Below are 72,089 nucleotides of genomic sequence, written 5' to 3' on the forward strand. Positions count from 1 at the left end.
CTACAAGAAACATGGTATAAAGGAGACGGACCCACTGGTTGCCCTCTATGTTACAGATAGCTGGTAGTCCCATCCACCAAACTACCAGGTGAAACAGGGAATGCCTCTCAGGGGGTATGCTAATTCTGTATATAGCTAACCCACTTTATTACATTTGTCCAAGCAGGAACATTTTACAACTGGCTAGAAATGAATAAGGAAATTATCTCAACAGAGAAAAATGTCTTCACGTGTGCTACCTAAATCAAATCATATTCATTTACAAAGCCCTTCTTACATCAGCTGATATCTCAAAGTGCTGCACAGAAACCCAGCCTAAATCCCCAAACAGCAAGCAATGCAGGTGTAGAAACACGGTGGCTAGGAAAAACTCCTTAGAAAGGCCAAAACCTAGGAAGAAACCTGAGAGGAACCAGGCACTGAGGGGTAGCCAGTCCTCTTCTGGCTGTGCCGGGAGGACATTATAACAGAACATGGCCAAGATGTTCAAATGTTCATAAATGACCAGCATGGTCAAATACTAATAATCACAGTAGTTGTCGAGGGTGCAGCAAGTCAGCACCTAGTCAGTAAATGTCAGTTGGCTTTTCATAGCCGGTCATTAAGAGTATCTCTACCGCTCCTGCTGTCTCTAGAGAGTTGAAAACAGCAGGTCTGGGATCCATAGCCACAGGCAGAACAGTTGAAACTGGAGCAGCAGCACGGCCAGGTGGACTGGGGACAGCAACGAGTCATCATGCCAGGTAGTCCTGAGGCATGGTCCTAGGGCTCAGGTCCTCCGAGAGAGAGAAATAAAGAGAGAATTAGAGAGAGCATACTTAATTTCACACAGGACACCAGATAAGACAGGAGAAGTACTCCAGATATAACAGACTCGCCCTAGCCCCTCGACACATAAACTACTGCAGCATAAATACTGGAGGCTGAGACAGGAGGGGTCAGGAGACACTGTGGCCCCATCCGATGATACCCCCAGACAGGAGAAGTACTCCAGATATAACAGACTCGCCCTAGCCCCTCGACACATAAACTACTGCAGCATAAATACTGGAGGCTGAGACAGGAGGGGTCAGGAGACACTGTGGCCCCATCCGATGATACCCCCGGACAGGGCCAAACAGGAAGGATATAACCCCACCCACTTTGCCAAAGCACAGCCCCCACACCACTAGAGGGATATCTTCAACCACCAACTTACCATCCTGAGACAAGTCCGAGTATAGCCCACAAAGATCTCCGCCACGGCACAACCCAAGGGGGAAGATCACGTCAGTGACTCAACCCACTCAAGTGACGCACCCCTTCTAGGGACGGCATGGAAGAGCACCAGTAAGCCAGTGACTCTGCCCCTGTAATAGGGATAAAGGCAAAGAATCCCAGTGGAGAGAGGGGAACCGGCCAGGCAGAGACAGCAAGGGCGGTTTGTTGCTCCAGAGCCGTTGCTCCATATACTGTACCTGTACCTACAGGCGCAGGGACATGTACTAGTCTGTGGCAACCTAAATACCAGAATTGGACAAGAACCTGACACCATCAGCACACAGAGGGACAAACACCTGCCTGCAGGTGATAACATTCCCTCCCCCATATTCCCCCCAAGACAAACTACAACAAAATAACCAACAAAAACAGGTCACAACTCCTGCAGCTCTGTCGGACGCTAGGTATGTACATAGTCAATGGTAGGCTTCGAGGGGACTCCTATGGTAGGTACACCTATAACTCATCTCTTGGCAGTAGTACTGTAGACTACTTTATCACTGACCTCAACCCAGAGTCTCTTGGAGCGTTCACAGTCAGTCGACTGACACCCCTATCAGATCACACCAAAATCATATTCTACTTGAACAGAGCTTTGCTCAATCATGAGCCAGCATGAGCCATCAAAGGAACTGAATAATATTAAGAAATGCTATAGATGGAAGGAAAGTAATGTGGAAATCTACAAAAATATATATTAGGCAACAACAAATGTAATCCCTTCTAGACAATTTCCTGGACAAAATGTTTCACTGTAATAGTGAAGATGTAAACTTGGCAGTAGAAAACCTAAACAGTATATAAAATATTTGTTTTTCATGTAGACAATATAAGAAAGATTAACAACAATGACAAATTGTTTGATGAAGAATGCAAAAACCTAAGAAAGAAATGGAGAAACCTATCCAACCAATAAAATAGAGACCCAGAAAACCAAACGCCTTGACAATGGTGAATCACTAAAACAATACAGAAATACACTACGGAAAAAGAAGGAACAGCACATCAGAAATCAGCTCAATATAATTGAAGAATCCATAGATTCTAACCACTTCTGGGAAAATTGAGTTATTTATCCAAAATGGGGATGAATGGATAAACCACTTCTCTAATCTTTTTGGCTCCATAACAAAGAACAAACAGAAAAATATATACCTGATCAATTACAAATCTTAGAATGAACTATTAAAGACTACCAGGACCCACTGGATTCTCCAATTACATTCAATGAACTTCCGGACAAAATACAAACCCTCCAACCCAAAAAGGCCTGTGGGGTTGATGGCATCCTAAATGAAATGATAAAATATACAGACCACAAATTCCAATTGGCTATACTTAAACTCTTTAACATCATCCTCAACTCTAGCATATTTCCCAATATTTGGAACCAAAGACTGATCACCCCAATCCCTAAAAGTGGAAACAAATTTAACCCCAATATCTACTGTGTGATTTGCGTCAACAGCAACCTTGGGAAAATCCTCTGCTTTGATTTTTACCAAATGACCGTACGGAGGCCATTTATTGACCTTGCACACCCTAATTGGCAAACAAACAGGCCAAAACAAAGGCAAAGTCTTTTCATGGTTTGTTGATTTCCAAAAAGTTTGACACAATTTGGCATGAGGGTCTGCTATATTGATGGAAAGTGGTGTTGGGGAAAAATATACAACATTATAAAATCCATGTTCACAAGCAACAAGTGTGAGGTTAAAATTGGCAAAAAAACACCCACCTTTCTTTCCACAGGGCTGTGGGGTGAGACAGGGACGTAGCTTAAGCCCCATCCTCTTCAACATATATATCAATGAATTGGCGAGGGTACTAGAATGGTCTGCAGCACCCGGCTTCAACCTACTAGAATCTGAAGTCAAACGTCGGTTTGCTGATGATCGTGGATTTCAGGAAACAGCAGAGGGAGCACCCCCCTATCCACATCAACGGGACAGTAGTGGAGAGGGTAGTAAGTTTTAAGTTCCTCAGCGTACACATCACGGACAAACTGAATTGGACCACCCACACAGACAGCGTTGTGAAGAAGGCACAGCAGCGCCTCTTCAACCTCAGGAGTCTGAAGAAATTCGGCTTGTCACCAAAAGCACTCCCAAACTTCTACAGATGCACAATCGATAGCATCCTGTCGGGCTGTATCACCGCATGGTACGGCCCCGTCCCCCCAATCTGCCCTGACCTGAACCTGTATTCATAACGGGTGCTGATCTGGGATCAGGTCCCCCCCCCCGTCCGCCCAATCTGCCCTGACCTGAGCCTGTATTCATAACGGGTGCTGATCTGGGATCAGGTCCCCCCCCCCCCGTCCGCCCAATGCCCTCCAGGACACCTACACCACCCGATGTCACAGGAAGGCCATAAAGATCATCAAGGACAACAACCATCCGAGCCACTACCTGCTCACCCCGTTATCATCCAGAAGGTGAGGTCAGTACAGGTGCATCAAAGCAGGGACCGAGAGACTGAAAAACAGCTTCTATCTCAAGGCCATCAGACAGTTAAACAGCCACCACCAACATTGAGTAGCTGCTGACAACACACAAACTCAACTCCAGCTCACTTTAATAATGGAAATTGATGTAAAAAAATGTATCACTAGCCACTTTAAACAATGCCACTTAATATAATGTTTACATACCCAACATTACTCATCTCATATGTATATTTATATACTGTACTCTATATCATCTACAGCATCTTGCCATCTTTATGTAATACATGTATCACCAGCCACTATAAACTATGCCAGTTTTATGTTTACATACCCTACATTACCCATCTCATATGTATATACTGTACTCGATACCATCTACTGCGTCTTGCATATGCCGTTCTGTACCATCACTCATTCATATATCTTTTTGTACATATTCTTTATCCCTTTACACTTACATTTACATTTACATTTAAGTCATTTAGCAGACGCTCTTATCCAGAGCGACTTACAAATTGGTGAATTCACCTTCTGACATCCAGTGGAACAGCCACTTTACAATAGTGCATCTAAATCATTAAGGGGGGTGGTGAGAAGGATTACTTATCTTATCCTAGGTATTCCTTGAAGAGGTGGGGTTTCAGGTGTCTCCGGAAGGTGGTGATTGACTCCGCTGTCCTGGCGTCGTGAGGGAGTTTGTTCCACCATTGGGGGGCCAGAGCAGCGAACAGTTTTGACTGGGCTGAGCGGGAACTGTACTTCCTCAATGGTAGGGAGGCGAGCAGGCCAGAGGTGGATGAACGCAGTGCCCTTGCTTGGGTGTAGGGCCTGATCAGAGCCTGGAGGTACTGCGGTGCCGTTCCCCTCACAGCTCCGTAGGCAAGCACCATGGTCTTGTAGCGGATGTGAGCTTCAACTGGAAGCCAGTGGAGAGAGCGAAGGAGCGGGGTGACGTGAGAGAACTTGGGAAGGTTGAACACCAGACGGGCTGCGGCGTTCTGGATGAGTTGTAGGGGTTTAATGGCACAGGCAGGGAGCCCAGCCAACAGCGAGTTGCAGTAATCCAGACGGGAGATGACAAGTGCCTGGATTAGGACCTGCGCCGCTTCCTGTGTGAGGCAGGGTCGTACTCTGCGGATGTTGTAGAGCATGAACCTACAGGAACGGGCCACCGCCATGATGTTGGTTGAGAACGACAGGGTGTTGTCCAGGATCACGCCAAGGTTCTTAGCGCTCTGGGAGGAGGACACAATGGAGTTGTCAACCGTGATGGCGAGATCATGGAACGGGCAGTCCTTCCCCGGGAGGAAGAGCAGCTCCGTCTTGCCGAGGTTCAGCTTGAGGTGGTGATCCGTCATCCACACTGATATGTCTGCCAGACATGCAGAGATGCGATTCGCCACCTGGTCATCAGAAGGGGGAAAGGAGAAGATTAATTGTGTGTCGTCTGCATAGCAATGATAGGAGAGACCATGTGAGGTTATGACAGAGCCAAGTGACTTGGTGTATAGCGAGAATAGGAGAGGGCCTAGAACAGAGCCCTGGGGGACACCAGTGGTGAGAGCGCGTGGCGAGGAGACAGATTCTCGCCACGCCACCTGGTAGGAGCGACCTGTCAGGTAGGACGCAATCCAAGCGTGGGCCGCGCCGGAGATGCCCAACTCGGAGAGGGTGGAGAGGAGGATCTGATGGTTCACAGTATCGAAGGCAGCCGATAGGTCTAGAAGGATGAGAGCAGAGGAGAGAGAGTTAGCTTTAGCAGTGCGGAGCGCCTCCGTGATACAGAGAAGAGCAGTCTCAGTTGAATGACTAGTCTTGAAACCTGACTGATTTGGATCAAGAAGGTCATTCTGAGAGAGATAGTGGGAGAGCTGGCCAAGGACGGCACGTTCAAGAGTTTTGGAGAGAAAAGAAAGAAGGGATACTGGTCTGTAGTTGTTGACATCGGAGGGATCGAGTGTAGGTTTTTTCAGAAGGGGTGCAACTCTCGCTCTCTTGAAGACGGAAGGGACGTAGCCAGCGGTCAGGGATGAGTTGATGAGCGAGGTGAGGTAAGGGAGAAGGTCCCCGGAAATGGTCTGGAGAAGAGAGGAGGGGATACGGTCAAGCGGGCAGGTTGTTGGGCGGCCGGCCGTCACAAGAAGCGAGATTTCATCTGGAGAGAGAGGGGAGAAAGAGGTCAGAGCACAGGGTAGGGCAGTGTGAGCAGAACCAGCGGTGTCGTTTGACTTAGCAAACGAGGATCGGATGTCGTCGACCTTCTTTTCAAAATGGTTGACGAAGTCATCTGCAGAGAGGGAGGAGGGGGAAGGGGAGGAGGATTCAGGAGGGAGGAGAAGGTGGCAAAGAGCTTCCTAGGGTTAGAGGCAGATGCTTGGAATTTAGAGTGGTAGAAAGTGGCTTTAGCAGCAGAGACAGAGGAGGAAAATGTAGAGAGGAGGGAGTGAAAGGATGCCAGGTCCGCAGGGAGGCGAGTTTTCCTCCATTTCCGCTCGGCTGCCCGGAGCTCTGTTCTGTGAGCTCGCAATGAGTCATCGAGCCACGGAGCGGGAGGGGAGGACCGAGCCGGCCTGGAGGATAGGGGACATAGAGAGTCAAAGGATGCAGAAAGGGAAGAGAGGAGGGTTGAGGAGGCAGACTCAGGAGAAAGGTTGGAGAAGGTATGAGCAGAGGGAAGAGATGATAGGATGGAAGAGGAGAGAGTAGCGGGGGAGAGAGAGCGAAGGTTGGGACACACTTGTGTGTATAAGGTAGTAGTTGTGGAATTGTTAGGTTAGATTACTCGTTGGTTATTACTGCATTGTCGGAACTAGAAGCACAAGCATTTTGCTACACTCGCATTAACATCTGCTAACCATGTGTGTGACAAATTAAATTTGATTTGATTTGATCTGGTGCTTCTCTCCCCAACCAAGGAGGGCCTACAGCAGCATCTAGACCTTCTGCACAGATTCTGTCTGACCTGGGCCCCGACAGTAAATCCCAGTAAGACAAAATTAATTATGTTCCAAAAAAGGTCTAGTTGCCAGGACCATGAATACGAATTCCATCTAGACACAGTTGCCCAAGAGCACACAAAAAAATATACATATCCCGGCCTAAACATCAGCGCCACAGGTAACTTTCACAAAGCTGTGAACGATCTAAGAGACAAGGCAAGGGCCTTCTACAACATTGAAAGGAACATAAAATTCTGGCAAAATATACTTGAATTAGTTATAGAACACATTGCCCTATATGGTTGTGAGGTCTGGGGTCCACTCCCACACTTAAGGAAAGCTTTGACTATGTACAGACTCAGTGAGCATAGCCTTGCTATTGAGAAAGGCCGCCATAGGCAGACCTGGCTTTCAAGAGAAGACAGGCTATGTTCACACTGCCCACAAAATTAGGTGGAAACTGAGCTGCACTTTCTAACCTCCTGCAAAATGTATGACCATATTAGAGACACATATTTCCCTCAGATTACACAGATCAACAAAGAATTAGAAAAACAAACCCAATTTTGATCAACTCCCATATCTACTGGGTGAAATACCACAGTGTGCTGCCACAGCAGCAATATTTGTGACCTGTTGCACAAGAAAAGGGCAACCAGTGAAGAACAAACACCATTGTAAATACAACCCATATTTATATTTATTTATTTTCCCTTTTGTACTTTAACCATTTGCACATCTTTACAACACTGTATACAGTGCCTTGCGAAAGTATTTGGCCCCCTTGAACTTTGCGACCTTCTGCCACATTTCAGGCTTCAAACATAAAGATATAAAACTGTATTTTTTTGTGAAGAATCAACAACAAGTGGGACACAATCATGAAGTGGAACGACATTTATTGGATATTTCAAACTTTTTTAACAAATCAAAAACTGAAAAATTGGGCGTGCAAAATTATTCAGCCCCCTTAAGTTAATACTTTGTAGCGCCACCTTTTGCTGCGATTACAGCTGTAAGTCGCTTGGGGTATGTCTCTATCAGTTTTACACATCGAGAGACTGAATTTTTTTCCCATTCCTCCTTGCAAAACAGCTCGAGCTCAGTGAGGTTGGATGGAGAGCATTTGTGAACAGCAGTTTTCAGTTCTTTCCACAGATTCTCGATTGGATTCAGGTCTGGACTTTGACTTGGCCATTCTAACACCTGAATATATTTATTTTTGAACCATTCCATTGTAGATTTTGCTTTATGTTTTGGATCATTGTCTTGTTGGAAGAAAAATCTCCGTCCCAGTCTCAGGTCTTTTGCAGACTCCATCAGGTTTTCTTCCAGAATGGTCCTGTATTTGGCTCCATCCATCTTCCCTGTCCCTGCTGAAGAAAAGCAGGCCCAAACCATGATGCTGCCACCACCATGTTTGACAGTGGGTATGGTGTGTTCAGGGTGATGAGCTGTGTTGCTTTTACGCCAAACATAACGTTTTGCATTGTTGCCAAAAAGTTCAATTTTTGGTTTCATCTGACCAGAGCACCTACTTCCACATGTTTGGTGTGTCTCCCAGGTGGCTTGTGGCAAACTTTAAACGACAATTTTTATGGATATCTTTAAGAAATGGCTTTCTTCTTGCCACTCTTCCATAAAGGCCAGATTTGTGCAATATATGACTGATTGTTGTCCTATGGACAGAGTCTCCCACCTCAGCTGTAGATCTCTGCAGTTCATCCAGAGTGATCATGGGCCTCTTGGCTGCATCTCTGATCAGTCTTCTCCTTGTATGAGCTGAAAGTTTAGAGGGACGGCCAGGTCTTGGTAGATTTGCAGTGGTCTGATACTCCTTCCATTTCAATATTATCACTTGCACAGTGCTCCTTGGGATGTTTAAAGCTTGGGAAATCTTTTTGTATCCAAATCCGGCTTTAAACTTCTTCACAACAGTATCTCGGACCTGCCTGGTGTGTTCCTTATTCTTCATGATGCTCTCTGCGCTTTTAACGGACCTCTGAGACTATCACAGTGCAGGTGCATTTATACGGAGACTTGATTACACACAGGTGGATTGTATTTATCATCATTAGTCATTTAGGTCAACATTGGATCATTCAGAGATCCTCACTGAACTTCTGGAGAGAGTTTGCTGCACTGAAAGTAAAGGGGCTGATTAATTTTGCACGCCCAATTTTTCAGTTTTGATTTGTTAAAAAGGTTTGAAATATCCAATAAATGTCGTTCCACTTCATGATTGTGTCCCACTTGTTGTTGATTCTTCACAAAAAAATACAGTTTTATATCTTTATGTTTGAAGACTGAAATGTGGCAAAAGGTCGCAAAGTTCAAGGGGGCCGAATACTTTCGCAAGGCACTGTATATACATAATATGACATTTGAAATGTCTTTATTCTTTACACTCTTCTGTGAGTGTAATGTTTACTGTTCATTTTTATTGTTTATTTCACTTTTGTATATTATCTACTTCACTTGCTTGGGTAATGTTAACATATGTTTCCCATGCCAATGAAGCCCCTTGAATTGAATTGAATTGAGAGCGAGAGAGAGGAAGAGAGAGAGAGAGAGAGAGAGAGAGAGAGAGACCGAGAGAGAGAGACCAAGAGAGAGAATAACTAACAAGTGTGTGTGTGTGAGAGAGAGAAGTACTACCAAGTGTGTGAAAGAGGGAGAAGAACTGCCTAGTGTGTTAGTGAGAGAGAGAGAATAACTACCAAGTGTGTTAGAGAGAGAGAGAGAGAGAGAATAACTACCAAGTGTGTTAGAGAGAGAGAGAGAGAGAGAGAGAGAGAGAGAGAGAGAAAGAGAGAGAGAGAGAGAGAGACCGAGAGACCGAGAGAGAATAACTAACAAGAGTGTGTGTGTGAGAGAGAGAAGTACTACCAAGTGTGTGAAAGAGGGAGAAGGACTGCCTAGTGTGTTAGTGAGAGAGAGAGAGAATAACTACCAAGTGTGTTAGAGAGAGAGAGAGAGAGAGAGAGAGAGAGAATAACTACCAAGTGTGTGTGTGAGAAAGAGAAGTGGGACAAGAAGAGGAGAAAGAGAGGGAGGGTTTGAACCGTTTTTTTAGAAGATCTGTGATCTTCTTGGCAGACCTGAAGGCTAGCTGTGTGAAGGGGGAAGGAGTGCAGGAGAGGAGGGCGGCAGGCTGACCACACTGGTCTACCTCTTCCTGAAAGCAACTCCGCTTAGAGAGACAGGAAGTAGAGACACAGAAAGAGGGGAGGGGGAAAGAAAGAGTCAGAGAGAGAGAGAATACTTATCCTGTCACCAAACTTTTTGAAAACTGCGGGACTAGAGTGTGAAAAATAAAGATAGAGAGGAACACAGTGTGAGATAGAAAAGGGAGATTGAGAACGGATCCAAGGACATGGAGGAGTTCTCAGGCTACCATCATGGATTGTTCCAGTGGAGTTGTGTGTGACTGACAGAGGGGGTTGCTTTGAAGACGGACATTAGGAAAGAGTTTGAGTCCGAACGACAGAATGATGAAAACAGCTGTTCTCTCTCAGGAGACCGCATCTACTGGGTATGAAGAAACAAACTCTGTTCCAAACATAGACATATAATATCTAGAATGGGCTTAGAGCCTCTAACTGTTCCACGCCAGCGGTAGCAGAAAATATTTTTGTATCTCAGATTGTTATGAAAATTCTCACATAGAAACTTAATTGGGAGGAAGGATGTTTTAAATGTTTTTTACATTTGTATCACAAACCATTTTTGAGAAAAATCATTATGAAAGTGGTCATTTTAGGTCCTTTTTAGACAGATCATAGGATCTGACAGTATAATGACTCCAAGATGTTGTCTGTATCATGTACAGTTGACAGATCATAGGGTCTGACAGTATAATGACTCCAAGATGTTGTCTGTATCATGTACAGTTGACAGATCATAGGGTCTGACAGTATAATGACTCCAAGATGTTGTCTGTCATGTACAGTTGACAGATCATAGGGTCTGACAGTATAATGACTCCAAGATGTTGTCTGTGTCATGTACAGTTGACAGATCATAGGGTCTGACAGTATAATGACTCCAAGATGTTGTCTGTATCATGTACAGTTGACAGATCATAGGGTCTGACAGTATAATGACTCCAAGATGTTGTCTGTATCATGTACAGTTGACAGATCATAGGATCTTACAGGAGACATGTGTCTAAAAAGGACCTAAAATGGCCACTTTCATAATGATTTTTCTCAAAAATGGTTTGTGACACAAATATAAAAAGCATGTCCAACATCCTTCCTCCTATATGTGAGAATTTCCAGATCAATCTGAGATACCGAAAATATTTCCTTCTCCCACTGTCATGGAATTGTCCGTTAGTTCTGTGGCTCTAACTCTTTACTAAAAGGTCAGTTGGGTCTGGTATGTAAAAACAAACAAATGGACAGGAGTTTAGTCTGCGTAACTCTGGGCTCAAGGTCTCTACACCGAAGATAAGGCCTTCTACTTCAACAACCTTTTTTGATTATATTCTTTTTTTTTAACAATCCTAACTTTTGCAAGCTTATGCCAAAGATAACTCACCCTTGGCAAGATGTTAGTTCCAAAGCAAACAGTATTAATCTTGCACGAGCCATGGTTTGTGTGAGCCGGAATTGATCACAAGAGCCAATCTTCTGTTTCTGTAGTGAGACGTGAGTCAGCTTGATGTACACTGAGTATACAAACATTAAAAACAGCTGCTTTTTCCATGACATAGACTGACCAGTTGAATCCAGGTGAAAGCTATGATCCCTTATTCATGTCACTTGTTAAATCCACTTCAATCAATGTAGATGCAGGGGAGGAGGAAGGAAAAAAAAATTAAAATCTTGAGACAATTGAGACATGGATTGTGTATGTGTGCCATTCAGAGGATGAATTGGCAAGACAATAAATGTAAGTGCCTTTGAACGGTAGTAGGTGCCAGGCGCACCGGTTTGAGTCAAGAACTTCAACGCTGCTGGGTTTTTTATGCTTGACAGTTTCCTGTGTGTATCAAGAATGGTCCACCACCCAAAGGACATCCTTTGACACAACTGTGGGAAGCTTTGGAGTCAACATAGGACAGTCTCCCTGTGGAAAGCTTTCAACACCTTGTCATTGCCCTAATGAAGGGGGGGATGCAACTCAGTATTAGGAAAGTATTCTTACTGTTTAGTATACTCAGTGTATATGTACACCCCCTGGATGATAATCTATCACAGGGCCTTACACCCAATCTATCTCCCTACTGCTGAGTGCCAAACAGGGATACACCAGGTCCCATTTTTACAGTCTTTGGTATGACTCGGCCGCGGATCCAACTCCCATCCTTCCAAACATCCTTCCATTGACTTGGTCTTCAGAGTAAATAGTATACATTTACCCCCAAGCTATATTGCACAGAAAATGTCAAATTGGGTTGAGATCTCCCCTGCCAGGACTGGGTAGAAATGAAAGCAAGGAGAAAGCAGCTTTTTAGATCAACTGAATCTGCTGAGAATGGGGGAAAATGTTCCAAACTGGAAAGGAATGAGACCGGTATATATGATGGAGGGCCCTGTGTTTTGGGATGTCACATCACATGACCTTGATTTTTACCTTAATTTGAAGCCTTTTCCAGAAATGAGGATGGTGGCGGATCATCTGACATAAAAAGAAAAGGTGACAGTTTGCTGAAAAGGCTTTAAATAGAGGTCCAGGTCTGGTGACAATCCAGGTCAGGTGACATAATTATCCAAAGCACATGGCCCTACATATGAGTCATGGTTTACAAGCTTTTTCATGATCTCTCTCTCTCTCTCTCTCTCTCTCTCTCTCTCTCTCTCTCTCTCTCTCTCTCTCTCTCTCTCTCTCTCTCTCTCTCTCTCTCTCTCTCTCTCTCTCTCTCTCTCTCTCTCTCTCTCTCTCTCTCTCTCTCTCTCTCTCTCTCTCTCTCTCTCTCTCTCTCTCTCTCTCTCTCTCTCTCCAATTCAAGGGCTTTATTGGCATGGGAAACATGTGTTAACATTGTCAAAGCAAGTGAGGCAGATAATATATAGAGTGAAATAAACAATAGAAGTTAACAGTAGACATCACACATACAGAAGTTTCAAAACAATAAAGACATTACAAATGTCATATTATATATATATATAGTGTTTTAACAATGTATAAATGGTAAAGGACACAAGATAAAATAAATAAGCATAGATATGGGTTGTATTTACAATGGTGCGTGTTCTTCACTGGTTGCCCTTTTCTCGTGGCAACAGGTCACAAATCTTGCTGCTGTGATGGCACACTGTGGAATTTCACCCAGTAGATATGGGAGTTTTTCAAAATTGGATTTGTTTTCGAATTCTTTGTGGATCTGTGTAATCTGAGGGAAATATGTCTCTCTAATATGGTCATACATTAGGCAGGAGGTTAGGAAGTGCAGCTCAGTTTCCACCTCATTTTGTGGGCAGTGAGCACATAGCCTGTCTTCTCTTGAGAGCCATGTCTGCCTACGGCGGCCTTTCTCAATAGCAAGGATATGCTCGCTGAGTCTGTACATAGTCAAAGCTTTCCTTAATTTTGGGTCAGTCACAGTGGTCAGGTATTCTGCCGCTGTGTACTCTCTGTGTAGGGCCAAATAGCATTCTAGTTTGCTCTGTTTTTTTGTTAATTCTTTCCAATGTGTCAAGTAATTATCTTTTTGTTTTCTCATGATTTGGTTGGGTCTAATTGTGCTGCTGTCCTGGGACTCTGTAGGGTGTGTTTGTGAACAGAGCCCCAGGACCAGCTTGCTTAGGGGACTCTTCTCCAGGTTCATCTCTCTGTAGGTGATGGCTTTGTTGTGGAAGTTTCGGGAATCGCTTCCTTTTAGGTGGTTATAGAATTTAACAGCTCTTTTCTGGATTTTGATAATCTCGATCTCTCTCTCTCTCTCTCTCTCAGTTCAATTCAATTCAAATTAGCTTTATTGGCATGACGTAACAATGTTAATTTTGCCAAAGGTTACTTTGGATATTTACAAAATTAAAAATAATGAGAATCCAAATTGTAAATGGGACAACAGTAACAATAATAACCATACATTGAACAATAACAATAAGCAAACAGTAGAGTACATGTGCAGGTTGATTGGTTTGTCATACACTGTCCCTCAACTTATGGCAGGCAGCAGTGTAGTGCGCTGCCAACCCACAGCTCTCTGCGTCCTCTCCCAACAGGACGGGCAGCCTACTCTCATCAGAGAGCTCTTTGAAAGGGTTTCACATTTGGGGAAATGACACTCTAATTGTTTTATATTTTTGACATTTTGTCAGGAAATGCAGCTCTATCTCAGGTTCTGCTGTTGTGCAGTGGTTGCACAGCCTTTCCTCTACAGGGAGCCAGGTTCTCCTGTGTCTACCCTTCTCAATGGCAAGGCTGTGCTCACTGAGCATGTACTTTGTCAATGTTTTTCTAAGGTTTTGATCAGTAACCATGGTCAAATAGTTAGCCACGGTGTACTGTCGATTTAGGGCCAGATAGCACTGCATTTTGCTTTGTGCTTGTGCCTGTGTTTTGTTTTGACTGTGTTGTAATTTGGTTTATTCTGATTGATTGGATTTTCTGGTCCTGAGGCTTCAGTGTGTTAGTAGAACAAGTTTGTGAACTCAGCCCCAGGACCAGTCACTGTATTGTAGATGTATTTTAGATGTTTCCAAAACTTAATTCACTGCCTCATTAAGGTGTCCAGTTGAGCTTATTTTTAACCCTAAGTAATTGTAGTGTGTACAGTACTCTATATATTTGTACCAATTGAGAATTTTGGTCTAATTCCCTGAGATTTGGATCTTCTCTGGAAAATCATTATTTTAGTCTTTTTGGGGTTTACTGCCAGGGCCCAGGTCTGGCAGTACTGCTGTAGCAGGTCCAGGCTCTGCTGTAGGCCATGTGCTGTGGGTGACAGCAGGCATAGGTTATCTGCGAAGAGTAGGCATTTAACCTCTGAATTGTGGAGACTAACACCAGGGGCTGATGATTTTTCTAGAATAGTGGCCAATTCGTTAACTTCTTGAAACTCCCCATCCCGGATCCGGGATCGTGACTAAAGCCTCAGGCTCATTAGCATAACGCAACGTTAACGATTTCTGAAAATCGCAAATAAAATTAAAATAATGCGTTTGCTCTCAAGCTTAGCCTTTTCTTAACAACACTGTCATCTCAGATTTTCAAAATATGCTTTTGAACCATAGAAATTGACTAATTTGTGTAAGAGTATGCAAAGCTAGCATAGCATTTTGTGTAGCATGTAGCACGCAACATTTTCACAAAAACCAGATAACCAAATAAATAAAATCATTTACCTTTGAAGAGCTTCTGATGTTTTCAATGAGGAGACTCTCAGTCACATACCAAATGCGCAGTGTTTCCTGAAAGCGTCTGTGTGTAGGAGAAATCGTTCCATTTTCTACATTGCGTCTGGCTACCGAAACGAACCGAAAATGCAGTCACCTACAACGTAAAACTTTTTCCGGATTAACTACATAATATTGACCGAAACATGGCAAACGTTGTTTGGAATCAGTCCTCAAGGTGTTTTTTCACATATCTCTTCATTGACATGCAGTTCGTGGAAGCTTGCTTTACTCTCTGTATCGTATGGAAAAATACTGGCAGGTGACTTTTGCGCACCAATTTCGGCGCAGGACACCGGGCGGACACGTGGTAAATGTGGTCTCTTATGGTCAATCTTCCAATGATCTGCCTACAAATACGTCACAATGCTGCAGACACCTTGGGGAAACGACAGAAAGGGCAGACTTACTCCTCTCGTGTTCACAGCCATATAAGGAGACCATGGAAAACAGAGCCTCAAAAATCCTTGTCATTTCCTGGATGCCATCTCATCTTGGTTTTGCCTGAAGCTCACGTTATAGGGCACGCACAGAGAAGATCTTTGTATTTCTGGACACGTCAGAGTGTTTTCTTTCGAACGGTAGCAATTATATGCATAGTCGAGCATCTTTTTGTGACAAAATATCTTGTTTAAAACGGGAACGTTTTTCATCCAAAAATGAAATAGCGCCCCCATAGATGTAAGAGGTTAATGTAAATATTGAAGAGTGCAGGGCTCAGATTGCAACCCTGGCGAAGGCCCCGCCCCTGGTTAAAGAATTCTGTTATTTTCTTGCCATTTTAATACTGCACGTATTGCCAGTATACATTGATTTAATTATGTCATATGTTTTACCCCCTACTCCACTTTCACTAACTTTGTAGAACAGTCTTGTATGCCAAATAGAATCAAATGCTTTTTGGAAGTGTCACAGTTTTCTCTAGGTGAAAGAGTGTCAGACCAAAATGTGGCGTGGCTATTGCGATCCATGTTTAATGAAACTGAAGAAACACGAATCAATACAAAAAAACAATAAGCGTAACGAAAACCGAAACAGCCTAATACTGGTGCAAACTAACACACGCCGGACAAAATGACAATCACCCACAACCCCCAACACCAAAACAGGCTACCTAAATATGGTTCCCAATCAGAGACAATGACTAACACCTGCCTCTGATTGAGAACCATATCAGGCCAAACACAGAAACAGACAAACTAGACACACAACATAGAATGCCCACTCAGATCACACCCTGACCAAACAAAATAAATAATAAACATACAAAACATACAAAGTAAACTATGGTCAGGGTGTGACAGGAAGTCGATAAAGCAAGCGTATATGTAACGGTTTCGACGAGGAGTATGAAGGATCGGACCAATGTTATTTATTGGAACAGAAACACTAAACAAAATAACAAAGAGAGTGCCATGAAAACGAAACAGTCCTGTAAAGATGCAGCAACAGAAAACAGAAAACAACTACCCACAACCCATAGTAGGAAAACAGGCTGCCTAAGTATGGTTCTCAAACAAATAAACAGCTGTCTCTGATTGGGAACCATACCAGGCCAAACACAGAAATACAAAAACATAGAACAACACATAGAATGCCCACCCCAACTCATGCCCTTACCAAACTAAAATAGAGACATAAAAAAGGAACTAAGGTCAGGACGTGACAGTATATTTTGGTATTATTTTGGTGAACATGTTTATCTATCAGGGTGTGTAGGGTGTAAATACGATCAGTTGTGCGATGTTTTGGTATAAATCCAATTTGGCTTTTACTCAAGACATTGTGCTTATTAAGGAAGTTTAGAACTACATTTATAATACTAGAGAAAACCTTCCCCAGGTTACTGTTCACACAAATGCCTCTGGAATTGTTAGGGTCAAATTTGTCTCCGTTCTTAAATATTGGGGTTATGAGTCCTTGATTCCAGATGTCAGGGAAATAACCTACACTCAGGATCAAATTAAACAGTTTTAATATAGCCAATTGACATTTTGCACTAGTGAGTTTGAGCATCTCATTTAGGATGCCATCAGGTCCACATGCTTTTTAAATTTGAGGGCCTGAAGTTTCTTATAGAGCTCCTGGTCAGTAACTGGGGAGTCCAGTGGATTTTGATAGTCTTTTATAGCTTTTTCTAATCCATTCAACTTCTCATGAATTTGCCGTTGTTCTGCGTTTGTGTCAATTTGAACGGTGTTGTAGAGTGTTTTAAAATGGGTTGTCCATATGTCACCATTTTGTATCGCTAATTCCTCTTGTTTAGATTTTTATTTTATTTTCTCCAATTTTGCCAGAAGTTGTTTGTGTTTATGGACTCCTCAATTATTGTCAGCTGCTTGCTGTTGTACTGGGCCTTTTTTGGTTCTGAGCGTACGTTTATAGAGTTTTAAAGTCTCACAGTAATAAAGGCTTAATTCACCATTATTTGGGTTCTGTGCTTTTGGTTGGATAGTGTTCTATGTTTTTTCCTTATAATTTTTCAATCTGCATCAAACCAGTTGTCATCTGTAACCGTTTTAGTTTAGTTTTTTTAATCAATTTCAATTGTGCTTCTTTTGTCGTTTGCCTGAATATATACAGTGCCTTGCGAAAGTATTCGGCCCCCTTGAACTTTGCGACCTTTTGCCACATTTCAGGCTTCAAACATAAAGATATAAAACTGTATTTTTTTGTGAAGAATCAACAACAAGTGGGACACAATCATGAAGTGGAACGACATTTATTGGATATTTCAAACTTTTTTAACAAATCAAAAACTGAAAAATTGGGAGTGCAAAGTTATTCAGCCCCTTTACTTTCAGTGCAGCAAACTCTCTCCAGAAGTTCAGTGAGGATTTCTGAATGATCCAATGTTGACCTAAATGACTAATGATGATAAATACAATCCACCTGTGTGTAATCAAGTCTCCGTATAAATGCACCTGCACTGTGATAGTCTCAGAGGTCGGCTAAAAGCGCAGAGAGCATCATGAAGAACAAGGAACACACCAGGCAGGTCCGAGATACTGTTGTGAAGAAGTTTAAAGCCAGATTTGGATACAAAAAGATTTCCCAAGCTTTAAACATCCCAAGGAGCACTGTGCAAGCGATAATATTGAAATGGAAGGAGTATCAGACCACTGCAAATCTACCAAGACCTGGCCGTCCCTCTAAACTTTCAGCTCATACAAGGAGAAGACTGATCAGAGATGCAGCCAAGAGGCCCATGATCACTCTGGATGAACTGCAGAGATCTACAGCTGAGGTGGGAGACTCTGTCCATAGGACAACAATCAGTCGTATATTGCACAAATCTGGCCTTTATGGAAGAGTGGCAAGAAGAAAGCCATTTCTTAAAGATATCCATAAAAAGTGTTGTTTAAAGTTTGCCACAAGCCACCTGGGAGACACACCAAACATGTGGAAGAAGGTGCTCTGGTCAGATGAAACCAAAATTGAACTTTTTGGCAACAATGCGAAACGTTATGTTTGGCGTAAAAGCAACACAGCTCATCACCCTGAACACACCATCCCCACTGTCAAACATGGTGGTGGCAGCATCATGGTTTGGGCCTGCTTTTCTTCAGCAGGGACAGGGAAGATGGTTAAAATTGATGGGAAGATGGATGGAGCCAAATACAGGACCATTCTGGAAGAAAACCTGATGGAGTCTGCAAAAGACCTGAGACTGGGACGGCGATTTGTCTTCCAACAAGACAATGATCCAAAACATAAAGCAAACTCTACAATGGAATGGTTCAAAAATAAACATATCCAGGTGTTAGAATGGCCAAGTCAAAGTCCAGACCTGAATCCAATCGAGAATCTGTGGAAAGAACTGAAAACTGCTGTTCACAAATGCTCTCCATCCATCCAACCTCACTGAGCTCGAGCTGTTTGCAAGGAGGAATGGGAAAAAATTTGAGTCTCTCGATGTGCAAAACTGATAGAGACATACCCCAAGCGACTTACAGCTGTAATCGCAGCAAAAGGTGGCGCTACAAAGTATTAACTTAAGGGGGCTGAATAATTTTGCACGCCCAATATTTCAGTTTTTGATTTGTTAAAAAAGTTTGAAATATCCAATAAATGTCATTCCACTTCATGATTGTATCCCACTTGTTGTTGATTGTTCACAAAAAAATACAGTTTTATATCTTGATGTTTGAAGCCTGAAATGTGGCAAAAGGTCGGAAAGTTCAAGGGGGCCGAATACTTTCTCAGGGCACTGTAGTTGATGTTTTTCACTGCTAGATTGATGTCTTCTTCACTGTGAGAGAATGTGGTATCCAGAAAGTTATCTAAGAGTGTCTGGCTATTTTGTTTACAGGTTGCTTTCTGGTATTCTTCTGTGCTGTTTGGGGCCCATCTGTATGAATTTCTGATGTTGTATGGCTTACTGGGCTCTGAATGTGCAGTTGTTTCCATGTCTGTTCTTTTGAGGAACAACGTAATTTGGCTGTGATCAGACAGGGGTATTAGTGGCTTGACAGTGAATGAGCTGAGAGAGAAAGGGTCAATGTCTGTAATCATATAGTCTACTGTACTGTGGCCAAGAGGTGAGCAGTAGGGGAATCTCCCCAAAGAGTCCCCCCGTAACCTACCATTGACGAAGTACAGACCCAGGCTTCTACAGAGCTGCAATAGATCCCTTTTGTTTTTGTTGACGGTGCTGTCACTGTTGTTTCTATGGGGGAGATTAAGACAGTTAGAGACACTATGGCCTGTAATAAAGCTGTCCCCTCGTGTGCTCGTTAGATCAGGTAGTGTTTCTGTGTGCGCATTTGTGTCCCCACAGATGAGCACATTTCCCTGGGCCTGGAAATTGCATGTCTCTTCCTCAAGGGTGGGGAAGATCTCCTCTAAGTAATATGGGGATTCTGAGGGAGGATATATATTGTGCAAAGGAACACATATTTCTCTCTGAGTACAAGTTCCTTTTTCAGTTTTCACCAAATGTGATATTTACCCATTTTTAGGTATCAGTTAGATTTTGTAGTTCGGATGTGTTCCAAATGATCATTCCTCCAGAGTCTCTGCCTCTATTGACAGAGCTGTGTTCTGTGATGGCACAATTACCTCTCTGTAGCCTGTGGGACAGTGAGTGACAACGTCAGCCTTACACCATGTCTCCTGCAGAATGATGACGTCAACATCTTTAAGATTTTTGTTGGACTCCAGTGCTAAACTCTCCAGTCCAAAGGTTGATGAGTTTAGGCCCTGAATGTTCCACATGCTGACTGATAGGTTGATGAGTTTAGGCCCTGAATGTTCCACATGCTGACTGATAGGTTGATGAGTTTAGACCCTGAATGTTCCACATGCTGACTGATAGGTTGATGAGTTTAGGCCCTGAATGTTCCACATGCTAACTGATAGGTTGATGAGTTTAGGCCCTGAATGTTCCACATGCTGACTGATAGGTTGATGAGTTTAGGCTCTGAATGTTCCACATGCTAACTGATAGGTTGATGAGTTTAGGCCCTGAATGTTCCACATGCTAACTGATAGGTTGATGAGTTTAGGCCCTGATTGTTCCACATGCTGACTGATAGGTTGATGAGTTTAGGCCCTGAATGTTCCACATGCTGACTGATAGGTTGATGAGTTTAGGCCCTGAATGTTCCACATGCTGACTGATAGGTTGATGAGTTTAGGCCCTGAATGTTCCACATGCTGACTGATAGGTTGATGAGTTTAGACCCTGAATGTTCCACATGCTGACTGATAGGTTGATGAGTTTAGGCCCTGAATGTTCCACATGCTAACTGATAGTGATTTCATGTTGCAAAAAGAAAGAATAGCAGTCTCTCTCTCTCTCTCTCTCTCTCTCTCTCTCTCTGTCTCTCTCTCTCCATCTCTGTCTCTCTCTCTTTCTCTTCCTCTCTGTCTCTTTCTCTCTCCCTCTGTCTCTCTCGCTCTCTCTCTCTCTCTTTCTCTTCCTCTCTGTCTCTCTATCTCTCTCCCCCTCTGTCTCTCTCTTTCTCTTCCTCTCTCTCTTTCTCTCTCCCTCTCTGGCTCTCTCTCCCTCTTGTCTCGCTCTCTCTTTCTCTATCCCTCTTTCTATCCCTCTCTGTCTCTCTCTCTCTTTCTTTCTCTTCCTCTCTGTCTATCTTTCTCTCTCCCTCTGTCTCTCTCTCTCTCTCTGCCTCTGTCTCTCTCTCTCTCTCTCTCTCTCTCTCTTTCTCTTCCTATCTGTCTCTCTTTCTCTCTCCCTCTGTCTCTGTCTCTCTCTCTCTTTCTCTTCCTCTCTCTCTCTTTCTCTCTCCCTCTCTGTCTCTCTCTCCCTCTTGTCTCGTTCTCTCTTTCTCTATCCCTCTTTCTCTCTCCCTCTGTCTCTCTCTCTCTCCCTCTGTCTCTCTCTCTCTCTTTCTCTTCCTCTCTGTCTCTCTTTCTCTCTCCCTCTGTCTCTGTCTCTCTCTCTCTCTTTCTCTTCCTCTCTCTCTCTCTCCCTCTCTGTCTCTCTCTCCCTCTTGTCTCGCTCTCTTTTTCTCTATCCCTCTTTCTAACTCTCTCTCTCAATTCAATTCAATTCAAATCAAAGGGCTTTATTGACATGGGAAACGTATGTTTACATTGCCAAAGCAAGTTAAATAGATAACAAAACAAAAGTGAAATAAACAATCAAAAATGAACAGTAAAAATAATACTCACAAAGTTCCAAAGGAATAGAGACATTTCAAATGTCATGTTATGGCTCTATGTAATTTGTAAAGACAAAATAAATCAACCTAAATATGTATTTACAATTGTTCCTCAGACATCTTGCTGCTGTGACGTCACACTGTGGTATTTCACCCAGCAGATATGGGAGTTTATCAACATTGGGTTTGTTTTCTAATTCTTTGTGGGTCTCTATAATCTGAGGGAAATATGTGTCTCTAATATGGTCGTACATTTGGCAGAAAGTTAGGAAGTGCAGCTCATTTTGTGTGCAGTGTGCACATAGCTTGTCTTTTCTTGAGAGCCAGGTCTGCCTACGGCAGCCTCTTTCAATAGCAAGGCCATGCTCACTCAATCTGTACATAGACAATGCTTTCCTTAAGCTTGGGTCCGTCACAGTGGTGAGGTATTCTGCCACTGTGTACTCTCTGTTTAGGGTCAAATAGCATGCTAGTTTGCTCAGTTTCTTTGCTGTTATTTCTTTCCAATATGTCAAGTAATTATCTTTTTGTTTTCTCATGATTTGGTTGGGTCTAATTGTGTTGCTGTCCTGGGGCTCTGTGGGGTGTGTTTGTGTTTGTGAACAGAGGCCCAGGACCAGCTTGCTTAGGGGACTCTTCTCCAGGTTCATCTCTCTGTAGGTGACGGCTTTGTTATGGAAGGTTTGGGAATCGTTTCATTTTAGGTGATTGTAGAACTTAACAGCTTTTTTTCTGGATTTCGATCATTAATGGGTATCGGCCTAATTCTGCTCTGCTCTGCATGCATTATTTGGTGTTTTACGTTGTACACCGAGGATATTTTAGCAGAATTCTGCATGCAGAGTCTCAATTTATTGTTTTCCCATTTTGTGAATTGTAGGTTGGCGAGCGAACCCCAGACCTCAGAGCAATGAGTTCTATAAATGATTCAAGTATTTTTAGCCAGATCCTAATTGGTATGTCAAATGTTATGTTCCTTTTGATGGTATAGAAGGTCCTTGCCTTGTCTCTCAGAACATTCACAGCTTCCCGTACCCCTTATACATTCAACCTCTAGCTGCGTACCCCCTCTAGCACCAGAGTCATGCCACTCTCAAATGTTGTTTTTTTGTAAGCCTGCCACACACACACTATACATGACATTTATTAAACATAATAATGAGTGTGAGTTTTTCTCATAACCCGGCTTGTGGGAAGTGACAAAGAGGTCATATAGGACCAGGGCACAAATAATAATATAATAACAATCAATCATTTTGCTCTTTATTTAACCATCTTACATATGAAACCTTATTTGTTCATTAAAGATTGGGAAATACTCACCACAGGTGAATGAGAAGGGTGTTCTTGAAAGGATGCACATAACTCTGCAATGTTGGGTTGTATTGGAGAGAGTCTCAGTCATAAATAATCTTCCACACACAGTCTGTGCCTGTATTTAGTTTTCATGCTAGTGAGGGCCGAGAATCCACTCTCACATAGGTACTTGGTTGCAATGGGCATTAGTGTCTTAACAGCGTGATTTGCCAAGACAGGATACTCAGAGCGCAGCCCAATCCAGAAATCTGGCAGTGGCTTCTGATTAAATACAATTTTTACAGAACCGCTTGATGCAATTTCGATGAGGCTCTCTTGTTCAGATATCGGTAAATGGACTGGAGGCCAGGCATGAAAGGGATAACGAATCCAGTTGTTTGTGTCATCCGTTTCGGGAAAGTACCTGCATAATTGCTCACCCAGCTCACTCAGGTACTTCGCTATATCACATTTGACATTGTCTGTAAGCTTGAGTTCGTTTGCACACAAACAACCATACAATGATGGAAAGACCTGTGTGTTGTCCTTGTTAATGCAGACAGAAAAGAGCTCAAACTTCTTAATCATAGCCTCAATTTTGTCCTGCACATTGAATATAGTTGTGGAGAGTTCCTGTAATCCTCGATTCAGATCATTCAGGCGAGAAAAAACATCACCCAGATAGGCCAGTCGTGTGAGAAACTCGTCATCATGCAAACAGTCAGACAAGGGAAAATTATGGTCAGTAAAGAAAAGTTTTACTTTAAAAACGTGTCAATTCTTTGCCCCTTGAAAAGCAGCGCACTTCTGTATGTTGTAAAAGCATTACATGGTCACTACCCATATCATTGCATAATGCAGAAAATACACAAGTGTTGCTTTAACGAAGTTCATCATTTTCACTGTAGTGTCCAAAACGTCGTTCAAGCTGTCAGGCATTCCCTTGGCAAGTGGTGTCGGTAGCAACTGCTTGCACGCGCGTTACCACTCCACTATGTCTCCCTGTCATGGTTTTTGCGCCATCAGTACAGATACCAACACATCTTGACCAAAGTCCATTTGATGTCACAAAGCTGTCCAGTACTTTAAAAATATCCTCTCATGATGTCCTGATTTCCAGTGGATTGCAGAAGAGGATGTCTTCCTTAATTGACCCCCCCCTAAACGTAACGGACATATACCAGGAGCTGTGCCTGGCCCGCCACGTTGACTCATCCAGCTGTCACACATAGAATTCACTGGCTTGTATGCGAAGCAGTAATTGTTTCAAAGCATCTCCTGCCATGTCACTGATGCGTCATGAAACAGTGTTGTTTGATGAAGGACTTGTCGGGAAAGGTTTTTTGGGCCTTTTCCCCGAGGATTGTTGTTAGTGGAATTCTAAATTCCTCTGTATTGTTTCCCAATCAGAATTAAATACTCTGTCAATGCATTCAAAGGGTTTGTAAGACCCAATATTTTTATAAGAATGGACAGAGCCCCGGTCTTAAAAGTCAGGTAACAGCGTTTAATTCAAGAGAGTACTGGTATATACACATTTTTCCACAGGTGATAAACTGAAAATGACGTCAGCGTTTTCTAAATGTTCTATCTCTTCATGACACCGGTAGAGAGGCCCTATAGTTCTCGAGCCTTCCCTCCTCGCCTGTAGCCAAGGTCAGTCAGTGTAGATGGCATTCTAGACAGTCTAGAGATAGTCCGTCCCTGCCATCTGGAGATAGTTCATCCATTTGTACCAAGGCACTGTTCTAAACTCCTGACTATATTATATACAATTGGGAATGGGAGCAAGAGAGAAAATTCATATATGTACAGTACATAATAGCATTTGGACTAGTCAGTCCTGATTGAAATGTATACATGATTAGTCATCATTGTTAAAAATTCCCTTAACAATTGTCCCAACCATATCCACAGCATCAGGAAGAATGAAGTCCTCCACAATAGTATGGGTCTTGCCTGTCCTAGCCACTCTGTAGCTCACCATGTAAGACGCTTCTAGCCCCTTCTAAATAATGGTATCTGTTGCTTTTATACATGTCTTACTACTCGAAAGTCGTCCTAATTCTCGCTCAAAAACTCCTGTGGCTTATTTTTCAAATTGTCATGTTTATTTTTTAAATGTCTGCGCAAGAGTGAAGGTTTCCTGTGAGAGAGTAACGGTTAATGTGATTGGATGTTCATTATTAATTAATTATTTGACTAGGCTACCTGTATTTGACATTGTGTTGTTATTTCGTTGAACACTAGAAAAAAAACTCACCCAAATGTATAGCCCCGTTGGAAAATATAAATGTACTGTTTGAAAATATTTTCTTTTATTTTTTAAAATGTGAATCACATTTTTATTTGGCGTACCCCTGATGGCATTGTGCGTGCCTCAGTTTGGGAATACCTGCTCCAGGGCAAGGGTGTCTAGGTGGAATTTGTATTTGTGGTCCTGACAGCTGGACCTTTTTTTCTAACAACATTATTTTTGTCTTTCTCTCTCTCTCTCTCTCTCTCTCTCTTTCCTATCTTTCTCTCATATCTCTCGTCTCACTCTATAGGGTGAATGCTGAGCCATGCTCCCCACCTAGACCCCCCCTCACCCCTACCTTATCTTCAGGATCAACAGTACTATTCCCCCCTCCCAGACCTGCCCTCTCATCGGGACCACCCCTGATGGCTCCTACGACTCTCCCCTCCAAACCCTCCCCACCCCCTGACCCAACTGACCCAACTCCACCTGTCTACCTGGACTCCTCCCCCCTCCTCCCTTCACCCCTCATACCCTCCTCACCCTCCTCACCCACACCGCCCCTCCATTCAGCTTCTGAACCACTCCCTTCTCAAATTGACTTGGCCGTTGATGCCACTGACGCAACTGATGTCCCCAATGCCGCTGTCCCTAAGGAATGTACTCCCCCCTTATCCAGACCCCTAGTCCTTGATGTCCCGGATATCTCTACTTCCACCCTTGTCACATCACTACCCCCTCAAGTCTTAGAGACCTCAACTCCCCCACTCCCCACACCCCTGGTACTTGATGTCCCAGAGACATCTACTCCTCCCCTCCCCACACCAGTACCCCCTCAAGTCTCAGAGCCCTCTACACCCCACCTTCCTGACATCCTGGATGTCTCTGCTCCTCCCCTCCCCTTACATATGTCCTCTTCAGTCCCAGAGCTCTCCTCTTCAGAACTAACCCTACCAGCACCTTCATCTCAGCCGGTCCCAAAGCCCTCATCTATGCTCATCTCTGCTCCCACTGTAACTCCCATCTCAAAACGCTCCTCACTTCCTATCTCTTCTCCCCACGTACCTCCTATAGCAAAACCCCCTCTGTCCACTCCCCCCATTCATCCTCTCTCAAAACCCTCCGTACCTCCATCTCCCCGTGTTCCTCCTTTCTCAAAGATCTCCTCACCCCCTCTTCCTAGACCCCCAGCACCTCGAAAACTCTCTGGTCCACCCCAGCCGAGACCCCCCATACCTCACCCTCACTCGAAAGCCAAACCCTCCTCTCCAGCTCTCCCCAGACCCCCACTTCCATCCATGAAGTCCTCCTCTCCCCCTCTACCCTCCCCACTAGTCCCTCTAGCTCCCAAGCCCGCCCCAGCTTCGGCCTCATCGACAGCCCCATCTCCAACCCAAGCCACAGCCCCACAACCTAGCATCAGTATCCTGGAGAAACTGATCAAAACTTGCCCGGTGTGGTTGCAGCTGGGTATGGCCCAGGAGAGGACCACACTCATGCTGAAGAAGGAAATCCCTGGGGTGAACTAACAAGTTCTTTACATAAACACATAGGCAGATGATGTATCTGTGGTCGACTGTGGTCGACTGTTCTGCAGCCGAACAACTGTGATGTAGCTGTACAAATCGTTCACACACTCATTCATTGGTCACATACTCATCAAAAATGCTTACAAAACACATGTAGGGGCAGCCATCTTTGAAAGATTTCCTCATGTATATTTGTTGTATGATAATAGATATTGAAAGCATTACTTTGTGTACCAACAGATATTTTTAGTGCGTAAAAGCCACGACCAGAAATCCATGGTGCTGTCAGTATGTGTATCTGACAAGCAGGAGGAGCGTCAGGTCCAGGACATTCTGATTAAGGAGGAGAAGTCACGTGAGTATCCTAACCAGAGACGGTCTATATAGGGTTAGGATACATCCAGGCTTGTAACTGGATCTATCCTAACCCTAAGCCTCAACAGTCTCCCACTGAAATGTCTGTGTCCTGTCCTCAGGCCCTGGTGAACAGTCTGTGGTAAAAAGGTAATGGGACTATCTGTGTTACAGCCATCAGTCAATCCACACAATCCATCAATCCACACACAGAACACATGATGCTAGCCCATCCATCACACCACACACAGAACACATGATGCTAGCCCATCCATCACACCACACACAGAACACATGATGCTAGCCCATCCATCAACTACACACAGAACACCTGATGCTAGCCCATTCATCAAACCACACACAGAACACATGATGCTAGCCCATCCATCACACCACACACAGAACACATGATGCTAGCCCATCCATCACACCACACACAGAACACATGATGCTAGCCCATCCATCACACCACACACAGAACACATGATGCTAGCCCATCCATCACACCACACACAGAACACATCATGCTAGCCCATCCATCAAACCACACACAGAACACATGATGCTAGCCCATCCATCACACCACACACAGAACACATGATGCTAGCCCATCCATCACACCACACACAGAACACATGATGCTAGCCCATCCATCACACCACACACAGAACACATGATGCTAGCCCATCCATCAAACCACACACAGAACACATGATGCTAGCCCATCCATCACACCACACACAGAACACATGATGCTAGCCCATCCATCACACCACACACAGAACACATCATGCTAGCCCATCCATCAAACCACACACAGAACACATGATGCTAGCCCATCCATCAAACCACACACAGAACACATCATGCTAGCCCATCCATCACACCACACACAGAACACATGATGCTAGCCCATCCATCAAACCACACACAGCACACATGATGCTAGCCCATCCATCACACCACACACAGAACACATGATGCTAGCCCATCCATCAAACCACACACAGAACACATGATGCTATCCCATCCATCAAACCATACACAGAACACATGATGCTAGCCCATCCATCAAACCACACACAGAACACATCATGCTAGCCCATCCATCACACCACACACAGAACACATGATGCTAGCCCATCCATCAAACCACACACAGAACACATGATGCTAGCCCATCCATCAAACCACACACAGAACACATGATGCTAGCCCATCCATCACACCACACACAGAACACATGATGCTAGCCCATCCATCAAATCACACACAGAACTCATGATTCTAGCCCATCCATCAAACCACACACAGAACACATGATGCTAGCCCATCCATCACACCACACACAGAACACATGATGCTATCCCATCCATCACACCACACACAGAACACATCATGCTAGCCCATCCATCAAACCACACACAGAACACATGATGCTAGCCCATCCATCAAACCACACACAGAACACATCATGCTAGCCCATCCATCACACCACACACAGAACACATGATGCTAGCCCATCCATCAAACAACACACAGAACACATGATGCTAGCCCATCCATCAAACCACACACAGAACACATGATGCTAGCCCATCCATCACACCACACACAGAACACATGATACTAGCCCATCCATCAAACCACACACAGAACACATGATGCTAGCCCATCCATCACACCACACACAGAACACATGATGCTAGCCCATCCATCAAACCACACAAAGAACACATCATGCTAGCCCATCCATCACACCACACACAGAACACATGATGCTAGCCCATCCATCAAACCACACAGAACACATGATGGTAGTCCATCCATCACACCACACACAGCACACATGATGCTAGCCCATCCATCAAACCACACACAGAACACATCATGCTAGCCCATCCATCACACCACACACAGAACACATGATGCTAGCCCATCCATCAAACCACACACAGAACACATGATGCTATCCCATCCATCAAACCACACACAGAACACATGATGCTAGCCCATCCATCACACCACACACAGAACACATGATGCTAGCCCATCCATCAAACCACACACAAAACACATGATGCTATCCCATCCATCAAACCACACAAAGAACACATGATGCTAGCCCATCCATCACACCACACACAGAACACATGATGCTATCCCATCCATCACACCACACACAGAACACATGATGCTAGCCCATCCATCCACACACACACAGAACACATGATGCTATCCCATCCATCTACACACACAGAACACATGATGCTAGCCCATCCATCCACACACACACAGAACACATGATGCTATCCCATCCATCAACCACACACAGAAGACATGATGCTAGCCCATCCATCTACACTCACAGAACACATGATGCTAGTCCATCTATCCACACAGCTGCTCTATGTGACAAGCTCTATGTATAACTCCTGTGGGGGAGAAGGGTGAGAGGGTGAGGGTGCTGTGTGACCACAAGCTTCCTGTCCTACAGGACTTCCTGCTACTTTGAGCTCACCAGGCCCTGGTCGCAGCATACGGATGTGTGTGTGTGTGTGTGTGAGAATCTGTTGAAAAGTATGTTTGCAGTTTCATCTCTTGAATCATTTGTGGTACCTCTCGGTCCCAATCTATCTCTACTGCATGACTAAGAGGTCATTCTGGTGTAGAATGTCAGTATTCATATCATTTTGTGTTATAACACCCTCTCCCTTCTCCACCAGTGATGTACCTGGAAGGGTCTGTTCTGGTCTTTGACAACATCTTCAAACTCATGGCCTTTTACTGTGTCAGCCGGTAAGACAAGACCATCCTGCAGATCCTACAGGTGTAGGATCTTCATTTGAGCCAGTTTGATACAGCAGGAAAATAATCCTGCAGCAACAGCAAGTGTGAATTATTATGTGAATTATAATTCATGGACATTTTAGTAGGGGTTGATACATTTTTCTTAAGGAAAAATCAAGTCTGAAATTTCGAAGTGGAAATTAGAAACTTTAGAATCCTTTTTCACCCTCAAATACACTACAAGTTTTAAATGCCCTGAATTACAGGAACCTTCTCCTGCAACAGGCTGATCAAATGAAGATCCTACATCTCGCCCTTGAAAATATTTTTTATAATAAATGAATAATGATGTGATTAATTATCTTCCAGGGATATTCTACCCTTCACCCTGAGGTTGCCTCAGGTCATCGTCCAGGCAACCAAGTACGAAGATATAGAGATGATATCGACATTAGGCTCAGGTAGGTAGTGGGACATTCTGAACACCTCTGTAGCATGCCATTATATCACTTTTAGGGAAAGTTGACTAGAATAAGACCCTGTGAGTGAAATGGAGGTGAAGTGTCTCAACAGTGTGAATGAGTGTGTTGACACACACAAGTACAGTGTGTGTGTGTGTGTGTGTGTGTGTGTGTGTGTGTGTGTGTGTGTGTGTGTGTGTGTGTGTGTGTGTGTGTGTGTGTGTGCGTGTGCGTGTGCGTGTGTGTGTGTGTGTGTGTCGTTGTGTGTGTGTGTGCGTGCTATATGGGCTAGCTTCATCCTTTAATAGCTATGAAACAAAACCCCTCCCAATTAGTCATAGAACAAAAATCCATTTATAGTCTGATGTATTTAGTTCCTCTCTGCATTGTGAAAACTGATCGCTCATCATCAACCAGTTGTCTTTGATAAAGCTTGTTATGTTGTGAAAATAAAAGTATAATTATCTGACGATAATAGTGTCAGAGTTCAGCCCTAGTGATGGTAGACTGGTATCTCTTTCTGATGGTAGACTGGTAACTCTTTCTGATGGTAGACTGGTAACTCTTCCTGATGGTAGACTGGTAACTCTTTCTGATGGTGGACTGGTAACTCTTTCTGATGGTAGACTGGTAACTCTTTCTGATGGTAGACTGGTAACTCTTTCTGATGGTAGACTGGTAACTCTTTCTGATGGTAGACTGGTAACTCTTTCTGATGGTAGACTGGTAACTCTTTCTGATGGTGGACTGGTAACTCTTCCTGATGGTAGACTGGTAACTCTTTCTGATGGTAGACTGGTAACTCTTTCTGATGGTAGACTGGTAACTCTTCCTGATGGTAGACTGGTAACTCTTTCTGATGGTGGACTGGTAACTCTTCCTGATGGTAGACTGGTAACTCTTTCTGATGGTAGACTGGTAACTCTTTCTGATGGTAGACTGGTAACTCTTTCTGATGGTAGACTGGTAACTCTTTCTGATGGTAGACTGGTAACTCTTTCTGATGGTAGACTGGTAACTCTTTCTGATGGTAGACTGGTAACTCTTTCTGATGGTAGACTGTTAACTCTTTCTGATGGTAGACTGGTATCTCTTTCTGATGGTAGACTGGTAACTCTTTCTGATGGTAGACTGGTAACTCTTTCTGATGGTAGACTGTTAACTCTTTCTGATGGTAGACTAGTAACTCTTTCTGATGGTAGACTGGTAACTCTTCCTGATGGTAGACTGGTAACTCTTTCTGATGGTAGACTGGTAACTCTTTCTGATGGTAGACTGGTAACTCTTTCTGATGGTAGACTGGTAACTCTTTCTGATGGTAGACTGGTAACTCTTTCTGATGGTAGACTGGTAACTCTTTCTGATGGTAGACTGGTAACTCTTTCTGATGGTAGACTGGTAACTCTTTCTGATGGTAGACTGGTAACTCTTTCTGATGGTAGACTGGTAACTCTTTCTGATGGTAGACTGGTAACTCTTTCTGATGGTAGACTGGTAACTCTTTCTGATGGTAGACTGGTAACTCTTTCTGATGGTAGACTGGTAACTCTTTCTGATGGTAGACTGGTAACTCTTTCTGATGGTGGACTGGTAACTCTTCTTTCTCACCTCTATGAAAAAGATTGCCAGCACACAGAAATAAAGCATTACTTTGAAATGTTCTCAGTAATCACAATTACCTATTTCTTCCTCCTTGCAGATTTCTGGGGTTCTCAGCTTCACAGCTCCTCAGAAATGGTCAAACGTGATGACCAGGGTCAGGGCCACAGCAGTTCGTCCTGTGAGATCCAGCTGTCCACTGGGAATAGTAATGACCGTCTGTGGTACATCAACCCCATCTTCATCGAGGAGTACTGCAGCAGCCTGGAGGCCTCCACCCTCGTCCCAGCTCCCATCCACAGGAGCCAGAGTCTGAACACCCCAGGCCCGGGGCAGGTGCAGGTACCCCCCAAGTTCAAACGCCCTCCACCCAGGCCCCCAAATGTCCCAGAGGGCTTGATTCTGTCACAGTTGGCTAAGCAGGGTGCCAGAGGGGAAAGTGTCTCCCTCAGGTCTCCACCCCCACCGCGAACAGTAACAGCCAAGGCAACAGGTCAGAAAGCGGAAGGAGACAGCAGCAAAGACGCTGAGGAGGGAGAGGGAGCTGCTTCTCAACTCATCTCGGAGAAAGAGGTGTCAGTTACTGTTACTGACTCAGTAGCAACTACTCAGCCTCTACAGCCACTGTCACCTCACGGAGCAACAGCAGGACAGAAACACCCAGCACCCCGACCACCCCCACACAGGATACCACTCGTACCCCTTCGGCGGAAACCCTCAGAGAACCGTCCCTCAATCCCGGGACAGGAGGGCGGTGTTGGTCCAGTGCCTGTTGCTTCACTGGTCTGCATCGATGACACCACTAACATGGCAGAGGTGAAGTTAGGAGTGGAATCTCATGCCGGTGAGACAGAGACACTGCAGAACAAAGGGACATCAGGGGCTTCAAACATTAGTGAGGTTGTTACCGTGGCTATAGCCCCGCGGACGAAGAGGGCCTCACATCCAGTTCCGCCTCCCAGGAAGAAGAAACCCTCTCAGTTCACGCCCACCACACCTCTCTCCCGAAACGTGATAAGCGGAGGACTTCTGTCAATCAATTCATCATCGGATACCCCCCAGAACTCCAGCACTCCCTCGCCTGCCTCGAGGCTCACCTCCATCCCCGTGGGGGAGGCCAGGGGGACAGATGTGTCCTTGTACTCCCCTGATGGGGAAGCTGTCTTCCCTGCCCTGGAACATGACTCCTACTCTACCAGCAGTACAGAGGAGGAGGCTGACACTGTGGCCAGCGGGGCTGTAGGGACCGGTGGGACCAACAACACCAAGGTTCATATATCTTTCATTGATTTATTTCACCTTTATTTCACCAGGAAGTCCCCTTGACTTCCCATTTAACATTTTTATGAACTGTATAACTAACATCATACAGTAACCTAACTAAAAGCTTTTCTGTACCTATTCAATTGCTGCTGTGACTTTGTTACTGTATGTGAATCTGTATGACATTTTCCTGTAACATAATCAAAATAAAACACTTATCATTAAAAATCAATGACAACCTCCAGGTGTCGATGAAGAGGACGCCTACCATCATGCTGGACCGAGCCAAGCACCGCCTCTCCAGCGTGTTCACTAACTTCATGAACACCGACCACAAGCTCCAGAAGAGAATCCTAGAGCTGTTCAGGGACGGGAGCTCCTACTTTGGCACCCTGGTGAAGGACTACAGGTAGAAGATCCGTTCAACACAGATGTTTCAGAATCGCTTAGTTGATGGTTGCTAGGGCTGATTAGGGCCACACATATTTTGACTCACAACTTAATCTTGTTCATATCTCTGTCTAATGGAAAATGTCATTTACATTTGTTCAATGTCCCTAATTTTGTAATCGATTTGGACACCCTTGATGTACTAATCAATGAATGTATCTGACCCCAGGGTGTATATCCTGGAGACCATGGGGAAGCACAGCTCCAGCACTGAGCTGCTGCAGGAGATCAGGCAGATGATGACCCAGCTGAAGAGTTACCTCATCCAGAGCACTGAGCTACAGAATCTACTGGAGCCCAACATCTACACAGAGGACAAATTGGGTGAGATATACAGTCTAATTACAGGCTAGATACAGTAACATAGTCTAGCAGTTGTAATCTTAGAGTTACTGCAGTTAGTAGAGCACAGTGTTGCAATGGAAGGATTCTGGGTTTGATTCCCTGGGCATGCTTAATTCTCCTTGACATACTCAACATGCATCTGTCTATACACAGTGTTAGACACACCATTTTCAGCGTTAGACACACCATTTTCAGCGTTAGACACACCATTTTCAGCGTTAGACACACCATTTTCAAGACTCTTTACACACTCAAAATACTGAGTTCCTTTTGCTCTTTATTTTGAGACCCCCCCCCCATGTTATTTGTCTGATACAGTTTCTACTTGGCCGTGGCTATGTAAATAACTTACTAATAGTAAAAATACATTCCATTATCAGACTCTTTTATCCAAAGATACTTACAGTCACGTGTAGCGTACACATGAACACTGTCTTTCACATGAATGCTTCAGTTCTCACTAATCTTCAAATGAACATGCGTAACATATTCAGTGTCCAAAATCACATTTGGCAAAGAGGATGTTCCCCTTATTTACTGTCAAACAGGAGACAGTTGTATAGCACAGTCTTCGCTGTGTGCATTTGAAATTAGACTTTCTAGTGACACCTGTGAAATTACAACAGGGACAGACAACATAGTTGTTTATGAGGGTTGTCACTGTTAACATTTGATGGTTGAATTGTGTTTAATATCAAACTTATTTGGCCTCCACTGTGAATGCAGGGTTTCTTGCATATAAAAGCAGTATATTTATTTTACCAGGCAAGTCAGTTAAGAACAAATTCTTATTTTCAATGACGGCCTGGGAACAGTGGGTTAACTGCCTGTTCAAGTGCAGAACGACAGATATGTACCTTGTCAGCTCGGGGGTTTGAACTCGCAACCTTCCGGTTACTAGTCCAACGCTCTAACCACTAGGCTACCCTGCCCCATATATGCAAGTGAGGATAATATTCTTACTGAATTAATAAGCCGACGTACACTACATGACCAAAAGTATGTGGACACCTGCTCGTCGAACATCTCATTCCAATATCATGGGCATTAATATGGAGTTGGTCCCCCCTTTGCTGCTCCAACAGCCTCTCTTCTGGGAAGGCTTTTCACTAGATGTTTGCTGTGGGGACTTGCTTCTATTCAGCCACAAGAGCATCAGTGAGGTCGGGCACATTGATGCTGGGCGATTAGGCCTGCCTCGCAGTCGGCGTTCCAAATCATCCCAAAGGTGAGGTAAGGGCTCTGTGCAGGCCAGTCAAGTTCTTCCAGATCGATCTCGGCAAACAATTTCTGTACGGACCTCGCTTTGTGCACGAGGGCATTGTCATGCTGAAACAGGAAAGGGCCTTCCCCAAACTGTTGCCACAAAGTTGAAAGCACAGAATCGTCTAGAATGTCATTGTATGCTCTAGCGTTAAGATTTCCCTTCACTGGAACCAAGGGGCCTGAACCATCAAAAACATCTCCAGACCATCCTTCTCCACCAACCTCTACAGTTGTCGCTACGCATTTGGGCAGTTAGCATTCTCCTTGCCTCCGCCAAACCCAGATTAGTCTGTCGGACTGCCAGATGGTGAAACATGATTCATCACTCCAGAGAACACGTTTCCACTGCTCCAGAGTCCAATGGCGCCGAGCTTTACACCACTCCAGCCAACGCTTGGCATTGCGCATGGTGATCTTAGGCTTGTGTGCGGCTGCTTAGAAACGAAAACCCATTTCATGATGCTCCAGACGAAAAGTTATTGTGCTGACGTTGCTTCCAGTGGTAGTTTTGAACTCGGCAGTGAGCGTTGCAACTGAAGATTTTTACGCTTTTTCAGCACTCAACGGTCCCGTTCTGTTAGCTTGTGTGGCCTACCATTTCATGCGTAGCTGTTGTTGCTCCTCGACATTGCCACTTCACAATAACAACACTTACAGTTGACTAGGGCAGCTCTAGCATGGCAGAAATGTGCATGGCTGTGTACACCTGTCAACAACGGGTGTGGCTGAAATAGCCAAATCCCCTCATTTGAAGAGTTGTCCAAATGCTTTTGTATATATAGTGTAGCCGGCTGTGGTGGATTGAGACACACACCATGCAAAAAACTCTCTCGATTAAAGATAAACTCCACCCAAAAACCATATTTTGTAGTTGTTTCATTAGTTCATTGTTGACAGAGTCCCAAATGTATGCTTGTCAGCAATCAAGTTTTCAAGATATGTAACTTTGAAAATACAGAAATCATCCCTGTATGATGCATTTTGTATCATTTGATGGGGATTGTTTTATTACGTTACTTAGATGGCCGCACGGCGTCAATAGACTCTGGATTATTATCAACTGGGTGGTTTGAGCCCTGAATGCTGATTGGCTGACAGCCGTGGTATATCAGACCATATGACAAAACATATTTTTACTGCTCTAATTACATTGGTAACCAGTTTATAATAGCAATAAGGCACCTCTGTTTTTTTTGGTATATGGCCAATATTCCACGGCTAAGTGATGTGTCCAGGTGCCACGTCGTGCCTAAGAACGTCCCTTAGTTGTGGTATATTGGCCATATACCACACCCTCTTGGGCCTTACTGCTTAAATATAATAACTTATTTTTCCTCCAACGTGAATGCTGAATGTCAGTTTTTTTTACACAGTGTACATATAAATACTGTATATATTCAAGTGGGGATAATATTCAGACTAAATGAATAAACATTTGGTTATCTTTTGTCCATAAAGAACTATAACTGCAGGCAGAAATGTAGTCATTAGTCAGAGTGAGTAGAGTAGACAGGAAATCTAAGATAAAGTCAAATCAATACGTAGCTGCCTGCAACAAGCTCTATTCTCAACTAGAAATGGCGCCCACTGATCTCTAACCCGTGTGTTTTGTGGTGTTCCTCTCCAGAGGTGATTATTGAGGCTGCCCTGTGTAAGGCTATGCTGAAGCCTCTGAGGGAGGCTGTGTATTCAGGCCTGAAAGACATCCACGACAGGGACGGCTGTCTGAAGAGACTGAGGGAGAACCAGAGTGTCGTCCTGGGTACCACCACCACAGAACTGGGGATCACCACCAGCGTCCCAGAGACCCCTGTCATGGAGAAGGTAGACAGTAATGGGCTGCATCTGAAATGGTACCTTAATGGTTCCTATGTAGTGCTTTACTGTTGACCGGGGCACTCCCGTCAGGAATTAACAAAGTGCATCTTTCCATCCATCCGTCCGTCCATCTATCTTAGATCCAGCTGAAGTTGATGACCCTCCACCAGGAATACTCCCCTCAGAAGAAGATTGATCTGCTCCTTAAGACCTGCAAGATCATCTATGAATCCATGTCTATAGGCTGTCCATGTGAGGAGCTGTCTTTGTTGCTGGGCAGATTTTGGTGGTTGAATTATAATGTTGTTTGTTAGCATAAGAGTAGTCTCACGATGCCATCCTCCCAAGTCTCTTTTTAATTAGGACTCCTCTATCTCCAAACAAAAGTCAGGAAGCATGAAAATCAGGGCTAGTTTACGAGCGCAGATTGAAGTTTATGTTGATTGATCATTACTGCCTCACAAATACCTGACTGTCAGGTGAACTGACTAAGATGGTGGTTGACGTTTCCAGCAGGGAGAGCCCATGGTGCAGATGACTTCCTCCCGGTGCTGATGTACGTCCTGGCCAGGAGCAACATGGCCTTCCTGCTACTGGATGTAGAGTATATGATGGAGCTGATGGACCCTGCACTGCAGCTAGGAGAGGGTAGGGACAAACTAAATTCGATCCACGCACACACAAGTAAACACACAAACACATACAAACACACACATAACAGCACTGATGCACACATAGTACCAATGTTATATGCAGTGTATGTGCCTCATAATGATGACTATCTTGTGTGTGTCACCAGGCTCCTACTACCTGACGACTACGTATGGAGTGTTGGAGCACATAAAGAACTATGAGAAGCAGGTGGTGACACGGCAGCTCAGTCTGGAGATCCAGAACTCTATCCACCGCTGGGAGAAGAGACGCACCCTGAACAAAGCCAGTGGGTCACGTTCATGTGTTCAGGTCAGTACCACTAGGGTAGCACACACAGAGGGTTAGGGTTAGGTATGAGGGTTAGGGATAAGGGTTGGGGTTAAGGCTAGAGTTAGGATTAGGGTTAGGGATAAGGGCTGGGTTTAAGGACAGAGTTAGGATTAGGGTTAGGGATAAGGGTTAGGGATATGGGTGAGGGAGAAGGGTTAGGGATAAGGGTTAAGGATAAGGGTTAGGGTTAGGGATAAGGGTTAACGATAAAGATTAAGGGTTAAGGTTTAAGGGTTAAGGGTTAAGGGTTAGGGATAAGGTTGAAGGGTTAAGGATTAAGGGTTAAAGCTAGGTTAGGGTCAGGGTTAAGGCTAGGTTAGGGATACAGCTCGAGCTGGGGTTAGGGTTCAAGTTAGGGTTAGGGTTCAAGTTAGGGTTAGGGTTAAGGCTAGGGTTAAGGGTTAGGGTTAGGTTAGGGATATAGCTAGAGCTAGGGTTAGGGTTAGGGATATAGCTAGAGCTGGGGTTAGAGTTAGTGTTAGGGATATAGCTAGAGCTGGGGTTAGGGTTAGGTTAGGGATATAGCTAGAGCTGGGGTTAGGATTAGGGATATAGCTAGAGCTGGGGTTAGGGTTAAGGCTAGGTTAGGGATATAGCTAGAGCTGGGGTTAGGGATAGGTTAGGGATATAGCTAGAGCTAGGGTTAAGGTTAGGTTAGGGATATAGCTAGAGCTGGGGTTAGGGTTAGGGTTAGGTTAGGGATATAGCTAGAGCTGGGGTTAGGGTTAAGGTTAGGTTAGGGATATAGCTAGAGCTAGGGTTAGGGTTAGGAATATAGCTAGAGCTAGGGTTAGGGTTAGGGATATAGCTAGAGCTGGGGTTAGGGTTAAGGTTCGGTTAGGGATATAGCTAGAGCTAGGGTTAGGGTTAGGGTTAGGGTTAGGTTAGAAATATAGCTAGAGCTAGGGTTAGGGTTAGGGATATAGCTAGAGCTGGGGTTAGGGATATAGCTAGAGCTAGGGTTAGGGTTAGGGTTAGGTTAGGGATATAGCTAGAGCTGAGGTTAAGGTTAAGGTTAGGTTAGGGATATAGCTAGAGCTTGGGTTAGGGTTAGGGTTAGGTTAGGGATATAGCTAGAGCTGGGGTTAGGGTTAGGGATATAGCTAGAGCTGGGGTTAGGGTTAGGGATATAGCTAGAGCTAGGGTTAGGGTTAAGTCTAGGGTTAGGGTTAAGGCTAGGGTTAGGGATATAGCTGGAGCTAGGGTTAGGGTTAAGGGTTAGGGTTAGGGATATAGCTAGAGCTGGGGTTAGGGTTAGGTAGAGCTAGAGCTGGGGTTAGGGTTAAGGCTAGGTTAGGGATATAGCTAGAGCTGGGGTTAGGGATAGGTTAGGGATATAGCTAGAGCTAGGGTTAAGGTTAGGTTAGGGATATAGCTAGAGCTAGGGTTAGGGTTAGGAATATAGCTAGAGCTAGGGTTAGGGTTAGGGATATAGCTAGAGCTGGGGTTAGGTTTAGGGTTAGTGTTAGGTTAGGAATATAGCTAGAGCTAGGGTTAGGGTTAGGGATATAGCTAGAGCTAGGGTTAAGGTTAGGTTAGGGATATAGCTAGAGCTGGGGTTAGGGTTAGGGTTAGGTTAGGGATATAGCTAGAGCTGGGGTTAGGGTTAAGGGTTAGGGTTAGGGATATAGCTAGAGCTGGGGTTAGGGTTAGGTAGAGCTAGAGCTGGGGTTAGGTTTAGGTAGAGCTAGAGCTGGGGTTAGGCTTAGTGTTAGGTTAGGAATATAGCTAGAGCTAGGGTTAGGTTTAGGGATATAGCTAGAGCTGGGGTTAGGGTTAAGGTTAGTTTAGGGATATAGCTAGAGCTTGGGTTAGGGTTAGGGTTAGGTTAGGGATATAACTAGAGCTGGGGTTAGGGTTAGGGATATAGCTAGAGCTGGGGTTAGGGTTAGGGTTAGGTTAGGGATATAGCTAGAGCTGGGGTTAGGGTTAAGGTTAGGTTAGGGATATAGCTAGAGCTAGGGTTAGGGTTAGGAATATAGCTAGAGCTAGGGTTAGGGTTAGGGATATAGCTAGAGCTGGGGTTAGGGTTAAGGTTCGGTTAGGGATATAGCTAGAGCTAGGGTTAGGGTTAGGGTTAGGGTTAGGTTAGAAATATAGCTAGAGCTAGGGTTAGGGTTAGGGATATAGCTAGAGCTGGGGTTAGGGATATAGCTAGAGCTAGGGTTAGGGTTAGGGTTAGGTTAGGGATATAGCTAGAGCTGAGGTTAAGGTTAAGGTTAGGTTAGGGATATAGCTAGAGCTTGGGTTAGGGTTAGGGTTAGGTTAGGGATATAGCTAGAGCTGGGGTTAGGGTTAGGGATATAGCTAGAGCTGGGGTTAGGGTTAGGGATATAGCTAGAGCTAGGGTTAGGGTTAAGTCTAGGGTTAGGGTTAAGGCTAGGGTTAGGGATATAGCTGGAGCTAGGGTTAGGGTTAAGGGTTAGGGTTAGGGATATAGCTAGAGCTGGGGTTAGGGTTAGGTAGAGCTAGAGCTGGGGTTAGGGTTAAGGCTAGGTTAGGGATATAGCTAGAGCTGGGGTTAAGGATAGGTTAGGGATATAGCTAGAGCTAGGGTTAAGGTTAGGTTAGGGATATAGCTAGAGCTGGGGTTAGGGTTAGGGTTAGGTTAGGGATATAGCTAGAGCTGGGGTTAGGGTTAAGGTTAGGTTAGGGATATAGCTAGAGCTAGGGTTAAGGTTAGGTTAGGGATATAGCTAGAGCTAGGGTTAGGGCTAGGAATATAGCTAGAGCTAGGGTTAGGGTTAGGGTTAGGTTAGGGATATAGCTAGAGCTGAGGTTAAGGTTAAGGTTAGGTTAGGGATATAGCTAGAGCTAGGGTTAGGGTTAGGTTAGGGATATAGCTAGAGCTGAGGTTAAGGTTAAGGTTAGGTTAGGGATATAGCTAGAGCTTGGGTTAGGGTTAGGGTTAGGTTAGGGATATAGCTAGAGCTAGGGTTAAGGTTAGGTTAGGGATATAGCTAGAGCTAGGGTTAGGGCTAGGAATATAGCTAGAGCTAGGGTTAGGGTTAGGGATATAGCTAGAGCTGGGGTTAGGGTTAGGGTTAGTGTTAGGTTAGGAATATAGCTAGAGCTAGGGTTAGGGTTAGGGATATAGCTAGAGCTGGGGTTAGGGTTAGGGATATAGCTAGAGCTAGGGTTAAGGTTAGGTTAGGGATATAGCTAGAGCTGGGGATAGGGTTAGGGTTAGGTTAGGGATATAGCTAGAGCTGGGGTTAGGGTTAAGGGTTAGGGTTAGGGATATAGCTAGAGCTGGGGTTAGGGTTAGGTAGACCTAGAGCTGGGGTTAGGTTTAGGTAGAGCTAGAGCTGGGGTTAGGGTTAGGGTTAGGTTAGGGATATAGCTAGAGCTGGGGTTAGGGTTAAGGGTTAGGGTTAGGGATATAGCTAGAGCTGGGGTTAGGGTTAGGTAGACCTAGAGCTGGGGTTAGGTTTAGGTAGAGCTAGAGCTGGGGTTAGGCTTAGTGTTAGGTTAGGAATATAGCTAGAGCTAGGGTTAGGTTTAGGGATATAGCTAGAGCTGGGGTTAGGGTTAAGGTTAGTTTAGGGATATAGCTAGAGCTTGGGTTAGGGTTAGGGTTAGGTTAGGGATATAACTAGAGCTGGGGTTAGGGTTAGGGATATAGCTAGAGCTGGGGTTTGGGTTAAGTCTAGGGTTAAGGGTTAGGGTTAAGGCTAGGGTTAGGGATATAGCTAGAGCTGGGGTTAGGGTTAGGTAGAGCTAGAGCTGGGGTTAGGGTTAAGGCTAGATTAGGGATATAGCTAGAGCTGGGGTTAGGGATTGGTTAGGGATATAGCTAGAGCTAGGGTTAAGGTTAGGTTAGGGATATAGCTAGAGCTGGGGTTAGGGTTATGGTTAGGTTAGGGATATAGCTAGAGCTGGGGTTAGGGTTAAGGTTAGGTTAGGGATATAGCTAGAGCTAGGGTTAGGGTTAGGAATATAGCTAGAGCTAGGGTTAGGGTTAGGGATTTAGCTAGAGCTGGGGTTAGGGTTAGGGTTAGTGTTAGGTTAGGGATATAGCTAGAGCTGGGGTTAGGGTTAAGGTTAGGTTAGGGATATAGCTAGAGCTAGGGTTAGGGTTAGGAATATAGCTAGAGCTAGGGTTAGGGTTAGGGATATAGCTAGAGCTGGGGTTAGGGTTAGGGTTATTGTTAGGTTAGGAATATAGCTAGAGCTAGGGTTAGGGTTAGGGATATAGCTAGAGCTAGGGTTAAGGTTAGGTTAGGGATATAGCTAGAGCTGGGGTTAGGGTTAGGGTTAGGTTAGGGATATAGCTAGAGCTGGGGTTAGGGTTAAGGGTTAGGGTTAGGGATATAGCTAGAGCTGGGGTTAGGGTTAGGTAGAGCTAGAGCTGGGGTTAGGGTTAAGGCTAGGTTAGGGATATAGCTAGAGCTGGGGTTAGGGATAGATTAGGGATATATCTAGAGCTGGGGTTAGGGATAGGTTAGGGATATAGCTAGAGCTAGGGTTAAGGTTAGGTTAGGGATATAGCTAGAGCTGGGGTTAGGGTTAGTGTTAGGTTAGGAATATAGCTAGAGCTAGGGTTAGGGTTAGGGATATAGCTAGAGCTGGGGTTAGGGTTAAGGTTCGTTTAGGGATATAGCTAGAGCTTGGGTTAGGGTTAGGGTTAGGTTAGGAATATAACTAGAGCTGGGGTTAGGGTTAGGGATATAGCTAGAGCTGGGGTTAGGTTTAAGTCTAGGTTTAAGGGTTAGGGTTAAGGCTAGGGTTAGGGATATAGCTAGAGCTAGGGTTAGGGTTTAGGGTTAGGGTTAGGGATATAGCTAGAGCTGGGGTTAGGGTTAGGTTGAGCTAGAGCTGGGGTTAGGGTTAAGGCTAGATTAGGGATATAGCTAGAGCTGGGGTTAGGGATTGGTTAGGGATATAGCTAGAGCTAGGGTTAAGGTTAGGTTAGGGATATAGCTAGAGCTGGGGTTAGGTTTAGGGTTAGGTTAGGGATATAGCTAGAGCTGGGGTTAGGGTTAAGGTTAGGTTAGGGATATAGCTAGAGCTAGGGTTAGGGTTAGGAATATAGCTAGAGCTAGGGTTAGGGTTAGGGATTTAGCTAGAGCTGGGGTTAGGGTTAGGGTTAGTGTTAGGTTAGGAATATAGCTAGAGCTAAGGGTTAAGGGTTTGGGTTAGGGATATAGCTAGAGCTCGGGTTAGGGTTAGGTTAGGGATATAGCTAGAGCTGGGGTTAGGGTTAGGGTTAGGGTTAGAGTTAGGGATATAGCTGGGGTTAGGGTTAGGGTCAGGGATATAGCTAGAGCTAGGGTTAGGGTCAGGGTTAGGGATAGGGATAGGGTTAGGGTTATGGTTAGGGATATAGCTAGAGCTCGGGTTAGGGTTAGGTTAGGGATATAGCTAGAGCTGGGGTTAGGGTTAGGGTTAGGGTTAGAGTTAGGGATATAGCTGGGGTTAGGGTTAGGGTCAGGGATAGGATTAGGGATATAGCTAGAGCTATGGTTTCAGTTAGGTTAGGGATATAGCTAGAGCTAGGGTTAGGGTTAGGGATAGGGTTAGGGTTAGGGATATAGCTGGGGTTAGGGTTAGGGATACAGCTAGAGCTAGGGTTAAGGTTAGGGATAGGGTTAGGGATATATCTAGAGCTATGGTTAGGGTTAGGGTTAGGGATATAGCTAGAGCTATTGTTAGGGTTAGGGTTAGGGATATAGCTAGAGCTATTGTTAGGGTTAGGGTTAGGGATATAGCTAGAGCTATGGTTAGGGTTAGGGTTAGGGATATAGCTAGAGCTATGGTTAGGGTTAGGGATATAGCTAGAGCTATGGTTAGGGTTAGGGTTAGGGATATAGCTAGTGCCATGGTTAGGGTTAGGGTTAGGGATATAGCTAGTGCTAATGTTAGGGTTAGGGTTAGGGATATAGCTGGAGCTATGGTTAGGGTTAGGGTTATAGCTAGTGCTATGGTTAGGGTTAGGGATATAGCTAGTGCTATGGTTAGGGTTAGGGTTAGGGATATAGCTAGAGCTATGGTTAGGGTTAGGGTTAGGGATATAGCTAGAGCTATGTTTAGGGTTAGGGTTAGGGTTAGAAAGGAGACCCCCGTGAACTAGGCCCAATAGTCCAGTCAGGCTGGACTCAGAGTAATAGAATATAGAATGTCACTGCAGTATTTTGATATTTGATCATTATGACTATATCAGTATTCTTTGAAATTGTATTGTCATTATGTTGACAATAAAACAAATTGTCATATGATATTTCATGTCCTTTTTCTGCGCTGTCCCGTTGTAGGACTTCATCAACGTGTCATTCCTGGAGGCGGGGTGCAACACTAAGACCCTGAGGGTCCTCCCCAACACCACAGCCCAGGACCTGTGTGCCCAGTGTGCTGACAAGTTTGAGGTGGCAGAGCCAGAGTCCTACAGGTACAATCTCCTGCCGTTGTGCCCTTGAATAAGGCACTTAACCACTCCAAAACAGCTCTCTCCATCCAGGGGCATTGCTCCGTGGCTGATCCTGTGCAAGCCAATATGTTTATGCTGACCCTGTCTCACAAAATGAAAATAAAGTATTTATTGCATTCTATTCTATTGTGTTCTAATGTATTCCATTCTATTCTGTTATATTACATTCTATTCTATTTTGTTCTGTTATATTCTGTTGTATTCTATTCCGTTGTATTCTATTTTATTCTGTTCTATTATATTCTGTTGTATTATGTTGTATTCTGTTCTATTCTATTCCATTCTATTCAATTTGATTATGTTCTATTATATTCTGTTCTGTTCTATTCTGTTCTATTATGTTCACTTCTGTTCTATTATATTATATTCTGTTCTGTTCCATTCTGTTCTGTTGTATTATGTTGTATTGTGTTGTGTTCTATTCTATTCCATTCTATTATTCTGTTAATTACTGTTATATTCTATTCTATTCTGTTATATTGCTCTATTATATTCTGTTCTATTATGTTCTATCATATTATGATGTATTCTGTTCTATTCTATTCTGTTCTGTTCTATTCTATTATGTTGTATTCTGTTCTGTTCTGTTCTATTCTAATCTGTTCTGTTCTGTTCTATTCTGTTCTGTTCAATTCTATTCTGTTCTATTCCATTCTATTCTATTTTACAGCCTGAGTGTGCTGGTGGAGGGCCACCACCAACTCCTGGCCCCTGAGGAGTTCCCCCTCCCCATCAAGTCCAGTCTCCACCACAGTCAGCCCCTCAAGGAGTACTGCTTTGTCTACCGGCCTGGAAGGACAGAGTCAGAAGGACAGGAGGCAGAATCCCAGGAGCCAGAATCCCAGGAGGCAGAATCCCAGGAGGCAGAATCCCAGGAGGCAGAAGGACAGGAGGCAGAAGGACAGGAGGCAGAAGGACAGGAGGCAGAAGGACAGAAGGTGGAGAGCAAGGAGCCAGCACCCGCAGCTGAGCCAGAGCCTGAGAAGGAGGAGAGTCTGATCGAGATATGATGAGATCAGTGTGCCGGTGCGTGGGCGTGTGCGTGCGTACATGCATGTGTGGGACAAAGGATCAAGGAGCTGCTCAAGTGAATACAATGGCTTCTGCTTCAATCATTATAGCCATTTTAAATGAGATATTGTTTTTTGCCTTATACACAACCATATAGACAATGTTTAGGTCTGCCCTTGACAATGTGGATACATTCTGAAAGAAGAGAACCTCCATCATCTCCTCTCCATGATCTTCAGGTCTAAATATCAAATCACACAACAGGAGACTCAAGTTTACTTTAGCTTCCATACAGATGTGCTCTATCTTAATTTGATCTGTGTCTCACAGCAAGACAATATTCATGCAGCAACAGGAAATGTGAATTATTATGTGTATTATAATTAATGGATATTTTTGTAGAAAAGTGACACACTTTTCATTAGGGAAAATCAAGTCTAAAATGTTTAGTGGAAATTACAAACTTTAGAAGCCTTTGAAAAAAATTGAATACACTACTCAAATTAAGAGAGTACATCTGTATGGCTTCTATTGTAAGTCATATTGCTCAGTGAAGAAGACCTACCACCGTCAACTCATGTCGGACTGGTTCATTCTTCAGACTTTGAATATCATACAGGGGATCCACACAAGATCACTTCAGCTTTTATATTACTTCTATGAGAACTAGCGCTATGAGTCCTGCTTCCTCTTTCTGCAAAGTTGGCCAAAGCTACAGAGATAAAGAGGATATCGTCATCCTCTAGTTTGAAAGGGCATAATAGGCTGTATAATTAAACTGTAATGGATCCGGATAAGGAGTCTCTGCTTGCATCCCAAATGGCACATTATTCCCTATGTAGTGCACTACTTTTGACCAGGACCCATAGTCTGGTCAAAAGTAATGCACTATGTAGGGAATAGGGTGTTATTTGGGACACAGTTCATGTATCCTGTCCGGACGGTGTTCATTTTCATATTTAACAGCTTTGCTTCTGCCACAGTTCAGATTGACAATCAGCTGTTCATTGGTTTTGTTAATCGAATTTAGCATGACAATATCCTTGCCAATAATTATGTCACTGGGTTTATATGCTCAAGAAAGACTCTGCGACTCTCTGTACTGTAAATCCATCTTTGCTGTGCTGGTTTGTATACTCTTGTAGCTGTGCTGCGGTCACATTACATTGGTGTCCTGTAAGAACCTTTGAAGTCTCATTCTAGAGGGGTTCTGCTACAATGCCATTCATTTTAAGTTTAAATCCAAGTCTACCAGGCACTGATGGTGTACAGCAATATTATACTGTAATTACATTATATAGCATTATGGCTTTGATACTTTTTTTCAGGTTGATGAGTTGATTGTTTTGTTTTTAAAAGGTGAAATGTGAAATGGATTATGTGGATGTATCAAGAGATGAAACCCAGTAAAACATTGTTTTTTTAATCATTTCATGAATTCCAATATTTCCCATTTTAAATATTTGGGAGTAAATATATTTCCTTTCTTTGTTAAAACCATTGCCAGAACTTTAACAGAACTCTAAAATCAATTCAATCTGCCTCAGTAGATGAAATAATATCCCAGTTGCTTTAACCAGCAGAATATCTATTGTCAAAGTTAATATATTGCCACAGCTGAATTTCTATAGTTCAATGCTTCCCATGTCTCACCCTTCTGGATATTGGGATACAGTTCATAGTGAGGTTATGAAATGTATAGTATATGGCAAGTTATGGCAAAATTAACAAACTTGCAAAGAGGGAAAGACGTAGGAGGACCCAAGTTTAAATTGTATTTCCAGGCACTAGCATTTTGCCCCATCCTGTTTGTTTAGAAATGATTCTTCTGCCCCCTGGCTGAGTACAGAAATACATACTGCCCTGGAAGACCAAGTCTTCACTAATATATCCCTTAAACCAGGGATCATCAACTAGACATCTGGATCTGGCTGAGTACAGAAATACATACTGCGATGGAAGACCAATTCTTCACTAATATATCCCTTAAACCAGGGATCATCAACTAGACATCTGGATCTGGCTGAGTACAGAAATACATACTGCCCTGGAAGACCAATTCTTCACTAATATATCCCTTAAACCAGGGATCATCAACTAGACATCTGGATCTGGCTGAGTACAGAAATACATACTGCCCTGGAAGACCAATTCTTCACTAATATATCCCTTAAACCAGGGATCATCAACTAGACATCTGGATCTGGCTGAGTACAGAAATACATACTGCCCTGGAAGACCAATTCTTCACTAATATATCCCTTAAACCAGGGATCATCAACTAGATTAAGCTGCGAATGAGCGATGGTCGGGGCCAGAACATAATTAAAAATAATTTGTACACTGCTAATTGACTGCAAGAAGCCCTAACATATCTAATATTTGACTAAAACATAATAATTTCAAACATTACTTACATTTGCATTAGTGCTGAGCTATTTAACCAAAATTTCAATTATTTTACAGCTTTTGAACAACTAATTGACCGACATCGGTTCAATTATTTGAATTTGTTTTTTGTTTTTCTTCTGTGAGCTCAATGCACAGTTTCTCTAGAGATAAATCAGATCCAGCCTGAACTCTGCGATGTAGTAGGGAGTTGTAGTTTCCAACAGGCAAGTATTGTCACATCTTCTCCTGCTCCTCCCTTCTGGCATACGATGTCGCCGACCAACGGTCCTGGGATTCATCATTACGCGCACCTAGCACTCATCATTACGCGCACCTGTTAATCATTATGACTCACACCTGGACTTCATTACCTTCATAATTTCCTCCCCTTTATATGTGACTCTCTTGTGTTCATTCACCAGATGGTATTATTCTTGTGTACCGGTGTGTAGCTACATGGAATTGTCTTGTTCATGGTTTTGTTGTTTTATTAAACGTTTCACCTGCACCTGCTTCTCCGACTCACAGCTCCATTATTACACGTATTCTACATGGTTTAACGAATAAAAAGTGGTAATTAACTACAACGACCATAATCCATTGCTGATCTACCTGTCCGGTCTGTCTTTCTTTTAGGCTGCTACGGAAGAGATAATGCGCGATCATGAGAGGATATAGAGAGCAAATGTTGCTTAGCTAGGTATCTCTACCGAAAAATACATGATCAAAGGGGTTTATAGTTGGTATGCAACAATCATAAAAGTATGCCTTATTTACTTTGAAGAACTACAAAATATTATTTTTGTCAGACAGCAGAGATGAGATTATGACTTGGAATTAAATTATAAAATCATTAAATAAAACAAATGCATAACACAACAACTACTGGTCTGACCGGTACTAGATCGGTATACCTACTGAGTGTATAGTAAGACAGAGAGGCGCTCTTTCGCTCTCTTGGATTCTTTCTCTGGTGAGATAGTTTCAGCCACTTGCTAATTGTAAAACGGTGCCTACCGACATGGAACCTCTGCTTGTATTTCTTACATTATTAGCCCAGGACTTTTTTGCTGTTGTTGTGCTATTACATACAGCTGGAAATAACGTTCGGATATCAGAGCGGAGATAACTCACCAGCATTACGACCAGGAATACAACTTTCCCCAATTGGATCCTTTGTCCGTACACCCCAGGACAATTGAACTTATCCCAGAGGCTTCTCCAAGTCACCGCCGGCAGAGAAGAGGTATTCGGAGTGGACTTCTAATCTGACTCAGGAGGCGGGCACACCATCCACCACTTCAGAGTAATGTTCAGTCTCTGGACAATAAAGTAGATGAGCTCAGGGCGAGGATCTCCTTTCAGATAGACATCGGGGACTGTACCATACTCTGCTTCATGGAATAATGGTTCTCTTCGGATATACTGTCCCTGTCCATACAGCCAGCTGGGTTCTCAGTACATCATACAGACAGGAATAAAGAAGGGGAGAAAGACGGTGGTGTATGTTTCATTATTAACTACTGTTGGTGTGATTGTGATAACATATAGAAACTCAAGTCCCTTTGTTCACCTGACCTAGAATACCTCACAATCAAATGCCAACCATATTATCTCCCAAGATAATTCTCTTCAGTTATTGTCACAGCCCCATATAACCCCCCTCAAACTGATACCACGACGGCCCTCAAGGAACTTTTTTTATACAAACTGTAAACCATATATCCTGAGGTTGCATTTATTGTAGCTGGTGATTTTAACAAAGAAAATTTGAGGGAAAGGCTACCAAAATTCTAGAAGCATATCGACTGTAGTACTCGCACTGGAAAAACACTCAACCATTGTTACTCCAACTTCATGCATGCAAAGCCCTTCCCCACCCTCCTTTTGGAAAATCTGACCACAACTCCATTTTGCTCCACCCTTCCTATTGTCAGAAACTCAAACAGGAAGTACCCGTGCTAAGGACTATTCAACGCTGGTCTGACCAATTGGAATCCACGCTTCAAGATAGTTTTTTTTCACACGGACTGGGATATGTTCTGGGTCGTTTTCGAGAATAATATTGAGGTGTACACTGAGACGGTTACTGATTTCATCAAGAAGTGTATAAGAGATGTTGTACCCACTGTGACTATTAAAACCTTCCCTAACCAGAAACCGTGGATAGATGGCAGCATTCGCACAAAACAGAATGTACAAACTACCGCACTTAACCATGTCAAGATGACTGGGAATATGGCAGAATACAAACCGAGTAGTCATTCCCTCCACAAGGCAATCAAACAGGTAAAACTTCCATATAGAGACAAAGTGGAGTCACAATTCAACAGCTCAGACACGAGACGTATGTCGCAGGGTCTACAGACTACAAAAGGAAAACCAGCCTAGGACACTGACGTCTTGCTTCCGGACAAGCTAAACACCTTCTTTTCCTGCTTTGAGGATAACACAGTGCCACCGACATGGCCAGCTACCAAGGACTGTGGGCTCTCCGACGTGAATAAGACATTTAAACGTGTTAACCCTCGGAAGGCTGCCGGCCCAGATGGCATCCCTGGCCGCATCCTCAGAGCATGCGCAGACCAGCTGGCTGGTGTATTTACGGACATATTCAATCTCTCCCTATCCCAGTCTGCTGTCCCCACATGCTTCAAGATGGCCACCATTGTTCCTGTACCCAAGAATGTAAAGGTAACTGAACTAAATGACTATCGCTTCTTAGCACTTACTTCTGCCATCATGAAGTGCTTGACAGGCTAGTCAAGGATCATATCACCTCCACCTTACCTGTCATCCTAGACCCACTTCAATTTGCTTACCGCCCCAATAGGTCCACAGATGACGCAATCGCCATCACACTGCACACTGCCCTATCCCATCTGGACAAGAGGAATACCTATGTAAGAATGCTATTCATTGACTATAGTACCCTCCAAGCTTGTAATTAAGCTTGAGGCCCTGGGTCTGAACCCTGCCCTGTGTAATTGGGTCCTGGACTTCCGGATGGGCCGCCCCCAGGCGGTGAAGATAGGGATCAACATCTCCACTACACTGATCCTCAACACTGGGGCCCCACAAGGATGTGTGTTCAGCACCCAGGAAACAACAGAGGGAGCACCTGTCACGTCTAATCAAGGTGGGTGGAATCAGGCGCAGAGAGCAGATAGCGATATAAAGTTTTATTCTCCGGTGAACAAAATAAACAACGGTCAACCCAAATACACACAGGGTGAATTTATCCAACACAGGATAAAGACTAACCGGAGAATAAGAAACAATAAACACCGACAGAAAAAACGAATGACAAAATAAACAATCCCGCACAAAACAAGGGTGGGACAACCTACATTAAATACAGACACTAATTAACTAAACAACACACAGGTGAAACCAATTAGACAAAACCAACAGATACACAAAAAAGGGATCGGTAGTGGCTAATAGGACGGTGACGACGACCGCCGAGCACCGCCCGAACGGGCAGGAGAGCCAACTTCGGCAGAAGTCGTGACAGTATCCCCCCCTGACGCGCGGCTCCCGCAGCGCGCCGCCACCGTCCTCGAGGACGACCCGGAGGACGAGGTGCTGGGCGATCTGGGTGGAGGCGGTGGAAATCTCTCAGGAGGGAAGGGTCCAAAATATCCCTCACCGGAACCCAGCATCTCTCCTCCGGGCCGTACCCCTCCCAGTCTACGAGGTACTGTAGGCCCCCCACCCGGGGTCTCGAATCCAGAATGCCTCGAACTGTATACGCCGGGGACCCCTCGATGTCCAGAGGGGGCAGAGGGACCTCAGGCACCTCACCTTCTTGCAGGGGACCAGCCACCACCGGCCTAAGGAGAGACACATGAAACGAGGGGTTAATACGGTAATACCTAGGAAGTTGTAATCTATAACACACCTCGTTTATTCTCCTCAGGACTTTGAACGGCCCCACACACTGCGGCCCCAGCTTCCGACAGGGCAGGTGGAGACACAGGTTTCGGGTCGAGAGCAGTGCTGGTCAGCGCTCCTCTTCTGCCGTTCTCCCGCTAACCGTAATGAGTCCTGAACGGCTTTCCAGGTGTCCTTGGAGCGCTGTACCCATTCCTCCACCGCAGGAGCCTCGGTCTGACTCTGATGCCATGGAGCCAGGACCGGCTGGGAGAGATGGCGAGAGGGAGAGATGGCGAGAGGGAGAGATGGCGAGAGGAAGAGGTGGCTAGAGGGAGAGATGGCTAGAGGGAGAGATGGCTAGAGGGAGAGATGGCTAGAGGGAGAGATGGCGAGAGGGAGAGATGGCTAGAGGGAGAGATGGCTAGAGGGAGAGATGGCTAGAGGGAGAGATGGCGAGAGGGAGAGATGGCGAGAGGGAGAGATGGCTGGAGGGAGAGATGGCTGGAGGGAGAGATGGCTGGAGGGAGAGATGGCTGGAGGGAGAGATGGCGAGAGGGAGAGATGGCGAGAGGGAGAGATGGCTAGAGGGAGAGATGGTATGCCGACAGACAAATTGAAATTTTAATTTGATTTTATATAGCGAGCAGTAGAGCATATGAGTAGCATGAGAAGGTGAGCAGTAGAGCATATGAGTATCATTATAGGGTGAGCTGTAGACCATATGAGCATTAGAGCATATAAGTATCATTAGAGGGTGAGCAGAACAGCATATGAGTATCATTAGAGGGTTAGCAGTAGAGCATATGAGTATCATTAGAGGGTGATTAGTAGAGCATATGAGTATCATTAGAGGGTGAGCTGTAGACCATATGAGCAGTATAGCAATATGAGTATCATTAGAGGGTGAGCAATAGAGCATATGAGTATCATTAGAGGGTGAGCTGTAGACCATATGAATATCATTAGAAGGTGAGCAGTAGAGCATATGAGAATCATTAGAGGGTGAGCTGTAGACCATATGAGCAGTAGAGCATATAAGTATCATTAGAGGGTGAGCAGAACAGCATATGAATATCATTAGAAGGTGAGCAGTAGAGCACATGAGTATCATTAGAGGGTGAGCTGTAGACCATATGAGCAGTAGAGCAATATGAGTATCGTTAGAGGGTGAGCAATAGAGCATATGAGTATCATTAGAGGGTGAGCTGTAGACCATATGACTATCACTATAGGGTGAGCAGTAGAGCATATGAGTATCATTAGAGGATGAGCTGTAGACCATATGAATATCATTAGAAGGTGAGCAGTAGAGCATATGAGTATCATTAGAGGGTGAGCTGTAGACCATATGAGTACCATTAGAGGGTGAGCTGTAGACCATATGAGTATCATTAGAGGGTAAGCAGTAGACCATATGAATATCATTAGAAGGTGAGCAGTAGACCATATGAGTATCATTAGAGGGTAAGCAGTAGACCATATGAGTATCATTAGAGGGTAAGCAGTAGACCATATGAGTATCATTAGAGGGTATGCAGTAGACCATATGAGTATCATTAGAGGGTAAGCAGTAGACCATATGAGAATCATTAGAGGGTAAGCCGTAGACCATATGAGAATCATTAGAGGGTAAGCAGTAGACCATATGAGTATCATTAGAGGGTAAGCAGTAGACCATATGAGAATCATAGTTTTCACATCTGCAACAAAGACACTCTGTTATCCCTGTTCTTCTCAACACAAAGACACTCTGTTATCCCTGTTCTGCTCAACACAGACACTCGGTTAGCCCTGTTCTTCTCAACACAAAGACACTCTGTTAGCCCTGTTCTTCTCAACACAAAGACACTCTGTTAGCCCTGTTCTTCTCAACACAAAGACACTCTGTTAGCCCTGTTCTTCTCAACACAAAGACACTCGGTTAGCCCTGTTCTTCTCAACACAAAGACACTCGGTTAGCCCTGTTCTTCTCAACACAAAGACACTCGGTTAGCCCTGTTCTTCTCAACACAAAGACACTCGGTTAGCCCTGTTCTGCTCAACACAAAGACACTCTGTTAGCCCTGTTCTGCTCAACACAAAGACACTCTGTTATCCCTGTTCTGCTCAACACAAAGACACTGTTAGCCCTGTTCTTCTCAACACAAAGACAATGTTATCCCTGTTCTGCTCAACACAAAGACACTCTGTTAGCTCTGTTCTGCTCAACACAGACACTCTGTTATCCCTGTTCTGCTCAACACAAAGACACTCTGTTATCCCTGTTCTGCTCAACACAAAGACACTCAGTTATCCCTGTTCTGCTCAACACAAAGACACTCTGTTATCTCTGTTCTGCTCAACACAAAGACACTCTGTTAGCCCTGTTCTGCTCAACACAAAGACACTCTGTTATCCCTGTTCTGCTCAACACAAAGACACCCTGTTAGCCCTGTTCTGCTCAACACAAAGACACTCTGTTATCCCTGTTCTGCTCAACACAAAGACACTCAGTTATCCCTGGTCTGCTCAACACAAAGACACTCTGTTATCCCTGTTCTGCTCAACACAAAGACACTCTGTTATCCCTGTTCTGCTCAACACAAAGACACTCTGTTATCTCTGTTCTGCTCAACACAAAGACACCCTGTTAGCCCTGTTCTGCTCAACACAAAGACACTCTGTTATCCCTGTTCTGCTCAACACAAAGACACTCAGTTATCCCTGGTCTGCTCAACACAAAGACACTCTGTTATCCCTGTTCTGCTCAACACAAAGACACTCTTTTATCCCTGTTCTGCTCAACACAGAGACACTCTTTTAACTGTCTCTTACTACTGACCCCGCATCACCTCTCTTCTCCATCAGTCATTCTGTCTCTTACTACTGACCCCTCATCACCTCTCTTCTTCATCACTCATCCTGTCTCTTACTACTGACCCCTCATCACCTCTCTTCTCCATCACTCATCCTGTCTCTTACTACTGACCCCTCATCACCTCTCTTCTCCATCACTCATCCTGTCTCTTACTACTGACCCCTCATCACCTCTCTTCTCCATCACTCATCCTGTCTCTTACTACTGACACCGCATCACCTCTCTTCTCCATCACTCATCCTGTCTCTTACTACTGACCCCTCATCAACTCTCTTCTCCGTCACTCATACTGTCTCTTACTACTGACCCCTCATCACCTCCCTTCCCCATCTCCCCCATCTCTCATTCTCTGTTTTACACAGCTTCTCTTCCTCTTCCTCATTCTCCCTCTATGTCTGTCACAATCTCTTTCTGTCTCTATCTTTCTCCCCTTTCTCTTTCTTTTCTCATCTCTCCCCATTTCCCTTCTTTGTCTTTTTTTCCCTCTCTCCTTCCTTCCGTTCTATCAGTCCATAATAAGTGGGAGGTAAGGAGGTATAAGTTTATTTTTCTGACAAACAGCTCCTTCCTTGCCGGCCATTATTTTTAAATGACTAATGAAGTTCCACCTGGGTAACGAGACAAGGTGTGTGCAAAGTTAACTAAAAAGCAGCATTCCCCAAGAGAAGATGGTTTTCACTTCAGCAGTAATAAATTCATTAACTTCTTTGAGGAAAAGATCATGATTTTTATAAAGCAAATTACGGACTCCTCTTTAAATCTGTGTATTCCTTCAAAGCCCAGTTGTCCTGAGTCTGCACAACTCTGCCAGGACCTAGGATCAAGAGAGACACTCAAGTGTTTTAGTACTATATCTCTTGACACAATGATGAAAATAATCATGGCCTCTAAACCTTCAAGCTGCATACTGGACCTTATTCCAACTAAGCTACTGAAAGAGCTGCTTCCTGTGCTTGGCCCTCCTATGTTGAACATAATAAACGGCTCTCTATCCAGCGGATGTGTACCAAACTCACTAAAAGTGGCAGTAATAAAGCCTCTCTTGAAAAATCCCAACCTTGACCCAGAAAATATAAAAAACTATCGGCCTATATTGAATCTTCCATTCCTCTCAAAATGTTTAGAAAAGGCTGTTGCGCAGCAACTCACTGCCTTCCTGAAGACAAACAATGTATACGAAATGCTTCAGTCTGGTTTTAGACTCCATCATAGCACTGAGACTGCACTTGTGAAGGTGGTAAATTACCTTTTAATGGCATCAGACCGAGGCTCTGCATCTGTCCTCGTGCTCTTAGGCCTTAGTGCTACTTTTGATACCATCGATCATCACATTCTTTTGGAGAGATTGGAAACCCAAATTGGTCTACACCCACAAGTTCTGGCCTGGTTTGGATCTTATCTGTCAGAAAGATATCCATTTGTCTCTGTGAATGGTTTGTCCTCTGACAAATCAACTGTAAATGTTGGTGTTCCTCCAGGTTCCGTTTTAGGACCACTATTGTTTTCACTACCCGAATAAAGCACTAAATAAACTTTAGTTAGTGCTAAATACTGCTGCTATAATCCTGACTAGAACCAAAAAATGTGATCATATTACTCCAATGCTAGCCTCCCTACACTGGCTTCCTGTCAAGGCAAGGGCTGATATCAAGGTTTTACTGCTAACCTACAAAGCATGACATGGGCTTGCCCATACCTATCTCTCTGATTTGGTCCTGCCGTACATCCCTACACGTAAGCTACGGTCACAAGACGCAGGCCTCCTAATTGTGCTTAGAATTTCTAAGCAAACAGCTGGAGGCAGGGCTTTCTCCTATAGAGCTCCATTTTTATGGAATGGTCTGCCTACCCATGTGAGAGACGCAAACTCGGTCTCAACCTTTAAGTCTTTACCGAAGACTCATATCTTCAGTGGGTCATATGATTGAGTGTAGTCTGGCCAGGAGTGTGAAGGAGAACGGAAAGGCTCTGGAGCAACGAACCGCCCTTGCTGTCTCTGCCTGGCCGGTTCCCCTCTTTCCACTGGGATTCTCTGCCTCTAACCCTATTACAGGGGCTGAGTCACTGGCTTACTGGTGCTCTTTCATGCCGTCCCTAGGAGGGGTGCGTCACTTGAGTGGGTTGAGTCACTGATGTGATCTTCCTGTCTGGGTTGGCGCCCGCCCTTGGGTTGTGCTGTGGTGGAGATCTTTGTGGGCTATACTCGGCCTTGTCTCAGGATGGTAAGTTGGTGGTTGAAGATATCCCTCTAGTGGTGTGGGGGCTGTGCTTTGGCAAAGTGGGTGGGGTTATATCCTTCCTGTTTGGTCCTGTCCGTGGGGTATCATCGGATGGGGCCACAGTGTCTCCTGACCCCTCCTGTCTCAGCCTCCAGTATTTATGCTGCAGTAGTTTATGTGTCGGAGGGCTAGGGTCAGTTTGTTATATCTGGAGTACTTCTGTCTTATCCGGTGTCCTGTGTGAATTTAATTATGTTCTCTCTAATTCTCTCCTTCTCTCTTTCTTTCTCTCTCTCGGAAGACCTGAGCCCTAGGACCATGCCTCAGAACTACCTGGCATGATGACTCCTTGCTGTCCCCAGTCCACCTGGCCGTGCTGCTGCTCCAGTTTCAACTGTTCTGCCTGCGGCTATGGAATCCTGACCTGTTCACCGGACGTGCTACCTGTCCCAGACCTATTATTTGACCATGCTGGTCATTTATGAACATTTGAACATCTTGACCATGTTCTGTTATAATCTCCAACTGGCACAGCCAGAAGAGGACTGGCCACCCCTCATAGCCTAGCTCCTCTCTAAGTTTCTTCCTATGATATGGCCTTTCTAGGGAGTTTTTCCTAGCCAACATGCTTCAACACCAGCATTGCTTGCTGTTTGGGGTTTTAGGCTGGGTTTCTGTACAGCACTTTGAGATATCAGCTGATGTACGAAGGGCTATATAAATACATTTGATTTGATTTGACTTGCAAATGTCTATGGATCGTCTCGCAAAGATGAGAATGTCCAGATCTTGGCCATCAATCAGACCTGTTCTGCTTCTATGAGAAAGCAGTCCAGTGATGTGGAAACACCGGTACAGGTATAGATGTTGAAACACTGGTATAGGTTGTGGCGTACATTAGGTCAGCCACCAGGGGGGGACTCGTTGAGGCCTGGTAACAGATGGAGTATGCATCATGATGCGATGGCTCCATCTGCTGGACGTGCCAGGTCTCGACGGGCTCTCCAGCCAGGACTAATTGGGGCTGATTGGGAGCTGGTGAGTAACATACCTCTGTACATGTGAACGGACTGCACTACGGGAAGGATGGCCGAGGCCACTGTGGTCAAGTCTGCTGGCCCCGTTCCTCTCTGGGAATAACCAAAAGACGTATTGGGACCTGAACGACGAACAGGCGGCTAACTACGATGGACTCAAACGGGAGATACTCAGCCGCTATGCGTACAGCCTGGCTCATTGGGCTCAACGGTTCCACGACTGGAGGTTCATACCCGACGCATCCCCCAGAGCCCAGATGAGCGACCTACTGCGCGTCACCAGGGCATGGCTCCTTACGGACGTATCCACCCTCTCCATCCTCGACAAAATGGTCATGGATCGCTTCTTACAGGCACCCCCTTATGACATGATGAGGTCCGCGAGTATAGGAGGACCTTGGAGGGCCTCCTGGAAGCAGTGGAGATGCATAAGAACACTCAGGCACTGCTAAGTGGGAGCTGGGATGAGTCTGCAACCTGTCCAAGGGGACGGAAGGACAGCCCCACCCCGGTGTACCTCGAACTGACAGTTGGCAGGGCCAAAGGACCGCAAACCCGTGGAGAGACGGCGGGGGTAGGGCCGACCCGCCACCGACAACCCCAGGTAGAGGGAGACCAAAGGTGTTTTGAGTGTGGCGCCCGGGGGCACATTGCCTGGAATTGCCCGGCTCGAGAGGAGTCGATGCCATCAGCTAGCCACGGAGGTGAGGTGGGTCACGCCGTGAACCATGTCACACCCTGTATATTCGTGGTGAACTATGTCAACACGAATCAACTGCCCCCATGGTCCCGATGAAGGTGGACGGACACGACACGGAAGCGCTATTAGACTCCGGAAGTATGGTTACGCTCGTAACCACGAGCCTGCTGAATCAGGAGCCCGAACGGGGTAGGGAGATCACGGGGACACAAAGCAGTATCCCACTGTATGGGCCAACATTGTGACGTCACAAGGGAGCTGTCAGATGATGGTGGGTGCAGTACCAGAGCTGCCGGTACCTCTCCTAGTGGGATGGGATTGTCCTCTGTTCATGGCCCTATGGGGGCACGAATTGAAGAAGAAGGTACGAGCTGGCCAAAGAAGAGAGCGGGGAAGACCAATAGCAACCGGTTAACCAGAAGCAACTGGTTAACCAGCATGAGTCTTACGGCTCCGGAGTCGGAGGGGGCGCCGGAACCTGATCCTCCTGGGGAACCCCATCCTCCCCCTCCTCAATTTCGAGGGGCCAGTAGAGACCCCCACAGGAGAGGAAGGTTCACTCGGTGCGTGACTGGCCCGTTCCATGCACCAAGACACAGGTCAAGTCCTGGATACTATAGCCGGTTTATCCCCAACTTTGCGGCTTGCCCCCTCACCGATCTAACCAGGGCTCACCTCCTGAAAACAGTGAAATGGACGGACGAGACAGAAGCGGCATTCAATGGTCTGAAGGAAGCACTGTGCTCCCATCCGATTCCCGTAACGCCCGGTTTTCAGGTGCAGATGGTGGTCCAGACTGACGCATGTGAGAGGGGACTAGGGGCCGTTCTGTCCCAGGTACACGAGGGGGAGGAGCACCCCATCATGTACATCAGCCGAAACCTGATGACTAGGGAAAATAAATACTCTATCATTGAGAAAGAGTGTCTAGCGGTGAAGTGGGCGCTAGACACTCTCGTATTACCTGCTAGGTACCCACTTCACCCTGGTCACGTACCATGCTCCCCTGGTCTGGATGGCCAGGGGAAAGGACACGAATGATCGGGTCACCAGGTGGTTCTTGTTCCTTCAACGCTTCTCTTTTTCTGTTGTGCACAGGTCAGGGGCGAAGCATGGAAACACGGATGCCCTATCGAGAAGGGAGACCTACGTTGCACTGATGACAGTCCCCTCCCCGACAGAGCTAAGGTGAGGGGGAGAGTTGGCATACAGCAGGTCAGCCACCAGGGGGAGACCAGTCGAGGCCTGGTAACAGATGGAGTATACATCACGTGGCGATAGCTCCATCTGCTGGACGTGCCAGATCTCGATGGGCTCTCCAGCTAGGACTAATTGGGGCTGATTGGGAGCTGGTGAGTAATCAAGGGCGGCTTCCTCACCAGCTGTGCAAGGCCCATAAAGCTGCCAGTAGGGCAGCACACAGGAGGAATGGGGGAAGAAAGGACTCCCGTCGTATGGTTGACGGTTGCAGAGGTAAGAAGAGGGAGTTCAGTTTTGTACCCGACAGGATACCGTCAGACACGGAATACCCGAAGACGGCATCCCGGAGAGGAGACCCATCATTTTCTTTTTGATCTATTATTTATGGGTATAGATGTTGAGACACCGGTATAGATATAGATGTTGAGACACCGGTATGGATATAGACGTTGAAACACCGGTATGGATATAGATGTTGAGACACCGGTATGGATATAGATGTTGAGACACCGGTATGGGTATAGACGTTGAAACACCGATATGGATATAGATGTTGAGACACCGGTATGGATATAGATGTTGAGACACCGGTATAGATGTTGAGACACTGGTATGGATATAGATGTTGAGACACCGGTATGGGTATAGATGTTGAGACACCGGTATGGGTATAGATGTTGAGACACCGGTATAGATGTTGAGACACCGGTATGGATATAGATGTTGAGACACCGGTATAGATGTTGAGACACCGGTATGGGTATATAGATGTTGAGACACCGGTATGGGTATAGACGTTGAGACACCGGTATGGGTATATAGATGTTGAGACACCGGTATGGGTATATAGATGTTGAGACACCGGTATGGGTATAGACGTTGAGACACCGGTATGGGTATATAGATGTTGAGACACCGGTATGGGTATAGATGTTGAGACACCGGTATGGGTATAGACGTTGAGACACCGGTATGGGTATATAGATGTTGAGACACCGGTATGGGTATATAGATGTTGAGACACTGGTATGGGTATAGATGTTGAGACACCGGTATGGGTATAGATGTTGAGACACCGGTATGGGTATAGATGTTGAGACACCGGTATGGGTATAGATGTTGAGACACCGGTATGGATATAGATGTTGAGACACCGGTATGGGTATATAGATGTTGAGACACCGGTATGGGTATAGATGTTGAGACACCGGTATGGATATATAGATGTTGAGACACCGGTATGGATATAGACGTTGAGACACCGGTATGGGTATAGATGTTGAGACACCGGTATGGGTATATAGATGTTGAGACACCGGTATGGGTATATAGATGTTGAGACACCGGTATGGGTATATAGATGTTGAGACACCGGTATGGGTATATAGACGTTGAGACACCGGTATGGGTATAGATGTTGAGACACCGGTATGGGTATATAGATGTTGAGAGACCGGTATGGGTATATAGATGTTGAGACACCGGTATGGGTATATAGATGTTGAGACACCGGTATGGGTATATAGATGTTGAGACACCGGTATGGGTATATAGATGTTGAGACACCGGTATGGGTATATAGATGTTGAGACACCGGTATGGGTATAGATGTTGAGACACCGGTATGGGTATAGATGTTGAGACACCGGTATGGGTATATAGATGTTGAGACACCGGTATGGGTATAGATGTTGAGACACCGGTATGGGTATATAGATGTTGAGACACCGGTATGGGTATAGATGTTGAGACACCGGTATGGGTATATAGATGTTGAGACACCGGTATGGGTATATAGATGTTGAGACACCGGTATGGGTATATAGATGTTGAGACACCGGTATGGGTATATAGATGTTGAGACACCGGTATGGGTATATAGATGTTGAGACACCGGTATGGGTATAGATGTTGAGACACCGGTATGGGTATCGATGTTGAGACACCGGTATGGGTATATAGATGTTGAGACACCGGCATGGATCGAGCTTGGTACATTGTGCACACAGCATTTTTTAGACTCAAGTCTTTTATTTGTTTGACCCATAGATAAAGAAACCACTTACAAAGTGAAGTGAAATAGTAGGTCATAGTTGTCACAGAAGACACGTCTTTGTACTTTAGAGCGTATTCTCTGTATTAACACACTTCCATGTTGGACCGAGGTCTCTCTCTGCATCTTTGCTCTGATGTCTGTGTGCGTGTGTGTGTATGTTTGTGTTTGTTGAGAGTGATTTATCTGTATTTGACAGGTATGTAAAGGGATTCTTCAATTTTAACGAGACCAATACATCTCTTCTTGCTGCGTCCCTGTATTCCACGGTGTGTGTAGGCAGCTAACAGAATGAATGCAAGAAACACCACTCTTATGTATTCTGTACTGCACATTCAATGTTCCCTTTTGAGTCAAGCACTTAGTCCCTATTATTGTTGCCCTGATATTGGGTTCAGGGAAGGTTGTGAAGACTTCCGGGGTCATGGAATCAACATAATGGAGTGTGTTGCAAGATTATAATACAGTTTGGATTTCTCAGAGGCTGGGCACATGTATCTATCTTCAAATATGTTTTCTTTCATTCCTCAAGACATCATTATGCTCTGTGATGTCCAAGCTAGTCTCTCTCGCTCTCTCGCTCTCTCTATCCTCTTTTCTATATTAAGAATCACACCAAACAATCCATCCATCCAAGGTGTCATTAGTGATGTTTCAGATAGCTTTAAAAAAAAAAGACAACGAGATGTGGGCTTTTATCAAATACCATCTTTCCCTACTCAACTCTACTCTACTCTACCATCCATCAGAAACATTCCTTCCCCAAGGGTATATAAGAGCAGGCAAACTCTGACTCCTTTTATCGTGAGCTGTACATGCCATATTTCTCACACACCTGAGAGTACTTTAACTCTCCACCACACAGTAAGAGACCCCCTCGGATCGGTGTACCTGTGGTGTACCTGTGGTGTACCTGTGATAAGAGGTGAAGCCAGGAGCAGGAGACTCACTGGAAAAACAAGCCAACATTTCTAAACACACTGTATGGCAGAGGAACTAACCAGCCTGAAGTCAGAGAAAGCAGAAGACTTGGGTTCCTGACCACAACACACTGGAGACAAGGCGCCGGTCATTCACTAGTGTAAGAGAAACATTCATGAAATTACTTTAAGAATTACTTTGTAATACTCTAATTTAATGTTTTGTATTTAATGTTACTTTTGTCTTGTGTATTGTTGATGTATTGTATTATATTTAGTATGATGAATTTACACGGCTCTCTGGTGTCTGTGAGATTGCTTATGTTTTTAGGAGAAAAGTCACCAAGAATGTTTTTAAAGAAATAGAGTTGGCCGAGTATAAATAATATTGACAGCAATTTAGCATTTGTTTCATTATACAGGACATTCCAAGGTTACAATACAAATGTATTTAATCACAGTGCATACTGATTTCTGGACTGTGTGATGCGAGTGTCAACGCATTAACACATTGATGTATAATTCAGTGAGAATATCTAGCGTACTGATAGGGTGTTTGTATGATATGCTAGACAATTGGTATAGGAGAAGGTACTGTGTTTATATCCAGTCAAGTAGGAGTTTAAAGTGACCTTCATTTTTTCACTGAGTATAAATGTAAAAGTAATATTTCAATGAGCAAGTAGTCTCTCGTGGACTGACTACGTAAGCACAAATGGTACTGTCGATCTGACACAACAGGATGCGCAAGATAACAAGCAGAATTAGGTCTGGTGCTTGGGTTTATCCTCACTGGCTATTTGGACAAATCACGATTTCGCAAGGTGTCAGCATTCTTCGAATTTCAGAAGAGGAGGGTACATTTGGACCATAGACGTGAAGCTCTTCGTTCTGGTTCCGATCCTCGTTCTCTTCTCTTAACACATATGGACCCAGAACTTAATCAAGTCAATCTGACCAATTACGCAAGACTTTAGTTCTGGGTTAACCAAGATTAAATAGTGAGTGAATATGTATGTACTGTATCACAAGAGAATAAAACACTAATGTCTTTTCTTCCTATTGGCTGGCTGTGATGTCTGGTGGGCTCATAGAGTGGGTTTAAGGTATGGCTGGCTTGTCTCCTCCTGCTGCCTCACGCCCTCCTGCTGCTGACCCTAATGGCCTTAACTCTGGTGTCCTCCAGCTACCCTCAGCCACGCCACCGACCCATACACAGGTAAGACTCAGTATCCCAATAACTTGTCCTTTCTCCCTCTAAGACAGAAGACAGAGTGAATCTCAAGTGTTTCCTCGTTCTTCCTGTCCTGTATCTTTCATCTTGTCCATGCCTCCTTCTCAAAATGTCAGAGGTAAGCAGGAGAGAGGGATTGAGGACAGGACTTGTCTTCTCTGCCATTTTGAAAAGGAGGCGAGGTGAGACGGTCGAAAGAGGTCATGGGGAACAAGTAAACAATTTTGAAATTAACCCAGATTTTCCATTCTGTTTATCCCCCTTGTCCCCAAAATCAACCCTTTTACTGTTGCAATTTGAGAATACGACACCATGGTAGTGAGATCAATCTTTCTATTGTAGTGAACACAATTGTTCCTAAATGGAAGTTATATCTATATAAATTGTTCTATCATTCCCAGTGACATCCATTGTTCCTATATGGAAGTGAGTTCTATCATTCCTGTTATTTTGTCTGCTTCCAGAGGCACCTCTCCAGGCGATCCAGGAGACAAGAGGGAGGATTGGGAGGTTCTCTGGCCCTCCATCTCGCTCCGTGATTGGAGCATGCAGATGATGTCAGCCCCAGACTTTGGTGCGGCCAAGAGCAAGGCAGAGCTCCTGGGGAAGCAGTGGCTCCCAATGGTGGGCCAGTCGCAGATGGACGAGGACATGGCCAAGGGCTGGCTGGGTGACTGGCTCTGCAGGGATCTAACAATGAGGAGAAGAGGAACATCGTGGTGGCAGATGATGCAGCGTTCAGGGAGAAAAGTAAGCTGCTAACCGCCATTTAGAGAAAGAAGTGGCTTAACTCCTCTATGCAGAAACTGTTGGTTGTCAACTCCCAGTACTAATAGGACTGCTAAGCCTATACATAACGTACCCTGATTTAAATAAAGTATTTAATATTGTACACTGATTGAAATAATGACATTTTCTTTCCGAATTCAAAAGTCAATAAAGATATTTATATTAATCATGTTCTGTTATAATCTCCACCCGGCACAGCCAGAAGAGGACTGGCCATCCCTCATAGCCTGGTTCCTCTCTAGGTTTTTTCCTAGGTTTTGGTCTTTCTAGGGAGCTTTTCCTAGCCAACGTGCTTCTACATCTGCATTGCTTGCTGTTTGGGGTTTTAGGTTGGGTTTCTGTACAGCACTTTGTGACATCAGCTGATGTAAGAAGGGCTTTGTAAATAAATTTGATGAATTTATCAGATCTTTGTGTGATGTTTGATGAAGAATAAACTCTGGATATGGCGCACCAGTCGACACAGGATATACATGCATATGTTTATGTAAATATTTTGATCCAGTTTAATTCTTAATTGAAGTAATGAATACTTTGAGATACTTCCATGGCGATGGCGCCATCGTTGTACAGCCGTGGGTCTACCATGGGACTGTTCATATGTTGTTAATGAGCCTAAAATAAAACAAATGATTGATCACTGTATTCATATGGTTATTGTTCCTCCATGGTTCTATTGTGTTTCTGTTTTATCTGATGAACTTAACTGATGGTTTCCTCAGTCTGGTGGAAGGTGTGATACAGTAGTGTCAAACTCATTCCATGAAGGGCCTAGTGTCGGCCGGTTTTTGTTTTTGCCTTTCAATTAACACCTAGACAACCAGGTGAGGAAAGATTCTTTATGAATTAGTGACCTTAATTTATTAATCAACCACAAGGGAGGAGCAAAAACCTGCAGACACAAGGCACACTGGAATGAGTTTGGTGTAATATACAGCAGGGTTAGGGTAAGTTGTAATTTACTTCTCGTAGGGACTGCAAGCCGGGATGCAACCTGAGGCGGGTTGCAGGGTGCTTGATCTGAAGGTCACTTCCGAATGAGCCGTCATCTGCGCAGGAACATTGACTTTAAAAGGTGCAATGTTGACAGGACTCTGCAACGCGACTCACATTGAATCCTGGCCTGCATTTTGTACGTGAGTGTGTGTGTGTGTGTGTGCATCTGTGTCTGTGTGCGTGGGTCTGTGTGCGTTTCAGAGTGTGTGTATGTGTATGTGTACGTGCATGCCTGAGCGTGTGCGTGTGCCTGTGTGTATGTGTCTGTGTGTGTGTATGTGTCTGTGTGTGTGTGCGTTTCCATGTGTGTGTATGTGTATGTGTACGTGCATGCCTGAGCATGTGCGTGTGCCTGTGTGTGTGTGTGTGTGCGTTTCCATGTGTGTGTATGTGTATGTGTACGTGCATGCCTGAGCGTGTGCGTGTGCCTGTGTGTATGTGTCTGTGTGTGTGTGTGTTTCCATGTGTGTGCGTGCTAAGAATTTGGACTGCAGATGGTGATCTATTCCCTAACACCCAAGTTATGATGTGTTTAAAATTGAATATTTTAATAAACTTATGATGAGAAAATAAATGGGGGTCAAAGCTAAATACACCAGCCTGACCCCATTACTTCTGGTGAGTGGACCATTAATCTGGTGATGCGGCAGACCTGTGATTTATGAGTCTCTCTCCCTCTCGATCTCTCTCGCGCTCTCTCTCGCTCTCTCTCTCTCTCTCTCTCTCTCTCTCGCGCTCTCTCTCTCTCTCTCTCTCTCTCTCTCTCCTCTCCTCTCTCTCTCCTCTCTCTCTCCTCTCTCTCCCTCTCCTCTCTCTCTCCTCTCTCTCTCCTCTCTCTCTCCTCTCTCTCTCCTCTCTCTCCTCTCTCTCTCCTCTCTCTCTCCTCTCTCCTCTCTCTCTCTCTCTCTCTATATATATATATATAGAGAGAGAGAGAAAGTTTATTATCATGTTTTACATATACTGTACATATGACAATATAGGCAGACTCGTGGCTATAATAAGTAGAGAGCTGTCATTCAGCAACATGTGTATTTTTATGTATGTGTACATGCGTGCCTGAGCGTGTGTGCATTTGTGTGTGTGTGCGTTTATTTGTGTCTGTGTGCTTTTATTTGTGTCTGTGTGTGTGTGCGTTTATTTGTGTCGTGTGTGTGTGTGTGTGTGCGTTTATTTGTGTCCAGGGGAAGTGTGGTAGATGAATGACAGGGCAACATTTTAATTCTGCCTAAATAGACATACTCAAACGTAATTATTTTCCATGAGATGGCCATAAATAATAACTGGCTATGTTTCATAGTTTTACAAAGGTCTGGAACTCACCTTTCTGGTTAACATGGGAAGACATTGCTGAGGTGTACTCACTTTTGAGGACACTTGCTCAAGTATATAGTACAAATATTATATAAATATAGAAAATCTGAGGGGCTTGAAATGACTGAAATGCTTTCTAAATATAATGACAATTAAATTGTCAACAACTTACTATAACATTTGACATTTCTTATCACTGTAAAATAAATATGATCATGCTTAGTGACAGTATAATATTGGCACTATTTCATATAATTGCCAAGAGATAATTTTCCACTTAACGTCCACTGAGCGACGCAGAGACACCATTCAAATGTGTGCAGTCGTTACAACTTCAGTTTTAAGAACAAAGTGATTTAGTCCACCTGTGTCCAAGAGAAAGTGGTCTTAGTTCAATTCTTATGAAATCATTTCATATTTGTTCATGTTGAGAGCTCTAAATTCGGCTAAGAGTTTAACAGGAAATCATTCCTTTGTCAGGATAAGCCAGACGTTATGCAAATATGGGGTCTGAAACCTGACACTGCAAGTCAGCCCTGCTGGGAGAGTGGGAGTGGAGAGCAGAGAGATGGGGAAAGGTTTGCCAAGTCTAACTTAATTTCTAGAACAATGACCACTCATAACCCGCCCACAGGGCCTGAAAAACTAGCCCCAAAAAATGTTTTGCAACAAAAGAGGAGTTGCCACATGAGCGAGAAGTAGGCAGCTAGCTTGTGCTGGTAGTTCATTCCCGCTGGGCACTGCTCTCCTCCTGCTTGCTCTCTCAACACACACACACACACACACACACACACACACACACACACACACACACACACACACACACACACACACCTCTCCGCTCCCTCCTTCCCCACCACTCTCCCAGCAACAGTCTGCCTCACTGCCTGATAGTCAGCAGCAGCAGGTCACAGTGAAATGAATAGATAGAAAAAAAGAAGAGAAATGCCATGGCAGCCGGGGGGCAATTTAAAAGTAGCCCGAAAACCTGCATCCCGCGACCAATACAACCGCAACATTGTTTTCAAAGTAGCCCAGTTTTCAGGAAAACCGTGGACATAGCAACCCTGGTTGGGACTTTCTTGCAATATAAAACACTGAACCCCAAGACATTCACAGAACGCTTTGTACACCAAAATGTCTGTTGGAACCGGTCCAGAAATGCTCAAAGTCCCCCAAATAGGGACTTAACATCTAAGAGTTAAAGATTAAGGCTTCCCTCTTCAACTGTCCTGTTTGGACATCAGTTCTGTAGTCATCTGCAACAATGTTCATTGGTTATTTCTTGTCTAGGGTCCAAGGGGAAGTGGCCATAGAATCATAATCAGCTAGAGACCCAGAGACCTGGCCAGCTCTCTGCTCTGCTGCGATAGATAAGTAGACCCAGAATAGCAGAGACTATTATTTATCACCGGAGCCAGTGGTGCTACCTGGCAGACTCACCCAATCGGCAGACTCTAAATTGCTTTCTGCAAACCATTGATTCCCCACCATTGATACTGCTTCTCCATTCTACTATATGGTACCCTATACGGTACCCCCTAATTGCTGTAATCTGTTCTCTCTCCTGGCCATGCTACTGTATCACCAGCCCTGGTCGTCTTTTTCATACTCCTGGGCTAAAGCACCCAAACACTAATTTACAGGAACTAAGTAAGAGTTGAGCATCTTATTGTGCATTTTGCATGGCAATGTATAGCCTGGGTCTTGGTAATGTATAGCCTGGGTCATGGTACTGTATAGCCTGGGTCTTGGTACTGTATAGCCTGGGTCATGGTACTGTATAGCCTGGGTCATGGGACTGTATAGCCTGGATCATGGGACTGTATAGCCTGGGTCATGGGACTGTATAGCCTGGATCTTGGTAATGTATAGAATGGGTCATGGGACTGTATAGCCTGGATCATGGTACTGTATAGCCTGGGTCATGGGACTGTATAGCCTGGGTCTTGGTACTGTATAGCCTGGGTCATGGTACTGTATAGCCTGGGTCATGGGACTGTAAAGCCTGGGTCATGGGACTGTATTGCCTGGGTCATGGGACTGTATTGCCTGGGTCTTGGTACTGTATAGCCTGGGTCATGGGACTGTATTGCCTGGGTCTTGGTACTGTATAGCCTGGGTCTTGGTACTGTATAGCCTGGGTCATGGTACTGTATAGCCTGGGTCATGGGACTGTATAGCCTGGGTCTTGATACTGTATAGCCTGGGTCATGGGACTGTATAGCCTGGGTCATGGTACTGTATAGCCTGGGTCATGGTAATGTATAGCCTGGGTCATGGGACTGTATAGCCTGGGTCATGGTAATGTATAGCCTGGGTCATGGTAATGTATAGCCTGGGTCATGGGACTGTATAGCCTGGGTCATGGTAATGTATAGCCTGGGTCATGGGACTGTATAGCCTGGGTCATGGGACTGTATAGCCTGGGTCATGGTAATGTATAGCCTGGGTCATGGTAATGTATAGCCTGGGTCATGGGACTGTATAGCCTGGGTCATGGTAATGTATAGCCTGGGTCATGGTACTGTATAGCCTGGGTCATGGGACTGTATAGCCTGGGTCATGGGACTGTATAGCCTGGGTCATGGGACTGTATAGCCTGGGTCATGGGACTGTATAGCCTGGGTCATGGGACTGTATAGCCTGGGTCATGGTAATGTATAGCCTGGGTCATGGGACTGTATAGCCTGGGTCTTGGGACTGTATAGCCTGGGTCATGGGACTGTATAGCCTGGGTCATGGGACTGTATAGCCTGGGTCTTGGGACTGTATAGCCTGGGTCTTGGGACTGTATAGCCTGGGTCATGGGACTGTATAGCCTGGGTCTTGGGACTGTATAGCCTGGGTCATGGGACTGTATAGCCTGGGTCATGGGACTGTATAGCCTGGGTCATGGGACTGTATAGCCTGGGTCATGGGACTGTATAGCCTGGGTCATGGTAATGTATAGCCTGGGTCATGGGACTGTATAGCCTGGGTCATGGGACTGTATAGCCTGGGTCATGGTAATGTATAGCCTGGGTCATGGTAATGTATAGCCTGGGTCATGGGACTGTATAGCCTGGGTCATGGGACTGTATAGCCTGGGTCATGGTAATGTATAGCCTGGGTCATGGTAATGTATAGCTGGGAGCACTGGAAAAGCGTTCTCTGGAGTAATGAATTACGCTTCACCATCTAAAAGTCCAATGGACGAATCTGGGTTTGGCGGATGCCAGGAGAACGCTACCTGCCCCAATGCATAGTGCCAACTGTAAAGATTGGTGGAGGAGGAATAATGGTCTGGGGCTGTTTTTCATGTTTCAGGCTAGGGCCCTTAGTTCCAGTGACAGGTCATTTTAATGCTACAGCATACAATGACATTCTAGAAGATTCTGTGCTTCTAACTTTGTGGCAAGTGTTTGGGGGAAGGCACTTTCCTGTTTCAGCATGACAATGCCCCGTGCACAAAGCGAGGTCCATGCAGAAATGGTTTGTCGAGATCGGTGAGGAACAACTTGACTGGCCTGCACAGAGCTTTGACCTCAACCCCATCGAACACCTTTGGAATTGGAACGCTGACAGCGAGCCAGGCCTAATCACCCAACATCAGTGCCCGAACTCACTAATGCTGTTGTGGCTGAATAGTCAGAATATAGTCAGAGCCTTCCCCACATTCAGCCACAAGAGCATTAGTGAGTTCGGGCACTGATGTTGGGTGATTAGGCCTGGTTCGCAAGTCCCCACAGCAATATTCCAACATCTAGTGGAAAGCCTTCCCAGAAGAGTGGAGGCTGTTATTGCAGCGAAGGGGGACCAACTCCATATTAATGCACATGATTTTGGAATGAGATGTTTGACGAGCAGGTGTCCACATACTAGAATATTCTGTTTCCTCCATTAACATGACAAGCAAAGACGTTGTGTGATTATCTCTCAGATTAAGACAGCTATGGTCATTTGAATGGTGTTTGAGAGCTTGGTCTTTGGTGTTTTACGCTAAATATTATGCATGTTTCCTGCCAAAGAGAGAGCATACACACACACACACACACACACACACACACACACACACACACACACACACACACACACACACACACACACACACACACACACACACACACACACACACACACACACACACACACACAAAGACACATTGGGAAACTACAGGGGCTGTGGGCCCTCTTTATTATTCATTCTATATATAGTGCTGAGCTCAGGGAAACAGAGGATTCCAAATCACCTAATGTACAGTGCCCATATTAGGAACAGCCTCTGAGTCACAAGGAGTGAATATAGTCAGAGCCAGTATTCACAAAGTATCTGAGTGCTGAACTACAGTAGGATCAGGTCCCTCATCTTATTCAGTATTATTTATAAGGCAAAATTGATCCTGATCCAGCACTCCTACTCTGAGATGCTTGATACATAAGGGCTCTGTCGTCTGACACCTCTTTCTTGTGACTCTAAGGATGTCCTAATATGGACACCTTTCATACGGTCTGGCCTCGTACTTTAATAGCCTCACAATAGCAGGGAAATTGGATCCCCTTCTGAGAGGCTTACACCTAATAAGCAGCTTTACCCATCCTCCATCCCTCCATTAAACACACACACACTGCCCCTCTCCCCAGCCCTTTTCCTCCCACTCCCACCCACCCTTCCTCCCATCGTTCTGTTTCTCACTCGCTCCCTGTCTAAATTCTTGCTTCTCTTCCACCCCACCGTCCATCCCTCCCCCTCCCACCCGTTCTTTGTTTCCCTCTAACCATCCTCGCTCTGAAATTCTCTCAAAGAGTATAGAAGTCCTCAAATGAATGCTGCTTCATTGACAAATACTTGTTCTCCCCACTATATATATATATATATGTGTGTTACTTACAGTGTCTTGCGAAAGTATTCGGCCCCCTTGAACTTTGCGACCTTTTGCCACATTTCAGGCTTCAAACATAAAGATATAAAACTGTATTTTTTTGTGAAGAATCAACAACAAGTGGGACACAATCATGAAGTGGAACGACATTTATTGGATATTTCAAACTTTTTTAACAAATC

General features: G+C 44.7%; 2 protein-coding genes across 2 annotated transcripts; both read left to right on the forward strand.

Annotated features, from left to right (window-relative positions):
• The first annotated feature begins 9,526 nt into the window (after positions 1-9,526).
• rin3 (Ras and Rab interactor 3) lies at positions 9,527-48,361 on the forward strand. The gene is made up of 14 exons (XM_064953336.1): positions 9,527-10,183; positions 25,471-26,680; positions 26,930-27,044; positions 29,770-29,842; positions 30,203-30,294; positions 31,994-33,162; positions 33,402-33,565; positions 33,776-33,930; positions 36,845-37,041; positions 37,176-37,287; positions 37,549-37,683; positions 37,835-37,998; positions 44,274-44,407; positions 45,117-48,361. Exons 1-14 carry the CDS (start codon positions 10,140-10,142, stop codon positions 45,454-45,456), a joined length of 4,104 nt encoding a protein of 1,367 aa, XP_064809408.1. The 5' UTR covers positions 9,527-10,139; the 3' UTR covers positions 45,457-48,361.
• Positions 48,362-63,821: 15,460 nt separating this feature from the next.
• On the forward strand, positions 63,822-64,780 carry pth2 (parathyroid hormone 2). The gene is given in 4 exon segments (XM_064955795.1): positions 63,822-63,856; positions 63,858-63,932; positions 64,412-64,626; positions 64,629-64,780. Coding segments are annotated over 4 exon segments (477 nt in total).
• The last annotated feature ends 7,309 nt before the right edge of the window (positions 64,781-72,089 follow it).

This window comes from Oncorhynchus masou, chromosome 32 (assembly GCF_036934945.1).
Source record: "Oncorhynchus masou masou isolate Uvic2021 chromosome 32, UVic_Omas_1.1, whole genome shotgun sequence".
NCBI classification, from domain to species: Eukaryota; Metazoa; Chordata; class Actinopteri; order Salmoniformes; family Salmonidae; genus Oncorhynchus; species Oncorhynchus masou.

Bases quoted from the DNA above. Each gene is read 5' to 3' on its own strand.
- rin3 (XM_064953336.1), top strand. From the start codon at position 10,140: ATGATGAAAACAGCTGTTCTCTCTCAGGAGACCGCATCTACTGG. The intron at 26,681-26,929 runs GTGAACTAACAA...GTGTACCAACAG, and splicing joins TGAAGAAGGAAATCCCTGGG to ATATTTTTAGTGCGTAAAAG. The intron at 29,843-30,202 runs GTAAGACAAGAC...ATTATCTTCCAG, and splicing joins GCCTTTTACTGTGTCAGCCG to GGATATTCTACCCTTCACCC.